Source organism: Lucilia sericata, unplaced genomic scaffold (assembly GCF_015586225.1).
Source record: "Lucilia sericata isolate MDLA Ls3-8-SP2 unplaced genomic scaffold, ASM1558622v1 Contig000074F_arrow, whole genome shotgun sequence".
NCBI lineage: Eukaryota > Metazoa > Arthropoda > Insecta > Diptera > Calliphoridae > Lucilia > Lucilia sericata.
The window spans coordinates 5,788-77,876 of record NW_023994108.1 but is presented as its reverse complement, the minus strand read 5'-3'; the positions used below and the strand labels follow the sequence as shown (position 1 = coordinate 77,876).

Below are 72,089 nucleotides of genomic sequence, written 5' to 3'. Positions count from 1 at the left end.
CACGTTGCCAGGCGTGCACGTCTGAGACCCTCTTCTCCAATCCGCTGAATTGTCCGCCACTGCTTATTGTTCACAGTTACCCATCAAACTATATGATAGGGTGTTCCACTATTCGCAACCCTTGGAGGCGTCCCGCAGCATTTCAGCTATGCTTTCCTATGGGCATTTATATTTCATTTCTCCAAGGAGATTTCGAAGAAATGAAATATAAAGTCCCGGACGGGTTATTGGTCGTACCATAGCAGAAAATTTCTGCTATGGTTGTACAAAGTTTATTTACTTTTGTTAATTTATTTTTTATTTTGTGTTTTAAATTATTTTGTTTTTATATGCCGCCGAAATTTGTAGTAAAAAATAGTTAATAGAACGTAAAAACCTGTCTATCCTGACAAATGCTGATGTAGATGCACGTACAAATACTCCTCCGAAGCCCTTCAAAACACCCGGGACGCAAATGCACAAATAACCTCATACAAAGTCAAGGCGCACATACAAGAACCGCGACACAGTTATCATATTTACCGAAAATATTGGAATTTCGTTATTGTTGTTTATATATTTAAGGAAGATTGCAAAATGAATTATCTCAATCAGTATTCCATAAGCAATGTAAGAATGGTCTAAACATGATTTTTTTATTAACAATTATGCAACGTTTAATTTTACCAGCGTTTAAATATGCAGCAATAGCACAAGATTTCTTTTGTACGACTATGCAATAAATATAAAACTTTAAAATTTTTCCATCACTTTACTACTAGAAATATTTGCTCTGTTTGCAATTTTTGTTAGCAGGCGCAAAATATTTCAAAACAATCAAAATATATTTTTCTGTTTTAGCAGCGCACGCACACAACAGTCGAACTACTATTGCCGTAGAAAAATTGTGCAATAAATTGTGTTGGTTCTACTACTGCCAGTAGCATAATGAGCAACTGTCAGTTGCAATTTATCGTACTTTTTACAATATGGCGGCTCCTAATATTTTATATTCAATACATGTTTCAGGTTTTCTTTGTGATTTGCTGTGCTTTTTTACTTTGTTTGTTTTTATAATAACCAGAAATTAACCCAATGTTTTCACGCTTCTCTTTGTTGAAAATTTTCCATTATTGTGTTTGCTGTCTATTTTTATACCCTTCACCTTCGTGAGAAGGGTATATATAAGTTTGTCATTCCGTTTGTAATTTCCAAAATATAATTTTCCGACCCCATAAAGTATATACATATATTCTGAATCCTTATAGATAGCGGAGTCGATTAAGCCATGTCCGTCTGTCTGTTGAAATCAGTTTTCTGAAAACCCCAGATATCTTCGGGATCCAAATCTTCAATAATTCTATCAGACATGCTTTCGAGAAGTTTCCTTTTTAAAATCAGCAAAATCCGTTCATAAACAACGGAGATATAAGCAAAAATCCGAGACAACCTCTGAAAATGTCATAAAAATAAACAACAACAACACTGCTTATTCATTGCCTTTGTTTTTTTGAGTATTTCGTTTCGTATGTTTAGATGGCTGTGTGCATAGATGACATAGATAACCAACTCAAACTTTACCACGAATAAAAGAGCTTTCTCTCTTCACACTTACATGTTCTGTGTGAATTCAACACAAAGCTACAACAACAAATATTCAATATTTTAATTCCAAAATTCGCACAAAAAAACGATTCGGACACAATTTTTATAACACAAACACAAATTTTATATTTTTTTACAATTATTTAAACATAATTTCTTCACAAAATTCTTTTTAATTTTCACAAACCAAAAAATTATTTTTTTAATAATTTGACATTTTTTGTTTTTCTAATTTCAAATTCAACCCAGGAAAAACTTACATTGAAAAGTAATGAGTTAAATAGCTAATAAAACCTCTTTTCACTACTTCTTAATTAGCATTTTAAGTCATTATTTTAACACGGTGATGTCATTGGAGGCAAGTACTTCTACGCACGCTTACAAATAGGGACTTAAAGAAGTACTTGCAATTTCCCTTACAAAACAGTTGTTGAGTAAGTTGTTTTGTTTTTTAATAATAAAAAGAGCCAGCTAGAAAACGAACCAGGGGCTTCGGTTTGTTAGTCAAATGTTCTACACACTGCACCACTGCTTAGCTATTTTATTGCGCGTCAAATAATGGTTTTCTCAAACAAAACTAATTTTGTTTTATTTTTTTAAAACACAATTCTTAAAACAGAATTAAATAAAATGTGCAAACAAAATGACAAAGCCGAAAATAAGTACTTCTATACCAGATTATAAGAAAGTCATTACTAGAGTACTTCTATGTAATGCAGACGGTAAGTAGTAGTCATTGAAAAGTAAGTGGTTATGGAAGTACAACCCATTACCGAGTTTTGCTGGGCAGTACTCACTCACTATACATCAGTTTCAGTTAACCAGAAGTTACCTCAAGATGAGTTAGCTTCTAGTGCATAAATAAAAGATCAGCTGTGAGTTGCTGACATACATACATACATACATACATACATACATACATACTACATACATACATACATACATACATACATACATACATACATACATACATACATACATACATACATACATACATACATACATACATACATACATACATACATACATACATACATACATACATACATACATACATACATACATACATACATACATACATACATACATACATACATACATACATACATACATACATACATACATACATACATACATACATACATACATACATACATACATACATACATACATACATACATACTACATACATACATACATACATACATACATACATACATACATACATACATACATACATACATACATACATACATACATACATACATACATACATACATACATACATACATACATACATACATACATACATACATACATACATACATACATACATACATACATACATACATACATACATACATACATACATACATACATACATACATACATACATACATACATACATACATACATACATACATACATACATACATACATACATACATACATACATACATACATACATACATACATACATACATACATACATACATACATACATCAATCATGTTACAACAAGTAAGCAAGTATAGTCGGGCGTGATTTATTTTTCATAATATGTAAAGCATTTATCTTCAATATTCCCTTGTTCGGATACATTTAAGCAATTTATGAATGAAAAACTTATTTTCTGGGGGCTAGGAGCAAATATGGACCAAGCCCGATAAAATTTTGTGAATATATTTATATTTACATAATATTTTATTGTACTGAATTTCATCGCGATATTTGTGTTTATAAGTTAATTTGGGACATTCAAGTAATTTACTGAAAGGGACTTTGTATGGGAGCTAGGGTCAAATGGGGCCCGATCTTTATGAAATTTGGCAGGGTCATCAAGACTTTATAAAACTTAGTTGTGCCGTATTTTATCGATATATCTGTATATTTAACATAATTATGAGCTCAGAAGCCCTTTTCGGGGGGACCTGTTCTATGGGGGCTAGGTGAAATAATGGACCGATTTTAACCATTTTCAATTTTCGTCCTTGGGTCAAATAAAACGTGCGTGCCAAATTTCATTCAATTATCTTGAAAATTGCGACCTGTACCTTGCGCATAAGGTTTACATGGACAGCCAGCCAGACGGACGGACGGACATAGCTTAATCGACTCAGAAAACGATTCTAAGCCGATTGGTATACTTTAAGGTGGGTCTAGGAATAATATTTTTGTATGTTACAAACATCAGCACAAATCCAATATACCCTCTAAAGTGGTGTAGGGTATAAAAACACTAAAACAAAGAATAAACAAGAAGTGAAACGCTGTCATTTTTTTACAACAATAACATTACGCTCTTCTCACAAACGAGTGCTGTGTAAATCCCACACATACATATGTAAAAATTTTATTCTCTCTCAAAACTTCAAAACTTTTTCGCGAAAATTTGAGGATAATAGCACTTTGAAATATTTTTTATCACTTAACATTATATTTTATAATTTTTTTGCACAATTTAAACACATTTAATAGCCCGAAAATAATATATTTTTCACAAACGAAAAAGAAATATTTTTTGTTTTTTGACATTGAATTTTTGTTGTTTGAAATTAAAACTAAAAAAACAATGTTGTAAATTTTCGTATGGTAAACGAAAAAGATATTTCAAATAAATAATTTATTTTTTCAATATTATAGAATAATAAACAAATAGACGTGTTTATAAAATGTTTATAGATAAAATATGTGCAAAATATCTTAAGAAACCTTTCAAAGTATAAATTGAAATGTAATAATTTTTTTTTTCAATATTTTTCAATACTATTTTTTGCAACTATGTTGACTTGAGAATTCTACTAATACATTCTTAGAGTTAGGTACCGGATGACAGTAGACTTAGGTACTTTTTACAACAGTTTCATTTCTTATTTATTCTTTGCACTAAAACGGTAATTTCCCTACAAACAATTTGTTTATCAGAAATAGACAGCAAACACAATAACGGAAAATTTTTCAACATTCTAGAATAACAAATACAAGCGTGAAAACATTGGGTTAATTTCTGGTTATTATAAAAACAAACAAAGTAAAAAAGCACAGCAAATCACAAAGAAAACCTGAAACATGTATTGAATATAAAATATAAGGAGCCGACATATTGTAAAAAGTTCGATAAATTGCAACTGACAGTTGCTCATTTTGCTACTGGCAGTAGTAGAACCAACACAATTTATTGCACAATTTTTCCACAGGGTACTTTGTGATTTTCTACGGCAATAGTAGTTCGACTGTTGTGTGCGTCCGCTGCTAAAACAGAAAAATATATTTTGATTGTTTTGAAATATTTTGCGACTACCTGTAAATCATTATGCCATGAATCGTTAATATAGGTTTGATAAAATTAATTGTTCAATTCACAATCGATGTTGTAGCGTTGTATGTCAACAGCTGCTACAATAGTCATAACAATGTTGTTGGTATTTTCTATGCAAAAGCTCTATACAACTCCTACGACAATTTTTCATATGTTTTTCGAATGTTGTAAGAAAGTTTAGTGTTGCCAATTGTTTATTTCAACATATAAACAAAAAATTCAAACGATTTTAGCATAAAAAACGATAAAGTGGTAACACTGAAATCAAAAACAAACAGCTGTTTACCAAAACAAAAAAACTTAAATTTTATTAAAAACTGTTTATTTATAAGTTTAAAATGTGGAATAAAGAAAATAAAAGAATTGAAAATTCAAAGAAATTAATTTGGTTTACTTCGCATGTTTAATTAATTTAATATTTTTGATTTTTTTATCTTTTGACATTCTTATGTATATTTGTTTTGATTGTTTTTTTTTTTTTTCATTGAGAACATAAGCTTATGACTTGCTGCAAAGATCTGTTCACAATCACTGTTACTACACTTTAGTAGGTACAATATACAACTTGATTGTGAATTGAACAAATGTGTTTAAAAAATACAAAAAATCAATTGTAATACAAAATTTGTATACCCTCCACCACCATCATTGGTGATAGAGGGTAAAAATAACTTTGTCGTTCCGTGTGCAACACCAAGAAATATTCATCGATTTTATTGCTGATTCTAATGTATTGCATTAAAACAAATGTCCACAAAAGAAATTAGACTCCTCCGACCAAAATTAGCGATTTTATTGACAAAAAACAAAAGGCCCTATCTACAAAAACATTTAAATATTAAAGGTAAAAAGTCCCATTTATCCATTTTTAAGTACGCCATTGTCAACTATCATAACAAATAATAGGTTTCACTATTAAACAATTTGTTTATTTTATAAAAATAAATTGCGCTTATAGAAAGAAACTATTTAACTAGTTGCATTAGTGCCGGTTCACTCAGGCAAACTTTTTGTGGGAAACTTTTGATTTTTGTGTATGAGAGAAAGAGAAAGAAATATCAATCATCTCTTTCTCTCATACACAAAATCAAAAGTTTCCCAAGAAGAGTTTGCCTGTGTGAACCGACACTTATCAATTTGTGTCGAACAATATTATATATATTTTGAATTTCCTTAAATCTTTCACACACATGCATTCATGCAAATTATTAAATATCACTAAAGCATATCTTAGGGCGCTATAAAAATATAAAAGAAAATGGCGTTTGTAATGTTCAATAAATCTTGCAATTGTAACAGATTTAAGCTGTCTAACTCTTGGGGTTATTCTATTTAAGACATGAGAAAACTTATTTCTACAAATATTTGATCAATTAAAACAGTATTAATATAAAAGTAGCTGGTGGAGGGTATTTAAGATTCGGCTTAGCCGAATATAGCACTCTAACTTGTTTATTTTTACATTTTTACTGATGCCCCATACGTCCGCATGCCGCGTAAGTTGGCCCTGTACCATTAGAGCTAAAGTGTGCTTTAACTATTGTGTGCATTAAAAACAGAGATAAGATTTTTTTTATAAATACAAGCGTTTGTTATTACATTACATTACGATAATATATAACAAGGCATTGAGATAATGGGGGTTATTCTAAATTTTATTATCGTACTTTTGAATGATTTATTGAGTATAAATTGATCATCTCTAAAAAGAAGTACATTTGATCAATTGTGGACCGATCCTCATAGAATTTTGTAAATAAAATTTGTTTATGTCAAATTTCATCGTTATACTTACATTTTAAGCGTAATGGTAATATTCTTGTGGGCCTTATATGGGGGTAGGGCACATTTTGGCCGATCCTCATAAAATATATCAAAAACTTTTGTTTGAATAAAACTTGTTTTGTCAAATTTCTTTGCTATTCTTGATGTCATTTTAAAAGGAGACCTTATATGGGTTAGATCCAATATCTTCCGATTTCCTTAACATTTTATAGAGACTTTATTTTCTATAAAACTAGTTCATGTCCCATTTTATCTCTACTGGTATTTTTTAATCAATTATGGTCGTTAAAATCCTTTTCTTAGGGGTATTTTCTGTTGGGGATAAAGTCAATTATGGACCGATCCTCACAAAATTTGACAAGATTTTGGCTTATATAAAACTTGTTTATGTCGAATTTTAACGCTACAAGTAGTATTTTTAAGCAATTTTTTGGGTCAGACTTTATGCGGGGGATGGGCTCAATTATGGATCCATCCCTATAAAATTTGAGAAATAGATTTTAGTTCCTATAAAACTTGTTTTTGGAGAATTTCATTGCAATATATGCTTCTTAAAGCCAGTTGTGAGCATTAGTCATTTCCTGAAGGGGACCTTTTATGGAGAGTAATGTCAGTTATGGACCGATCCTTATAAAATTTAACAAATAGATTTAAGCTGCTATCAAATATGTTAATGTCAAATTTCACCGTTATAGATGCTTCTTTTAGTCGGTTATGATCGTTAGTCATTTTCTGAAGGGATCCTTATATGGGGGCTAGGTAAAATCGTAGACCAATATTGACCGTTTTCAATACCAAACAAACTGTATCAATATAAAATATCAATCCTTCATTGGAGAGATTTCACGTGAAAAGAAACTTTGAAAGAACAGGTGGCTCTATTTTTAGAAACATCAATGTATATACCTTTCTTAGATGAATATTTCGATGTGTTACAAATGGAATGACAAAAACAATATATAACTGTTATGTTTTTACTTTCTTTAAATAATTGTGTATAAAAACATACATTCATTGTATTTTATAATTTTGTTTTGTCAATTGTTTTTCAATAATTTTCTTCATTCAAGAATTAACTTTTAATAAACTTATAACTATTTGATTTTGTAAAATATTATATTGGCTTAAATTGAAAAACATTTTATTGGCGACGAGGTCATTTATTGCTAAAACATGGAAGCATTTTTGTCAGAAGTTCTTACAATGCAACAGCAGTGGGCTCAGTGAATGGTAGCTGAACAACACTAATTCTTCGAGAGATTCTTGAATAGAGGAGCAAGTCCAATTTCCAGTTTAGCATCGATTTCTGTGGCAGTACCAAAGTTTCACAATTTTGATGATGAACAAAATGATTTTGATACGTATAAAAGACAGCTAGAAGAGCATTTTAAAGCATACGGGGTAGAAGACAAGGATAAGAAGCGTTCATTTTTCCTTTCGTGGCACAGTGGTATAGGAAAAAAAAGAGGGAAATAATTCGGTAACTTCTAAGCGGTTAATCCGATTTTAATGAAATTTGGTATGCACAAAGAGGAGGTGTTGTCGAGTTTTTGAATAGCAGTAAATTATCTCTTATAGTTTAGGAGATATTCGCATTTGAAAATTAAAATTTTAAAATTTTTACCGTCTTTACTTTAGTTTTTTGATAATAGCGGGTCCAAATATTCCCGATTTTCGCCATTCGCTTAACAACAAGTTTATATATCAAGCAGTGAAAGAATTATGTAAAAATCATGACTGAGTCCAAAGTTTAAGGCATTTTAATTTAAAAAATTAAAAAAAGGCGATTTTTTGCCATTTTTTTTTTTGGGAAAAAAGTATCTTTTTCTTTTTAAGTTATCTAAAAAGTTTCTAAGAAGATGTATATAGAATTTATACTTTTTGGAAAGCTGACTTTACATAAAATACGATAAATGAAACAAAACCTAAAAATTTTTGATATCGAGGGGACCAGGTCCATCCAAAAAAAAACCTATTTTTTATGGAAAATTCAATTTTGAGCAAAAATTCTCAAATCGCATAATCGATATCAAATTATAGTGACCTGTTTTACATGACCCAATATGTTCTTAATCATTTTGTAACGGGTTTCGATAACCCCGCCCCTGGTATGGATATAATAGGCAAAAAACCAAAAAATCCCATTTTTGGGATTTTTTAAAACTTTTTTGGGAATTCCGGGATTTCTAATAGGAAAATTCGAAATTTTTATTTAATTTTGGATTTTGAGTAAAAAAATCTACCTAACTGTAAAATTTCATCAAAAAATAGTCATAAATAAAATTTTTATTGCAATTTGAAAAATTTGTATCTTCGCAAAAACTGAATAAAAACATTTTTTAATTTTTTTTTAAGTATTCAGCGAATTTTTTAATTTTCAAAAATTATATACTATAATGTTTTTTAAGTGACAAATTAATTAGGGAAAACTCAACATCTTTTAGAAAATTTACCTAGCACTATTATTTTCATCCATAAGGTTAACTCTTAAATTTGTTACATATATTAAAAAATGTTCAGGTATTATTTTTTAAACTGTAATGATTTTACCCCTATAGGTCACTTTAATAGGTAGCTTATTAAAGTGACCTATTGAGGAAAAATTCATTACATAAGGAAACGTTAGACATATTAGGTAGAATATCATAACCCTTTAAAAAATAATTTAATTTAAGTACCTGTAATTAATATATAAGACAGGTTTATATCTGTCTGTAATTATTTGTAATTTTCTAACCATGATCGTACTAAAAAGAAATGATTTGTGCTCCATTTTATTTGAACACTCTTCAGCTCTTTTTCAAGATAAAGTCAACTTCTTATTGAAATATATTGAAACTGCACATAAAAATAAAGTGGATAAAACTGATATATGTAAAATTGAAAATTTTAGAAAATCAGTTGATATAAAACTGAAGAGTGTTCGGTATTCCATTGCTAAATTTCGATCGAAATTTATCATTGGCTGGATGAATGTGTAAAAGTTGCTATTTGCGTATCAACTGTTGGTGCTCCCTGTAAGCAGTATGAGGATTTGAGCTCAAAATCAAAGAGGAAAAGGTTATCAACTTCACTAGAAACCTTTCGGACACTTTTAAAGCAATGTTAAGAAAAGAAAAACAGCCTTTGGATGCCATAAAAATTGCAAATATTCTTCCAACCGCATCACCAAGACGACTGAAAAGAATTGTAAAGAGTATACCCACACCATCATCTGATACAACGTTCACTGAGGAAGAAGCTATTGTGCTTATGTTGCAGCTGGGATTAAGTCGTGATAACTACATAACGTTAAGAAAGGCGCTATCTGAAAAAGGAGTGGATGTTTTACCATCATATGACAAAATAAATGAAAAGAAGAAAAGCATTATACCATCTCCTATTGAAATAACTGTTCGGAAGGCTGTTATTGGACTCGGCGCTCTTCTCGAAAATACTGCTTTAAGGATTGCTTCTGACTTTTCTTCAGACCAACTAAAAAAAATAAACTCTTGTGATCTTCAACTCATTTGTAAGTGGGGATGGATTATCAGCACTCTCGGAATATAAACAAATCAACACAAGTGAATCATCTTCCGAGTATAAAAGTGTATTTATGGCATCGCTAGTTCCATTAAGAATTCGAAAGTATGCTGACAGCGATTCTCCATCAACCAGTTTCGATGATATTTGGAAGAATTCGACTCCAGGATCCAAAGCTTTTTGTAGGCCAATAAGCTTTGAGTATATAAAGAAATCCAAAACAACAACGCAAGATTTGATAAATCGTATTGAAGCAGAAATTAAAAACTTGGAACCTATAACAATCGAAATAGAAAATTATTCGTTTAACATGTCCTATGATTTAAAACTTACAATGATTGATGGGAAAGTTGGAAATGCCATTACAGGAACATCATCTACTTGGTACTGCTACATATATGGTGATAAAAAATCAGAATTTTCGAATATTTCCAAGCAAAGGTCAATAAATGAGGAAACATTACAATTTGGAATATCCCCCCTACATGCTCGCATACGATTTCTGGAACATTTTCTACATTTAGCATATGATTTAAAGTACAGAAGCATACCGGAAAATGCAAACAAAAGTGCAAATAACAATAAGGAGTTAATGGAAATGAGAGCCAGTGAGAAAAGAAGAATTCAAGAGGAATTTAAAAAGCGGATGGGATTAAATATTGATAAACTACTCACAGGATATGGAAGCACAAACAATGGTAATACCGCTAGACGTTTTTTCAAACATTTTGAAACTACTTCCGAAATAACCGGAATTAATATGGATTTACTGCAAAAGGTCAATATTATTCTAATGGCGATAAATAGCAAGCATAAAGTGAACGCAACAAAATTTGGAGAGTATTCTACAAAAGTTTCTAAATTACTTTTGGAATTATATCCCTGGAAAGAAATGACACCTACAGTTCACAAGATATTATGTCATGGAAAGGTCATCATAGAACGTAATATTCTGCCTTTAGGAGAGCTTACAGAAAACCCCAAGAATCGAGGAATAGAGACTTTAAGCATATTCATCAGTTTAGCTCAAGGAAGTGTTCTAGGCAGTCTCAAAATGAAGATATTTTTAATAATCTGATTCTATCTTCTGATCCTGTTTTATCTACTATAAGGAAACGTTGGATTTGCTACAAAACGTTAGCATTTGAAAATATTCATGAATTTAAAGATTTACTTTATCTTTTAGATATGGACTACTGTGATACCGATTATTTTACAAAATTATATTAATTTATAAAAAAAATAAATAAGGACTATTTTTATATACAATAAATACTTGTTAATTTTTTTTAGGTAGTAAAACATGCCTAACAAATGTATGGATGAAAATATTAGTACTAGGTAAATTTTCTAAAAGATGTTGAGTTTTCCCTAATTAATTTGTCACTTAAAAAACAATAGGTAGGCATGTTATATATCAATGGAAAGGTAATTTTGTCTATTTTTCAAAACTGTATATAATTTTTGAAATTCGCGGAATACTTTTTTTTTTAAATTAAAAAATGTTTTTTATTCAGTTTTTGCGAAGATACAAATTTTTCAAATTGCAATAAAAATTATTTATTTATGAATATTTTTTGATGAAATTTTACAGTTAGGTAGATTTTTTTACTCAAAATCCAAAATTAAATAAAAATTTCGAATTTTCTTATTAGAAATCCCGGAATTCCCAAAAAAGTTTTAAAAAATCCCAAAAATGGGATTTTTTGGTTTTTTGCCTATTATATCCATACCAGGGGCGGGGTTATCGAAACCCGTTACAAAATGATTAAGAACATATTGGGTCATATAAAACAGGTCACTATAATTTGATATCGATTATGCGATTTGAGAATTTTTGCTCAAAATTTAATTTTCCATAAAAAATAGAGTTTTTTTGGATGGACCTGGTCCCCTCGGTATCAAATATTTTTAGGTTTTGTTTCATTTATCGTATTTTATGTAAAGTCAGCTTTCCAAAAAGTATAAATTCTATATACATCTTCTTAGAAACTTTTTAGATAACTTAGAAAGAAAAAGATACTTTTTTCCCAAAAAAAAAAAATGGCAAAAAATCGCCTTTTTTTAATTTTTTTAAATTAAAATGCCTATAACTTTGGACTCAGTCATGATTTTTACATAATTCTTTCACTGCTTGATATATAAACTTGTTGTTAAGCGAATGGCGAAAATCGGGAATATTTGGACCTGCTATTATCAAAAAACTAAAGTAAGGACGGTAAAAATTTTAAAATTTTAATTTTCAAATGCGAATATCTCCTAAACTATAAGAGATAATTTACTGCTATAGGAGATTCTATATACGAAATATTTTTTAAATCGGAACTCAAATGAAGAAATAGGATCGTTTTAAAAATTTAACATAGCCGAGGTGTCCTAATTTGAGCACCCCCCGCCGGGCCCCTGGTTGGCCTATAAGGTCCAAATTCAAAACCTAAACTCGACAACACCTCCTCTTTGTGCATACCAAATTTCATTAAAATCGGACTAACCGTTTAGAAGTAACCGAATTATTTCCCTCTTTTTTTTTCTATACCACTGTGCGTGGGTCGGAGACAAAACTTTTCATTTACTTCAAAAGCTTATTGGAAAAAACATACTTCAAAATGCATCATATACTGAATTGATTTCAAACTTAGACGATCATTACAAAACCAAGATTCATGTCATTAAAAGTAGGTATGAGTTTTTTAAAAGAGAAAAGCATGAGGGCGAAACGTACAACCAGTGGGTTATAGAGTTACGAGGTAAGGCAAGAGAGCGTAACTTTATTTGTAAAAACAACAATTGTAATAGTGAATATGTAGATCAATTAATAAGGGATATTGTTATTTTATATACGCCGGATGAACCTGTACGTACTGCCGCATTACACAAGGATGATCCTTCACTTCAAGAGGTGCTACAAATAGCTGAAACATTTGAAGCAACACAGAGAACACTGGAGACATTAAAAAACAAAAATCAATTGGATAATGAAATTTATACAGTTAAGCCATCTTATAGTCAACATTATAAAAATCGTCAAAACAATCAAGATAAAAATGAGAAATATCAAAAGAAACCCTTACCGACATGCAGCAATTGTTTCAAAACGCATTAGAAGAAAGACTGCAAATTCCTCAAAGCACAATGTTTTAAATGCAAACGTAAAGGTCACATTGCATCAGTATGTAAGTCTATTCCAATTAGTAATGTTGAAGTTGAGTCTATTGATTCTGATGTAACAAATTGTAATGTAATAGATGAGATTATAAAGAGATGTGGTAATAAGATGTTAATAGATATTAAGTTAAATGATCAGTTAGTACAATTTCAATTTAAATACTTATAAGACATTGAGAAATGTTCATTTGACTCCATCCACTATTAAGTTACATGCTTACGGCAACTCAGAGATTCCAGTTTTAGGATCATGTAGAGTATATGTAAAAATTCGTGAAGAAACGAAAGTTTTAGATGTTATTGTTACCAATTCAGAACATTGCAACAATATATTTGGTTTAAATTGGTATGATGAATTTAAATCAGTACAGATTTTTCGAATAGAGGAAAATTTTAAAATAAAATCAATTTGTAACGATTTTAAGGAATTATTCTCCAAAGAATTGGGTCGTTGTAATGCACAGTGGGGCAGAATAGAAATTTTTTGGAAATAAATCTGGCATTTCTAAACGGCTGATCCGATCGGGATAAAATTTGGCGTGAGCATAGCCAAGGAGTATTTTGAAGATGAACCCTGCAGATGCCCCAGGGACGGCGCTGTGGCGGCTCAAAGTAGGGTACCTACGACATATAAAATTTTTAAACTCGTGCCATTTTTTTGTTTTTCACCCAAATACAAAGATTTTTATATTTTCTGAAAGCGCTCGACGAGATCTTGAATGATTGGACATACTACTTATCTCTTATAATATCCGAGTTATAGGCATTTAAAAATTTAGTGATACAAAATTTACCATACATTGGTCCGCCTTTTTTTGAATACCGGGCGTAATTTTGGACCAAATGGACTCAATTTCAATTCTTGTTAGTTAGATAACAAAATTTCCAATATACAAAAAATTTCAGATCAATATCATTTACAGATCCAAAAATATACGTTTTTTAATTTAAAAATTCAAAAAATTTTAGATTTTTGCCGTTTTTTTTTTTTGCCAAAAATGTGTCTTAACTCTTTTATTAATAAAATAAAATTTTCTTTAAGAACATATAACAATTTTATAGTTTTCTAAAAGGTATCTTTACGCAGAACGCTTTGGCGTAAAAAACTTGTCCTATTTTTTGAAAATGTTGCCACTGCGTCCTTCCGAATATGACCTATTTTTTATCAAAACTTCAACTTTGGGCGACATGTTCTAAAATCCCAAAGCTGGGATCAGAAAACTGAAAGCAGTTCAATATGTTTTATATTTACTCCAAAAGTATTTTCCAAGCCCTGAAAGAAATGTGGACCCTATGGGCAAAAAAGTAAAAAATCCCATTTTTGGGATTTTCATTCATATTTTTGGGAATTGCGGGATGACCTTTGACCTTTTAATTTTTTTTTTTGCATTTTCTTATTTTAAATGACAAATTTAACAAGCGTTGAAAATTTCATTGAGTTTTGTTCATAAATAAAGATTTTGTCATATATTACATATTTGTTTAATTTCTAAAACTATGATTTATATCAAAATTTTAATAGGGTCGCAGATAGCTACAACAATTTAGTCCATATTTATCCCTTAATATCTTTTTTTAGTTAGATATGGAAATTCTCGATTCTTTACAAAAGTTTTCAAGCCAATATCTCAATTACATTCAAAAATATGTTCATTTAAACCTGTATCCTTTAATTTCGTATTTTTCATATTTTAGTATTAAATATGACAGAACATATTTAAATATTATATTTACCTATTTTCTATTTGTTTGCTTATCCTTATAATTGAAAGGTACTATTAAGCTTAAATTTTCAGAAATTTATAACTATTTTTTAACTAAATTTTTTCGACAGATCATTTCGTTCTGTTTCGTTTATGATCATGTAGGTAAAAATATACAGGTAATGATAATTTCGATTCATTAAAAATAAAAAATATCAATGACTGAATTACAGGTTATAGTAATATAGTCCTAAATGTAGGACTATATTACAATTCGTAATTTTTTACTTTGTAATACCTGTATCGGAAATGACAAGAATTGGTATATAAGTAAACTTCTCGGATTTTAAGTACCATATTTAATAAATCTACAATGAAGAGTACATTAAAGTACGAAGAGTTGTGTTCCGTTTTATGGAGTGTATCTTCAAAAGGGCCAGAAAGAATTGAAGACATTTCAAATTATATAAAAACTACATATAGTAGAAAAGTAGACAAAACAGGCATATCAAAAATTGAAAACTTTTTGATGTAAAAAGTAAGTCTGTGGATGGAAATCAAAAGAAATTTCGATTAAAATTTTGTAGTTGGATGGAAACTACTACGGAAATCTCAACTTACAACACATCAACAGGAGCGCCTTGCAAGTCATACGAAGACTTATGTTCAAGGTCAAAAAAAAAAGAGGGTCACACAAAAACATTTTTCAATCTCAAATGAGGAAATTGCTGATACATTTAACGGAATGCTGAAAAAGGAAAACCAGCCTATGGATGCCGTACATATTGCAACTATTCTTCCTAATGCATCACCAAAATGACTTAAGCGAATTGTGGAAAGTATACCAACTCCAACATCACAATCAAATTTTACTGAAGAGGAAGCAATAGCGCTTATGTTGGAACTGGGTCTCAGTCGAAATAAGTACCAAGTATTAAGGAAAGCTCTGCATGAAAAAGGACACAATATATTACCATCATACAAGGCGATCCAGGAAAAAAAACAAACTATCCTACCATCACCTATTGCTGTTAATGATGTGGAAGCTTGTATTGATATATCATCTTTGCTCGAAAACACAGCATCAAGAATTGTGTCAGACTTTTCAGAAGACCAACTAAGGAAAATTCATAACTGTGATGTTGTCTTAATGTGTAAGTGGGGATGTGACGGTTTATCAGTACTTCCAGAATACAAACAAGCTTGTGGAAGTCGGACATTAGCACATTACAAAAGTGTATTTATGTCATCATTAGTGCCATTACGAATTCGTTCATATTCCCTTAATCCATCATCGTCAAGCATCGGAAATTCATTTGAAGATATATGGATCAATACAACTCCGGGTTCAAAAAACTTTTGTAGACCCATTGGATTTGAATATATAAAGGAGTCAAAGAAAACAACAAAAGATTTAGTGGAATATTTAAAAGATGAAATAAATGCACTGGAGCCCATTTGCATAAAAATAAAGGAATTCTCTATTAACGTATCATATCAGCTAAGCTTAACAATGATTGATGAAAAGGTCAGCAATGTCATAACAGAAACTTCTTCGTTCTGGAGATGCTCAATATGTAATGAGAAAAAGTCACAATTCTCAAATATAAACAAAAGCAGATGTATTAATGAAGAAGTCCTGTCTTTCGGAATTTCACCACTTCATGCCAGAATACGATTTTTGAATTACTTTTTACACATAGCATACGACCTCAAATATAGAAGTGTGCCAGAGAATCTTACTAGTTAGTTAGTTAGTTAGTTAGTTTGAAAGGAGGATGAATATACATCAAATCCGAAGAAATACACCTAGGCCTCTATCGGGCCTGTTGTGCGCTCCTTAACCAGTGCCTCAGGTGGGAATCGAACCCACCACCTCCGGTCTACAAGGAGTTGCTTCGAAGAGTTAACACTATTTTAATGGTACTGAATAGTAAACATAAAATTAATGGAAATCGATTTGGGGAATATACATCTGAAATTTCTAAATTACTTGTATCTCTGTATCCATGGAGGGAACTAACACCAACAGTACACAAAGTATTGTGTCATGGTCAAATAATAATTGAATCGAATATTCTACCACTTGGAGAGTTAACAGAAGAAGCCCAGGAAGCGAGGAATCGAGATTTTAAGCATGTTCAACTATTCAGCTCAAGAAAATGCTCCAGGCAATCACAGAATGAAGATAGTTTTAATAGTTTACTTCTATCTTCTGATCCTGTTCTTTCAACTATGCGAAAAAGATGGATTTGTTATGAAACTCTATCATCTCAAAACAAGGAAGATTTAAAGGACTTATATTACCTTCTGGATATGTATACCGATATAACAGATTATTTTATAGAAAATAAGTAGTGTTAGGAATTAACTATATAAGTAGGTTGTAAGAATTAATTGTATTATGTTTAAGATAAACAGTTCAAATAAAAAAAGCTATTATACTAACTGATGATATTGTATTAAATTGTGTTTTATATTTCGGTGGGCGGGAAAGATGGTTTGTGTGGGGTGATTTAGGTGTTGTTGTGCGTGGCTCAAATTAAAATTATAATTTTTTTATTGTATATACAATGTTATAGTCTTTAATAATTTTTAAAAATTGTCCAAATATTTTATTCAACACCAAATGTTCTGTCATACTTAATACTAAAATATGAAAAAGATGAGATTAAAGGACACAGGTTTAAATGAACATATTTTTGAATGTAATTGAGATATTGGCTTGAAATTTTTTGTAAAGGGTCGAGAATTTTCATATCTAACTAAAAAATGATATTAAGGGATAAATATGGACTAAATTGTTGTAGCTATCTGCGACCCTATTAAAATTTTGATATAAATCATAGTTTTAGAAATTAAACAAATATGTAATATATGACAAAATCTTTATTTATGAACAAAACTCAATGAAATTTTCAACGCTTGTTAAATTTGTCATTTCAAATAAGAAAATGCAAAAAAAAAAATGTCAAAGGGCATCCCGCAATTCCCAAAAATAGGAATGAAAATCCCAAAAATGGTATTTTTTACATTTTTGCCCATAGGGTCCACATTTCTTTCAGGGCTGGGAAAATACTTTTGGAGTAAATATAAAACATATTGAGGTTTCCAAAACTGCTTTCAGTTTTCTGATCCCAGCTTTGGGATTTTAGAACATGTCGCCCAAAGTTGAAGTTTTGATAAAAAATAGGTCATATTCGGAAGGACGCAGTGGCAACATTTTCAAAAAAAAGACATTTTTTTACGCCAAAGCGTTCTGCGTAAAGATACCTTTTAGAAAACTATGTTCTTAAAGAAAATTTTATTTTATTAATAAAAGAGTTAAGACACATTTTTGGCAAAAAAACGGCAAAAATCTAAAATTTTTTGAATTTTTAAATTAAAAAACGTATATTTTTGGATCTGTAAATGATATTTTTGTATATTATTGGAAATTTTGTTGTCTAACAAGAATTGAAATTGAAAAAAAGGCGGACCAATGTATAGTAAATTTTGTATCACTAAATTTTTAAATGCCTATAACAAAAAAATGGCACGAGTTTAAAAATTTTACATGTCGTAGGTACCCTACTTTGAGCCGCCACAGCGCCGTCCCTGGGGCATCTGCGGGGTTCATCTTCAAAACTTAAACTCATTGGTCCGCCTTTTTTTGAATACCGGGCGTAATTTTGGACCAAATGGACTCAATTTCAATTCTTGTTAGTTAGATAACAAAATTTCCAATATACAAAAAATTTCAGATCAATATCATTTACAGATCCAAAAATATACGTTTTTTAATTTAAAAATTCAAAAAATTTTAGATTTTTGCCGTTTTTTTTTTTTTGCCAAAAATGTGTCTTAACTCTTTTATTAATAAAATAAAATTTTCTTTAAGAACATATAACAATTTTATAGTTTTCTAAAAGGTATCTTTACGCAGAACGCTTTGGCGTAAAAAACTTGTCCTATTTTTTGAAAATGTTGCCACTGCGTCCTTCCGAATATGACCTATTTTTTATCAAAACTTCAACTTTGGGCGACATGTTCTAAAATCCCAAAGCTGGGATCAGAAAACTGAAAGCAGTTTTGGAAACCTCAATATGTTTTATATTTACTCCAAAAGTATTTTCCCAGCCCTGAAAGAAATGTGGACCCTATGGGCAAAAAAGTAAAAAATCCCATTTTTGGGATTTTCATTCCTATTTTTGGGAATTGCGGGATGACCTTTGACCTTTTCATTTTTTTTTTGCATTTTCTTATTTTAAAAGACAAATTTAACAAGCGTTGAAAATTTCATTGAGTTTTGTTCATAAATAAAGATTTTGTCATATATTACATATTTGTTTAATTTCTAAAACTATGATTTATATCAAAATTTTAATAGGGTCGCAGATAGCTACAACAATTTAGTCCATATTTATCCCTTAATATCTTTTTTTTAGTTAGATATGGAAATTCTCGATTCTTTACAAAAATTTTCAAGCCAATATCTCAATTACATTCAAAAATATGTTCATTTAAACCTGTATCCTTTAATTTCATATTTTTCATATTTTAGTATTAAATATGATAGAACATATTTAAATATTATATTTACCTATTTTCTATTTGTTTGCTTATCCTTATAATTGAAAGGTACTATTAAGCTTAAATTTTCAGAAATTTATAACTATTTTTTAACTAAATTTTTTCGACAGATCATTTCGTTCTGTTTCGTTTATGATCATGTAGGTAAAAATATACAGGTAATGATAATTTCGATTCATTCACTAATAAAAAATATCAATGACTGAATTACAGGTTATAGTAATATAGTCCTAAATGTAGGACTATATTACAATTCGTAATTTTTTACTTTGGAATACCTGTATCGGAAATGACAAGAATTGGTATATAAGTAAACTTCTCGGATTTTAAGTACCATATTTAATAAATCTACAATGAAGAGTACATTAAAGTACGAAGAGTTGTGTTCCGTTTTATGGAGTGTATCTTCAAAAGGGCCAGAAAGAATTGAAGACATTTCAAATTATATAAAAACTACATATAGTAGAAAAGTAGACAAAACAGGCATATCAAAAATTGAAAACTTTTTGATGTAAAAAGTAAGTCTGTGGATGGAAATCAAAAGAAATTTCGATTAAAATTTTGTAGTTGGATGGAAACTACTACGGAAATCTCAACTTACAACACATCAACAGGAGCGCCTTGCAAGTCATACGAAGACTTATGTTCAAGGTCAAAAAAAAAGGGGGTCACACAAAAACATTTTTCAATCTCAAATGAGGAAATTGCTGATACATTTAACGGAATGCTGAAAAAGGAAAACCAGCCTATGGATGCCGTACATATTGCAACTATTCTTCCTAATGCATCACCAAAATGACTTAAGCGAATTGTGGAAAGTATACCAACTCCAACATCACAATCAAATTTTACTGAAGAGGAAGCAATAGCGCTTATGTTGGAACTGGGTCTCAGTCGAAATAAGTACCAAGTATTAAGGAAAGCTCTGCATGAAAAAGGACACAATATATTACCATCATACAAGGCGATCCAGGAAAAAAAACAAACTATCCTACCATCACCTATTGCTGTTAATGATGTGGAAGCTTGTATTGATATATCATCTTTGCTCGAAAACACAGCATCAAGAATTGTGTCAGACTTTTCAGAAGACCAACTAAGGAAAATTCATAACTGTGATGTTGTCTTAATGTGTAAGTGGGGATGTGACGGTTTATCAGTACTTCCAGAATACAAACAAGCTTGTGGAAGTCGGACATTAGCACATTACAAAAGTGTATTTATGTCATCATTAGTGCCATTACGAATTCGTTCATATTCCCTTAATCCATCATCGTCAAGCATCGGAAATTCATTTGAAGATATATGGATCAATACAACTCCGGGTTCAAAAAACTTTTGTAGACCCATTGGATTTGAATATATAAAGGAGTCAAAGAAAACAACAAAAGATTTAGTGGAATATTTAAAAGATGAAATAAATGCACTGGAGCCCATTTGCATAAAAATAAAGGAATTCTCTATTAACGTATCATATCAGCTAAGCTTAACAATGATTGATGAAAAGGTCAGCAATGTCATAACAGAAACTTCTTCGTTCTGGAGATGCTCAATATGTAATGAGAAAAAGTCACAATTCTCAAATATAAACAAAAGCAGATGTATTAATGAAGAAGTCCTGTCTTTCGGAATTTCACCACTTCATGCCAGAATACGATTTTTGAATTACTTTTTACACATAGCATACGACCTCAAATATAGAAGTGTGCCAGAGAATCTTACTAGTTAGTTAGTTAGTTAGTTTGAAAGGAGGATGAATATACATCAAATCCGAAGAAATACACCTAGGCCTCTATCGGGCCTGTTGTGCGCTCCTTAACCAGTGCCTCAGGTGGGAATCGAACCCACCACCTCCGGTCTACAAGGAGTTGCTTCGAAGAGTTAACACTATTTTAATGGTACTGAATAGTAAACATAAAATTAATGGAAATCGATTTGGGGAATATACATCTGAAATTTCTAAATTACTTGTATCTCTGTATCCATGGAGGGAACTAACACCAACAGTACACAAAGTATTGTGTCATGGTCAAATAATAATTGAATCGAATATTCTACCACTTGGAGAGTTAACAGAAGAAGCCCAGGAAGCGAGGAATCGAGATTTTAAGCATGTTCAACTATTCAGCTCAAGAAAATGCTCCAGGCAATCACAGAATGAAGATAGTTTTAATAGTTTACTTCTATCTTCTGATCCTGTTCTTTCAACTATGCGAAAAAGATGGATTTGTTATGAAACTCTATCATCTCAAAACAAGGAAGATTTAAAGGACTTATATTACCTTCTGGATATGTATACCGATATAACAGATTATTTTATAGAAAATAAGTAGTGTTAGGAATTAACTATATAAGTAGGTTGTAAGAATTAATTGTATTATGTTTAAGATAAACAGTTCAAATAAAAAAAGCTATTATACTAACTGATGATATTGTATTAAATTGTGTTTTATATTTCGGTGGGCGGGAAAGATGGTTTGTGTGGGGTGATTTAGGTGTTGTTGTGCGTGGCTCAAATTAAAATTATAATTTTTTTATTGTATATACAATGTTATAGTCTTTAATAATTTTTAAATAATTTTTAAAAATTGTCCAAATATTTTATTCAACACCAAATGTTCTGTCATACTTAATACTAAAATATGAAAAAGATGAGATTAAAGGACACAGGTTTAAATGAACATATTTTTGAATGTAATTGAGATATTGGCTTGAAATTTTTTGTAAAGGGTCGAGAATTTTCATAGCTAACTAAAAAATGATATTAAGGGATAAATATGGACTAAATTGTTGTAGCTATCTGCGACCCTATTAAAATTTTGATATAAATCATAGTTTTAGAAATTTAACAAATATGTAATATAAGACAAAATCTTTATTTATGAACAAAACTCAATGAAATTTTCAACGCTTGTTAAATTTGTCATTTCAAATAAGAAAATGCAAAAAAAAATGTCAAAGGGCATCCCGCAATTCCCAAAAATATGAATGAAAATCCCAAAAATGGTATTTTTTACATTTTTGCCCATAGGGTCCACATTTCTTTCAGGGCTGGGAAAATACTTTTGGAGTAAATATAAAACATATTGAGGTTTCCAAAACTGCTTTCAGTTTTCTGATCCCAGCTTTGGGATTTTAGAACATGTCGCCCAAAGTTGAAGTTTTGATAAAAAATAGGTCATATTAGGAAGGACGCAGTGGCAACATTTTCAAAAAAAGACATTTTTTTTACGCCAAAGCGTTCTGCGTAAAGATACCTTTTAGAAAACTATGTTCTTAAAGAAAATTTTATTTTATTAATAAAAGAGTTAAGACACATTTTTGGCAAAAAAACGGCAAAAATCTAAAATTTTTTGAATTTTTAAATTAAAAAACGTATATTTTTGGATCTGTAAATGATATTTTTGTATATTATTGGAAATTTTGTTGTCTAACAAGAATTGAAATTGAAAAAAAAGGCGGACCAATGTATAGTAAATTTTGTATCACTAAATTTTTAAATGCCTATAACAAAAAAATGGCACGAGTTTAAAAATTTTACATGTCGTAGGTACCCTACTTTGAGCCGCCACAGCGCCGTCCCTGGGGCATCTGCGGGGTTCATCTTCAAAACTTAAACTCATTGGTCCGCCTTTTTTTGAATACCGGGCGTAATTTTGGACCAAATGGACTCAATTTCAATTCTTGTTAGTTAGATAACAAAATTTCCAATATACAAAAAATTTCAGATCAATATCATTTACAGATCCAAAAATATACGTTTTTTAATTTAAAAATTCAAAAAATTTTAGATTTTTGCCGTTTTTTTTTTTTTGCCAAAAATGTGTCTTAACTCTTTTATTAATAAAATAAAATTTTCTTTAAGAACATATAACAATTTTATAGTTTTCTAAAAGGTATCTTTACGCAGAACGCTTTGGCGTAAAAAACTTGTCCTATTTTTTGAAAATGTTGCCACTGCGTCCTTCCGAATATGACCTATTTTTTATCAAAACTTCAACTTTGGGCGACATGTTCTAAAATCCCAAAGCTGGGATCAGAAAACTGAAAGCAGTTTTGGAAACCTCAATATGTTTTATATTTACTCCAAAAGTATTTTCCCAGCCCTGAAAGAAATGTGGACCCTATGGGCAAAAAAGTAAAAAATCCCATTTTTGGGATTTTCATTCCTATTTTTGGGAATTGCGGGATGACCTTTGACCTTTTCATTTTTTTTTTTGCATTTTCTTATTTTAAAAGACAAATTTAACAAGCGTTGAAAATTTCATTGAGTTTTGTTCATAAATAAAGATTTTGTCATATATTACATATTTGTTTAATTTCTAAAACTATGATTTATATCAAAATTTTAATAGGGTCGCAGATAGCTACAACAATTTAGTCCATATTTATCCCTTAATATCTTTTTTTAGTTAGATATGGAAATTCTCGATTCTTTACAAAAATTTTCAAGCCAATATCTCAATTACATTCAAAAATATGTTCATTTAAACCTGTATCCTTTAATTTCATATTTTTCATATTTTAGTATTAAATATGACAGAACATATTTAAATATTATATTTACCTATTTTCTATTTGTTTGCTTATCCTTATAATTGAAAGGTACTATTAAGCTTAAATTTTCAGAAATTTATAACTATTTTTTAACTAAATTTTTTCGACAGATCATTTCGTTCTGTTTCGTTTATGATCATGTAGGTAAAAATATACAGGTAATGATAATTTCGATTCATTCACTAATAAAAAATATCAATGACTGAATTACAGGTTATAGTAATATAGTCCTAAATGTAGGACTATATTACAATTCGTAATTTTTTACTTTGGAATACCTGTATCGGAAATGACAAGAATTGGTATATAAGTAAACTTCTCGGATTTTAAGTACCATATTTAATAAATCTACAATGAAGAGTACATTAAAGTACGAAGAGTTGTGTTCCGTTTTATGGAGTGTATCTTCAAAAGGGCCAGAAAGAATTGAAGACATTTCAAATTATATAAAAACTACATATAGTAGAAAAGTAGACAAAACAGGCATATCAAAAATTGAAAACTTTTTGATGTAAAAAGTAAGTCTGTGGATGGAAATCAAAAGAAATTTCGATTAAAATTTTGTAGTTGGATGGAAACTACTACGGAAATCTCAACTTACAACACATCAACAGGAGCGCCTTGCAAGTCATACGAAGACTTATGTTCAAGGTCAAAAAAAAAGAGGGTCACACAAAAACATTTTTCAATCTCAAATGAGGAAATTGCTGATACATTTAACGGAATGCTGAAAAAGGAAAACCAGCCTATGGATGCCGTACATATTGCAACTATTCTTCCTAATGCATCACCAAAATGACTTAAGCGAATTGTGGAAAGTATACCAACTCCAACATCACAATCAAATTTTACTGAAGAGGAAGCAATAGCGCTTATGTTGGAACTGGGTCTCAGTCGAAATAAGTACCAAGTATTAAGGAAAGCTCTGCATGAAAAAGGACACAATATATTACCATCATACAAGGCGATCCAGGAAAAAAAACAAACTATCCTACCATCACCTATTGCTGTTAATGATGTGGAAGCTTGTATTGATATATCATCTTTGCTCGAAAACACAGCATCAAGAATTGTGTCAGACTTTTCAGAAGACCAACTAAGGAAAATTCATAACTGTGATGTTGTCTTAATGTGTAAGTGGGGATGTGACGGTTTATCAGTACTTCCAGAATACAAACAAGCTTGTGGAAGTCGGACATTAGCACATTACAAAAGTGTATTTATGTCATCATTAGTGCCATTACGAATTCGTTCATATTCCCTTAATCCATCATCGTCAAGCATCGGAAATTCATTTGAAGATATATGGATCAATACAACTCCGGGTTCAAAAAACTTTTGTAGACCCATTGGATTTGAATATATAAAGGAGTCAAAGAAAACAACAAAAGATTTAGTGGAATATTTAAAAGATGAAATAAATGCACTGGAGCCCATTTGCATAAAAATAAAGGAATTCTCTATTAACGTATCATATCAGCTAAGCTTAACAATGATTGATGAAAAGGTCAGCAATGTCATAACAGAAACTTCTTCGTTCTGGAGATGCTCAATATGTAATGAGAAAAAGTCACAATTCTCAAATATAAACAAAAGCAGATGTATTAATGAAGAAGTCCTGTCTTTCGGAATTTCACCACTTCATGCCAGAATACGATTTTTGAATTACTTTTTACACATAGCATACGACCTCAAATATAGAAGTGTGCCAGAGAATCTTACTAGTTAGTTAGTTAGTTAGTTTGAAAGGAGGATGAATATACATCAAATCCGAAGAAATACACCTAGGCCTCTATCGGGCCTGTTGTGCGCTCCTTAACCAGTGCCTCAGGTGGGAATCGAACCCACCACCTCCGGTCTACAAGGAGTTGCTTCGAAGAGTTAACACTATTTTAATGGTACTGAATAGTAAACATAAAATTAATGGAAATCGATTTGGGGAATATACATCTGAAATTTCTAAATTACTTGTATCTCTGTATCCATGGAGGGAACTAACACCAACAGTACACAAAGTATTGTGTCATGGTCAAATAATAATTGAATCGAATATTCTACCACTTGGAGAGTTAACAGAAGAAGCCCAGGAAGCGAGGAATCGAGATTTTAAGCATGTTCAACTATTCAGCTCAAGAAAATGCTCCAGGCAATCACAGAATGAAGATAGTTTTAATAGTTTACTTCTATCTTCTGATCCTGTTCTTTCAACTATGCGAAAAAGATGGATTTGTTATGAAACTCTATCATCTCAAAACAAGGAAGATTTAAAGGACTTATATTACCTTCTGGATATGTATACCGATATAACAGATTATTTTATAGAAAATAAGTAGTGTTAGGAATTAACTATATAAGTAGGTTGTAAGAATTAATTGTATTATGTTTAAGATAAACAGTTCAAATAAAAAAAGCTATTATACTAACTGATGATATTGTATTAAATTGTGTTTTATATTTCGGTGGGCGGGAAAGATGGTTTGTGTGGGGTGATTTAGGTGTTGTTGTGCGTGGCTCAAATTAAAATTATAATTTTTTTATTGTATATACAATGTTATAGTCTTTAATAATTTTTAAAAATTGTCCAAATATTTTATTCAACACCAAATGTTCTGTCATACTTAATACTAAAATATGAAAAAGATGAGATTAAAGGACACAGGTTTAAATGAACATATTTTTGAATGTAATTGAGATATTGGCTTGAAATTTTTTGTAAAGGGTCGAGAATTTTCATATCTAACTAAAAAATGATATTAAGGGATAAATATGGACTAAATTGTTGTAGCTATCTGCGACCCTATTAAAATTTTGATATAAATCATAGTTTTAGAAATTTAACAAATATGTAATATAAGACAAAATCTTTATTTATGAACAAAACTCAATGAAATTTTCAACGCTTGTTAAATTTGTCATTTCAAATAAGAAAATGCAAAAAAAAAATGTCAAAGGGCATCCCGCAATTCCCAAAAATAGGAATGAAAATCCCAAAAATGGTATTTTTTACATTTTTGCCCATAGGGTCCACATTTCTTTCAGGGCTGGGAAAATACTTTTGGAGTAAATATAAAACATATTGAGGTTTCCAAAACTGCTTTCAGTTTTCTGATCCCAGCTTTGGGATTTTAGAACATGTCGCCCAAAGTTGAAGTTTTGATAAAAAATAGGTCATATTAGGAAGGACGCAGTGGCAACATTTTCAAAAAAAGACATTTTTTTTACGCCAAAGCGTTCTGCGTAAAGATACCTTTTAGAAAACTATGTTCTTAAAGAAAATTTTATTTTATTAATAAAAGAGTTAAGACACATTTTTGGCAAAAAAACGGCAAAAATCTAAAATTTTTTGAATTTTTAAATTAAAAAACGTATATTTTTGGATCTGTAAATGATATTTTTGTATATTATTGGAAATTTTGTTGTCTAACAAGAATTGAAATTGAAAAAAAGGCGGACCAATGTATAGTAAATTTTGTATCACTAAATTTTTAAATGCCTATAACAAAAAAATGGCACGAGTTTAAAAATTTTACATGTCGTAGGTACCCTACTTTGAGCCGCCACAGCGCCGTCCCTGGGGCATCTGCGGGGTTCATCTTCAAAACTTAAACTCATTGGTCCGCCTTTTTTTGAATACCGGGCGTAATTTTGGACCAAATGGACTCAATTTCAATTCTTGTTAGTTAGATAACAAAATTTCCAATATACAAAAAATTTCAGATCAATATCATTTACAGATCCAAAAATATACGTTTTTTAATTTAAAAATTCAAAAAATTTTAGATTTTTGCCGTTTTTTTTTTTTGCCAAAAATGTGTCTTAACTCTTTTATTAATAAAATAAAATTTTCTTTAAGAACATATAACAATTTTATAGTTTTCTAAAAGGTATCTTTACGCAGAATGCTTTGGCGTAAAAAACTTGTCCTATTTTTTGAAAATGTTGCCACTGCGTCCTTCCGAATATGACCTATTTTTTATCAAAACTTCAACTTTGGGCGACATGTTCTAAAATCCCAAAGCTGGGATCAGAAAACTGAAAGCAGTTTTGGAAACCTCAATATGTTTTATATTTACTCCAAAAGTATTTTCCCAGCCCTGAAAGAAATGTGGACCCTATGGGCAAAAAAGTAAAAAATCCCATTTTTGGGATTTTCATTCCTATTTTTGGGAATTGCGGGATGACCTTTGACCTTTTCATTTTTTTTTTTGCATTTTCTTATTTTAAAAGACAAATTTAACAAGCGTTGAAAATTTCATTGAGTTTTGTTCATAAATAAAGATTTTGTCATATATTACATATTTGTTTAATTTCTAAAACTATGATTTATATCAAAATTTTAATAGGGTCGCAGATAGCTACAACAATTTAGTCCATATTTATCCCTTAATATCTTTTTTTAGTTAGATATGGAAATTCTCGATTCTTTACAAAAATTTTCAAGCCAATATCTCAATTACATTCAAAAATATGTTCATTTAAACCTGTATCCTTTAATTTCATATTTTTCATATTTTAGTATTAAATATGACAGAACATATTTAAATATTATATTTACCTATTTTCTATTTGTTTGCTTATCCTTATAATTGAAAGGTACTATTAAGCTTAAATTTTCAGAAATTTATAACTATTTTTTAACTAAATTTTTTCGACAGATCATTTCGTTCTGTTTCGTTTATGATCATGTAGGTAAAAATATACAGGTAATGATAATTTCGATTCATTCACTAATAAAAAATATCAATGACTGAATTACAGGTTATAGTAATATAGTCCTAAATGTAGGACTATATTACAATTCGTAATTTTTTACTTTGGAATACCTGTATCGGAAATGACAAGAATTGGTATATAAGTAAACTTCTCGGATTTTAAGTACCATATTTAATAAATCTACAATGAAGAGTACATTAAAGTACGAAGAGTTGTGTTCCGTTTTATGGAGTGTATCTTCAAAAGGGCCAGAAAGAATTGAAGACATTTCAAATTATATAAAAACTACATATAGTAGAAAAGTAGACAAAACAGGCATATCAAAAATTGAAAACTTTTTGATGTAAAAAGTAAGTCTGTGGATGGAAATCAAAAGAAATTTCGATTAAAATTTTGTAGTTGGATGGAAACTACTACGGAAATCTCAACTTACAACACATCAACAGGAGCGCCTTGCAAGTCATACGAAGACTTATGTTCAAGGTCAAAAAAAAGAGGGTCACACAAAAACATTTTTCAATCTCAAATGAGGAAATTGCTGATACATTTAACGGAATGCTGAAAAAGGAAAACCAGCCTATGGATGCCGTACATATTGCAACTATTCTTCCTAATGCATCACCAAAATGACTTAAGCGAATTGTGGAAAGTATACCAACTCCAACATCACAATCAAATTTTACTGAAGAGGAAGCAATAGCGCTTATGTTGGAACTGGGTTCAGTCGAAATAAGTACCAAGTTAAGGAAAGCTCTGCATGAAAAAGGACACAATATATTACCATCATACAAGGCGATCCAGGAAAAAAAACAAACTATCCTACCATCACCTATTGCTGTTAATGATGTGGAAGCTTGTATTGATATATCATCTTTGCTCGAAAACACAGCATCAAGAATTGTGTCAGACTTTTCAGAAGACCAACTAAGGAAAATTCATAACTGTGATGTTGTCTTAATGTGTAAGTGGGGATGTGACGGTTTATCAGTACTTCCAGAATACAAACAAGCTTGTGGAAGTCGGACATTAGCACATTACAAAAGTGTATTTATGTCATCATTAGTGCCATTACGAATTCGTTCATATTCCCTTAATCCATCATCGTCAAGCATCGGAAATTCATTTGAAGATATATGGATCAATACAACTCCGGGTTCAAAAAACTTTTGTAGACCCATTGGATTTGAATATATAAAGGAGTCAAAGAAAACAACAAAAGATTTAGTGGAATATTTAAAAGATGAAATAAATGCACTGGAGCCCATTTGCATAAAAATAAAGGAATTCTCTATTAACGTATCATATCAGCTAAGCTTAACAATGATTGATGAAAAGGTCAGCAATGTCATAACAGAAACTTCTTCGTTCTGGAGATGCTCAATATGTAATGAGAAAAAGTCACAATTCTCAAATATAAACAAAAGCAGATGTATTAATGAAGAAGTCCTGTCTTTCGGAATTTCACCACTTCATGCCAGAATACGATTTTTGAATTACTTTTTACACATAGCATACGACCTCAAATATAGAAGTGTGCCAGAGAATCTTACTAGTTAGTTAGTTAGTTAGTTTGAAAGGAGGATGAATATACATCAAATCCGAAGAAATACACCTAGGCCTCTATCGGGCCTGTTGTGCGCTCCTTAACCAGTGCCTCAGGTGGGAATCGAACCCACCACCTCCGGTCTACAAGGAGTTGCTTCGAAGAGTTAACACTATTTTAATGGTACTGAATAGTAAACATAAAATTAATGGAAATCGATTTGGGGAATATACATCTGAAATTTCTAAATTACTTGTATCTCTGTATCCATGGAGGGAACTAACACCAACAGTACACAAAGTATTGTGTCATGGTCAAATAATAATTGAATCGAATATTCTACCACTTGGAGAGTTAACAGAAGAAGCCCAGGAAGCGAGGAATCGAGATTTTAAGCATGTTCAACTATTCAGCTCAAGAAAATGCTCCAGGCAATCACAGAATGAAGATAGTTTTAATAGTTTACTTCTATCTTCTGATCCTGTTCTTTCAACTATGCGAAAAAGATGGATTTGTTATGAAACTCTATCATCTCAAAACAAGGAAGATTTAAAGGACTTATATTACCTTCTGGATATGTATACCGATATAACAGATTATTTTATAGAAAATAAGTAGTGTTAGGAATTAACTATATAAGTAGGTTGTAAGAATTAATTGTATTATGTTTAAGATAAACAGTTCAAATAAAAAAAGCTATTATACTAACTGATGATATTGTATTAAATTGTGTTTTATATTTCGGTGGGCGGGAAAGATGGTTTGTGTGGGGTGATTTAGGTGTTGTTGTGCGTGGCTCAAATTAAAATTATAATTTTTTTATTGTATATACAATGTTATAGTCTTTAATAATTTTTAAAAATTGTCCAAATATTTTATTCAACACCAAATGTTCTGTCATACTTAATACTAAAATATGAAAAAGATGAGATTAAAGGACACAGGTTTAAATGAACATATTTTTGAATGTAATTGAGATATTGGCTTGAAATTTTTTGTAAAGGGTCGAGAATTTTCATATCTAACTAAAAAATAATATTAAGGGATAAATATGGACTAAATTGTTGTAGCTTTCTGCGACCCTATTAAAATTTTGATATAAATCATAGTTTTAGAAATTTAACAAATATGTAATATAAGACAAAATCTTTATTTATGAACAAAACTCAATGAAATTTTCAACGCTTGTTAAATTTGTCATTTCAAATAAGAAAATGCAAAAAAAAAAATGTCAAAGGGCATCCCGCAATTCCCAAAAATAGGAATGAAAATCCCAAAAATGGTATTTTTTACATTTTTGCCCATAGGGTCCACATTTCTTTCAGGGCTGGGAAAATACTTTTGGAGTAAATATAAAACATATTGAGGTTTCCAAAACTGCTTTCAGTTTTCTGATCCCAGCTTTGGGATTTTAGAACATGTCGCCCAAAGTTGAAGTTTTGATAAAAAATAGGTCATATTCGGAAGGACGCAGTGGCAACATTTTCAAAAAAAAAGACATTTTTTTTACGCCAAAGCGTTCTGCGTAAAGATACCTTTTAGAAAACTATGTTCTTAAAGAAAATTTTATTTTATTAATAAAAGAGTTAAGACACATTTTTGGCAAAAAAACGGCAAAAATCTAAAATTTTTTGAATTTTTAAATTAAAAAACGTATATTTTTGGATCTGTAAATGATATTGATCTGAAATTTTTTGTATATTATTGGAAATTTTGTTGTCTAACAAGAATTGAAATTGAAAAAAAGGCGGACCAATGTATGGTAAATTTTGTATCACTAAATTTTTAAATGCCTATAACAAAAAAATGGCACGAGTTTAAAAATTTTACATGTCGTAGGTACCCTACTTTGAGCCGCCACAGCGCCGTCCCTGGGGCATCTGCGGGGTTCATCTTCAAAACTTAAACTCGAATACTCCTTGGCTACGCTCACGCCAAATTTTATACCGATCGGATCAGCCGTTTAGAAATGCCAGATTTATTTCCAAAAAATTTCGATTCTGCCCCACTGTGTAATGTAATGCAAGCTCATATTTATATGAAATCGGATGTTAGACCTAAGTTTTTCAAACCTAGACCTATTAAATATGCTATAGCTGATACATTCAAAGAAGAGGCTGAGAGATTAACCAAATTAGGTATTTGGAAACCGGTAAAGTTTAGTCAGTGGGCTTCACCTCTCGTGATAGTACCAAAGTCAAATAATAAGACTCGTCTTTGTGCTGATTTCAAAGTTACGATTAATCCCCAATGGATGTTGAGCAATATTCTATTCCAAGAATTCGTGATTTATTTCACAAACTAAAGAACGGAAAGTTATTTTCGAAAATCGATCTTTCTGATGCTTATTTGCAAATCGAAGTTGACGAAGAATCTAAAAATTTACTAGTAGTGAATACTCCATTAGGGTTATATCCAGGGTTTAATATTTAGTTTTTAGTTTTATTTTTTTAAATGTCGACTGAACTGAAGAAAGTTCAAGTATTTATTTTTCCCTCACAAGCTAACTGAAGTCAGTCAACTGTGTCAACGCACTGCTGCAATAACTTGCAAGTGGTTTTCGTTTTCTTACTAAGGGACGTAAAAAAAACTGATAGTTTGACTGGTTAGTACAAATCAAGCCGACTGAACAATAAAACTTGATGGGTTGTTTGTTCAGTAAGACTTTGTTAGTAAGTAATACCCCATTTACACATACACGAAATCTAGTACTTATGAGATTTCGAGCCAAAGAAAAAAGAGGAAAACAAAACAAACAAAAAAAATTAAAATGTCGACAAAATTTTTATAAATTGAAAAACATGAATGAAAAGTTAATCTAAAATAAAAGGTAATGTTATATTTAAATATCTATTTTTTTATTTTAAATGGAATTTTGATAAATATCCCATTTTTCCTTCTTATTTTTCATATCACACACTTTTTCAAGAAATATTAGAAAAAATGAAATCTTCTTAAATGTCAAGAATAGTAAGTGTAAACGGACTAGATTTGGAAAAAGATTTTAAATGAAATCTACTAGATTTCGTGTATGTGTAAATGGGGTATAAGTAAGTAAAATGTTTTATTGAGTCTTCTTTTCTTTCTTTTACAACGAATGTTTAAATACTAAACTTAGTGACATGAAAATTCTTAGAACAATATACGTTTTGTTCTAATGCACAAATATGAGGATAATGCAACTTTGCAAAAAAGAAATGGAATATGTTTTAAATAACATTGAGATAACAATAGTGAAAAATGCTTGCTCCCGGCATAAACGTTAACTAACAGAGCAATGTCCGAACAAAATAAACAAAATTAAATGAAACTCTCAAAATGTTCCACGAAACGTTTTTCCAATACTTATATATATGAAAATGCAAATATGATCCCTTTTAACAGATACGTATTGGCACTTCAGAGAAGATTTGTTGAAAAACTTGAATTTCATGACAACTCATTAATGAATCTGATATTTGAATCGGAGAAGCATACGAAATGGATTGACTTCCCGTATTTATCTCCGATTGATGTTTTGAATGAGCCCACCGGTAACGATACACAAGACTTTGTTATTGTATGCAATTTGTTTAAGTATATTGTATGTTTTTGTGTTTAAATTTGACAAAAGTAAACAAAGTAATTGATAATTATTGCTAATAGAAATTGTTAATTAATTTAAAATTTATAAAATTATAAATTACTATACTTATAAATTTAGATATTTTCTTTAAATAAAAATTGATTTAAATTTAAGCATTTTGATGATTTTTTAGTGAGATTTTGTTATTGTATGTATTTATGTATGTATATTGGGGTGGGTCGAAAATAGGCTTTTCGCTCGGATCAACATCTAATAGCGAAATTATGTTGTATTTTAACGTCAAATGGAAGACTGTAAAATATTATTCAATTATTTTGAGGGTAAGAGCCCGCGCATCGCCGCCAAAGTTTGTAAATGCGTTTATATGGGAAAAATGGCACTTTTTGGAGTTTTTTCACAAAATGAGGCTTTAAGTATTAATTATTGCACCATTTTATAGCAAAATCGTAATGTCTACAAAATTGTCTTTCCAAAAAGATGGGAAAACTCAAAATTGGTTAAAAAAATTTTGAGTTATTAAAATTTCCCCCGAGAATTTTGTGATTCTGAAGACATATAAAAGTAAATATAAGAAAATTTTTGTTAGTTTTGAAAAATTTAACAAAAAAATATTATGTTTATCTTTATAAGGTTCATAAATGTGCTAGTACGAATTTTTGTTCAAATTGGATAACGCTTACTCGGTTTAGTCTGTGGTCAAAAAAGGGCCATTATTTTGACAGCATCTCCAAAACTCCATTTTCAAACTTTAAAAAATTTTGTTAAATGGATTATTAAAAATTAAAGTTTTCTATACTGGATATATATAAGAATTAAACACAGAAAGAATGAGCTTAATACCTCTCATAGTTTTACCGTACCTGCGATGTAAATTTGAAGGATTTCGGGAAAAAGGCAATTTTTGCCAATAATTAAGTAAAAATTATATTATTACCAATTGTTGCTTAATTTTGATCAATTAAATTGCGATTATTATTTCCGAGTCCATGAAAAGTTATTTCTGATGAAATTTCCGAAATTAAAAATCAATAACCCTCTAAAAACCGGGGTCAAAATCAAGTTTTTGTATATTTAATATTCTTCATTAAAAATAGCAAAATATTGTATATTTAATTATGAATTCATTTTGACAAACTACACGAAAATATATTCAGAAATCTAGGAATCAAACTTCTTCAAAAATTAACCCTCTGTCATACTTGGGGTCAATTCAAGACCGATTTTTTAAACACTACAAAAAACACTTTTAAAAAGGAATTTTCTAAAATTAATTTTCTTAAATATATCAATACCAACGTTTACCGTTTGGAGTAGCCAGTGCTCCAGCTATTTTCCAAAGATTAATTGAACAGACAATTTCCGGCATTCCAGGCTGCGTTAATTATTTGGATGATATAATATGTACCGGTTCTAATGATGAAGATCATATTAATAATCTCAAACTTCTTTTAACTCGTTTGTATGAATCTGGTTTTCGATGTAATTTTGAAAAATGCTCATTTATGCAACCAAAGATAGAGTATCTTGGTCATATTATTAGTTCTTCTGGAATTCAACAATCCGAAAATAGAACGGAAGCCATTAGTAAGATGCCTCGACCAAGAAATATTGCGGAACTTCAATTGTTTTTAGGAAAAGTTAACTATTACGCATCATTTATCAAAAACTTCTCTACAATTTGTGGTCCACTCAATCTATTAAGAAAGAAAAATCAAAGTTTTTTCTGGGGGAAAGAACAAGAGAATTCTTTTCAAGAACTTAAACATCAGTTAGTTGAAATGACTCAGTTAGCTCACTTTGATGAAACACTACCCATAGTTTTGGCGACAGATGCTTCTTCATATGGTTTCGGCGCGGTTATATCTCACATATACCCAGATGGATCGGAAGGTCCTATTGCATTTGCTTCAAAAACCTTAAATTAAAGTCGGAAAAACTATAGTCAGATAGAAAAGGAAGCATTATCTATTATTTTCGGTGTAAAGAAGTTCCACGATTGTTTATATGGAAGGAAGTTTACTTTGTTTACCGATCACAAACCTTTAATTTAAATTTTTAATCCAGAAAAAGGAATTTCTGTAACGTCTGCCAACAGATTACAGCGTTGGTCTTTAATTTTGTCTAGTTATGTATATACTATCAAGTATAAGAGTACAAAATGCCATGGGAATGCAGACGCATTGTCCAGATTACCTTACAAAGAAGATGTTGAGTTTGATAAATCAATTGAAGTTAATGAAATTAACATTAATGAGCAATTTGAAAATTTTCCTATTGATTTTAAGGCAATTGCAAAATTTTCTAAAGAAGACAATAATTTAACAAAAGTTTTAAATTTTATACAAAATGGATGGCCAGATAAGGATAAGTCGTTGTCTGAAGAATTACTACCATACTACGATCATCGTAATAGCATGACATTTAATGGTGATGTTATAATTTTACAAAATAATTATAATCGTGTCGTGATTCCCAAACACCTAAGAAAACGTATTATACAACTTTTTCATCAAAGCCATTGGGGGATAGTTAAAATGAAACAAATTGCGAGACGTTATTGTTGGTGGCCGAAAATTGATGATGATATATGTAGCTAAACTCGTGTCGTCATGTCAAGCTTGTTATTCACACTCAACAAATCCACCAAAACAGTTTTCTCCCTGGCCAAAAGCAACGTTACCATGGCAACGTATTCATTTGGATTATGCTGGTCCTTTCGAGAAAAACATGTGGCTGATAGTAGGAGATTCTTTTTCTCAATTTCCATATGTTATAAAAATGGAAAATAGTACTACAATATCTACGATCAAAGCACTACAAAACATATTTTCAATGGAAGGATTACCAGAAACAATTGTGACGGATAACGGAACACAATTTACGTCAAACGATTTTAAAGTATTCTGCCAAGTACATGGTATTGAACACCTCACTACAGCACCTTTTCATCCTTCTTCGAATGGTAATGCAGAAAGGTTCGTACGTACATTTAAAACTTCAGTTAAAAAACAATTAACAGATGGTTCAAGTTTACAAGCATCAGTTCTTGCCTATGTAACAACATATAGAACTAGTCCAAACTCATGTGGAAAATCTCCCGCAGAACTTTTACATGGTCGACAACCTCGAACATTGCTTTCTCTCTTAAGCCATACCAGCACCCACACCTTATGATCTGATAATTTAAAACCTCCTATTAAAATTAATGATAATGTCTTGTGTCGAAACTTTTGGGAAGGGGATAAATGGATACCCGGAAAAATAATAAAAACTATTGGAAATATGATGTTTCTAATTGATGTTGGAAATAAAGTTTGGAAACGTCATATTAATCAAATTCGTTTGAATAAATCGCTAAATAACTTTAATTTTAACAAGTAAGAAAGTATAGTCGGGCGTGGCCGACCACATGATATCCTACACCAGCTATGAATATTAAATGCGATCTATTTTTCATAATAAAGCATTTATCTTCAATATTCCCTTGTTCCGATACATTTAAGCAATTTATGGATGAAAAACTAATTCTCTGAAAGAGGCTTTATATGGGGGGTAGGGGCAAATATGGACCAAGCCCGGTAAAATTTTGTGAATATATTTATATTTACATAATGTTTTATTGTGCTGAATTTCATCGCGATATTTGTATTTATAATTTGGGACATTCAAGTAATTTTCTGAAGGGGACTTTGTATGGGAGCTAGGGTCGAATGTGGCCCGATCTTTATGAAATTTGGCAGGGTCATCAAGACTTCTATAAAACTTAGTTGTGCCGTATTTTATCGATATACCTGTATATTTAACATAATTATGAGCTCAGAAGCCCCTTTCGGGGGGTTCTGTTCTATGGGGGCTAGGTGAAATAATGGACCGATTTTAACCATTTTCTATAGGCTTCGTCGCTGGGTCAAATAAAACGTGCGTGCCAAATTTCATCCAATTATCTTGAAAATTGCGACCTGTACCTTGCACACAAGGTTTACATGGACAGCCAGCCAGCCAGACGGACGGACGAATCGACTCAGAAAACGATTCTAAGCCGATTGGTATACTTTAAGGTGGGTCTGGGACGAATATTTTTGTATGTTACAAACATCAGCACAAATCCAATATACCCTCCCCACTAAAGTGGTGTAGGGTATAAAAATGTTTCCCAATTAGCTCTTTCATTATTAGAATCAGTTCAACAAAGTCCTCAAACTTTTGAAAATTTACAACAAAATATTGGAAATAGTCATAATCGAAGTGATGAAATGAATGATCCTAGAGCCTTAATGGATGAAAATCCATCGGTATCAATTCCTAAAACTCCATTAGCAATAGCAGAACCACAACCACGCAAATCAAGCCGCATTAAGAAGAAGCCTGATCGTTACTCTCCTTAGTTACGTTTTGAAATAGACGAGGAGGAAATGTTATGTTTTTACTTTCTTTAAATAATTTTGTATAAAAACATACATTCATTGTATTTTATAATTTTGTTTTGTCAATTGTTTTTCAATAATTTTCTTCATTCAAGAATTAACTTTTAATAAACTTATAACTATTTGATTTTGTAAAATATTAATTGAAAACCATTTTAATAACATTATAATTTCAGCTGGCTAGCTACTTCCATTTTGACTCTATCGAGTTTTCAACAGACGGACGGAAATGGCTAGATCGTTTTAGAATTTAATAAGGATCCAGAATATATATACTTTTATGGGTCTTAGATGAATATTTCGATGTGTTACTTGCCTCGTTTGAGGGCTCTCTCTGAATCAACGTTTAGAGTCGAAGAAAATAAAAATTCTAGAGGGGAGCCAGTAAATATTTGCTACAATATTTTTTTAAGAATATACATATTTACAACTTTTCTGTTGTACCAAAAAAACTTTTATTATTTATATATATATATATATATGTGTTTACATATATGTACATATGTATATATTTGGGACACATCTTTGTTAAGATATTGGAAATCTTGTTAAACAGAAAACATCAACAAAAACTCACAAATATACATATAAACATATACTCTCGATTGCATCCGACTTTGTATGGGAGCTTTTAATGAACATAAACAACTGTTACTCCTCGACATCTTCATCTGATGATAATTCGAAGATAAAAGGTAATTCGAATAAATCTATAAAGCTTTGTACAATTTAATAAATGTATCAGCTGTAAATAGTTTCGACAAACCGGCGAATGATAGAAACCCGTTAATATTGTACATATAGTTTCCAGCCTACTCACTTATGGAGTATGCTTTGCGCACAAATTTACTGTGGCGGGTTATTCGCGACTCCTCTTGGTCATTATCAATATCAAAGTCCGTATAATTCGTTGAGGATTTCATTAAGGCGAATGTCTTAAGAAAATCTATCCTTGTGTAACTACCAGAAGATTCCATTCTGTTATTTGGCAAATTGGAACTATTCTCAGAAATAGTTGATCCCTTTGGCATTGTAGATGAACCGCAAGAAATCGTAGGCGTAATAGAAGACAAATCTTCTTTCTGTAAACTGGAAACATTACATCCGCTGCCTGACAATGATTGACCACTACCAAACGCGCTTTTTGGCGAGCACTGCGATGGACTCCGCGGCTGATCCAAATCAAGAATAATATAATTAACAATTGGATCATTCGTTGAAGTGGATTGTTGTTCCATCGCCAAATCGGTTTGAAACGATTTGCTTTGACCAATGTGTGACACATCAAGTCGCGGAAGTAGATCGACGTTAGCATAACAACGTTCTGAGAAATTATTACAAATATTTTGTGAAATTCTAGCTGATTTAGCTACACTGGAATCTATGTTTTCATAAAGCCTTTGAGTTTCAGCGAAATTTGTATTTAAAATTGGTGCACATTCATCGGGCGGTATATCTAGAGATGAACTTTTTAAAAGTGGGTTTAAAGTCTTTACATGACTATTTTTGGCGGATGGATCGATTAATTCATGTGTTGAAATGTTATTATTGTGTTCATTATTAACTTTTATTGGTTGTTCCATGTATATATTACTACTGCAGTGAGCATTAGGACTCACGTTCGAATAAGATGGCACAGATGTGGGAAAGTGAATTATTTCAGCTGTTAATGATGTACTTTGAATGGAATCTGGGGAGTTTAGGTTAAAGTCGTTGGATTCGTTGTTAAACGTTTCAGGCAAAATCGTGCGATCATCTACGGTTGCGACAACTTGAACGGATGTAGGCTCCAAATAATGATTTGTATGTGGTTGACTATCAAAACGGCCAAAAATGTGGGAAGGATGTATCGAAGCGTTGCTTCGATCCGCTACGACTGACATAGAATTGATATACCTTTGAAATTTTGTGTAAAATTGATCGGCGTTGCAACACCGAAAAGTATAGATACCAGGACCAGTGGCACATCGACGCCCAGCTTCAAAGCTAAATATATTTCCTGTGAGTCCATACCTTCGCAAATGTTGAAGGGCCCAAGCGATTGGCTCTTGGTCGGGTGCAATAAAAATAAGTTCATGAGGCGTAATCTCTAGAAATCCTTGGCTTGCCAGCACCACCGATTGGTCAGACTGAACGCGAACAACACTGACATTAAAGATGTCATCCCTCTTAAAAGCATATAACTGCTTATTGGTACTAGTAATGCATCCCATGCTTTCCTAAATACAAACAAAATCAATTGAATTTCGTACAAAATTAAATATATTTTCAAGTGCAAAATTTACTTTATGTTTGTATCCAAATTCAGAGCCCTGCGCCGACAAATATTAACAACAGCGACGGCTGACACTAAAACTGTCGGCGTCGGGTTAAAATCGACTGTGAGCCGGCTAGTTAGTGTTACTCCCAGGGTGCACTTATAAGGTGAAGTCAATTCAACAGCTGATCACTCATTTTTTTTTTATTTGAGGTAGATACAACTGTCAAAGTACACCATTTAGAGTTGCCACAATCCGAAAAAATATGTACATCTATCTAGGGATTCATTATATTTTTAGGACAAAAAATGTATAAATAAATTTTATATTCATTTTAATCCATAGTAAATTTGTGCGAAATACTAAAAAATTGCACAAACTATTTGTCTTAAATATGCATCTATTTTATCAATTATAGGGAACTTTTTACTAATCAATTGAGAGTGGGATTGTCTTTTTACAAGGTAAATTAAAAAAACACGGTGGCAACATGTAAATTTTTTGACAGAAGTATCTACTTTTGTTGTTTTTGTAGAATTGACTTCACCTTATAAGTGCACCCTGGTTACACCTGTTTCAGCAAATGCCTTTTGAGTCAGGGACACCAGTCATTCCTTACGAGCTTGTGGGCAAAGGGGGAAAGAAGAAAAGAGTGTTGCAAAACAGGCACGAAACGTAATTTGAAGGGTTTTTTCGACATTGCTTTTGTCACACTTTCGTAATTTTGGTAGTACCTATAGACCAGAGATGCTCAAACACATACTACCATAGTTTTATTTGTGTTGGTAAAGCAGCAGAGAACAGAATTCAATTCAAAATAAAAGTATACTAATAAAATGACTACAAACTATAAAGTATATGCTAACTGTCAAATATTTATTACGGATTTTGACAGCCAGCGTATATCAAAGTCTATATATAAAAAACTATCAACTGTTCTCTCATGTTCTTTCTCAAAATTTTGTTGTTGTATTTCTTTGTGTATTTTAAAAACGTCGCGCACAGACCTTGGTTCGACAAGTGCTGATCAGCAACAACTGATTTGATTTTGTTTTTCAAGTTGAGAGCAAATCATATCAGTTGCTCATTATAAAAAGAAGAAGAATTAAACCCGTGTGGAGTTGTCAGATCTCCCATCGGACGCGTCCCAGGTGGCGGATAGGGGGAGCTAAGCATGGTCTTTTTCGACACATTGGACATAATGGTCGAAAACGACGACGCTAGCTCGAGATAAGGCAGACCTGACTAGATACATTTTTTGACAAATGGTCTAACAAGCCTGTCATATCTAGATGAGTGCATGAATCAGGACAATCTTTTATCACATCAGTGGATACATTTTTGACAAATGGCCTACTGATATGTAAAGAGATGGTAGAGTGCTGATATGATTTATGGTACACCTGATAACAGGCGGTCATATATGATAACAGGACTTCTCCTGTTCCCCATGCACAAATCCGCGGACCAAAACTGTCAACCCCACCCCCATCCCCATATTTCCCAATCCACCTAGTTTATCCCTCTTCAATCCAATCCCAATAACCCATTCCCTCATCCCCCACTTGTAAGGTTAAGGTGGTTGGAAGCAGTGCCGAGAACCTGAATGGCTAGTTAGTGGTTAAAGAGGACTAGTCGTTAACAGCTCCCCTCCGATGCCAGGGCACGGATCGGTTGTAATGCTTAGCCTAGCCCACGTACGCCGTCCCTGCGTGGGTCGTCCACCCATTACGCGCCTACTCGTGGGAATCACATGGAGAAAAAAACAAATAAACAAACAAACAACAAACAACCCGTGGAAAGCCAGTTGGGGAAACCTAAACTGGTGGACTGCAAACAGCCTGCTATCCAACCTTCTGGTGATAGCACGGCTGAACGCAGCGAGGAAATCTTGTCCGTAGTGGCAAGCACCTCATCAGCTGCACAAGCCTTAGCTGGTACGCCAGCAAATACCCCTGCCTCGGGCACTGCGGACCAAGCAGTGACCCCCGCGACTTCTGGACAGGTTGGATCGTCGAACTCGATGTCGGGTCCAACTAATGCCCCCTCAACCGCCCTCACGGCTAACGAAAACCCCCCTAGTCGCAAAGATCCATCTAGGAAGGCTTTTGTTCAAAGGCGTGCCGCCATGCGTTTAGTCGAGCGACTTGGAGTTAAGTCGGTCGATACGCTTACCCCGGACGAAAAATCGTCCCTAGATTGGGCTAAAGCCCTACTGGCTCAGCCGGAGTGTTCTGACCCTCCTACAACCTCAGATGCAGCGGACCAAGCTACATCTGCAGGGCCTAAACGGCAGCGATCGGAGGAAGAACATGCTCTCCAGGCAGTCCCACAGCCGAAGACTAAACGTCAGAAGCAGTTCGAGACTCGTATAGTCAATAGACCCTACAGCGAAGTTGCCAAAAACCCGCTGGTTAGGGCCATTGTTGACAAGAGTGTCAACGACGGAGCTATCTCCCAGGATAAATGGTTGATAATCCGTCAAAAAATGCTGGAGGTGTATTGGAAAATTCTCAAAGAGAATCCCGGTCCATCTCCGCAGAATGATGATGCTGGCTGGTACCAAGGTCACATCAAACTGCTGGCGTGCACGAACGAGCGCTCAGCAAACTTGCTTAAGTTGGCGGTTACGTCTATAGGGGAAGTGTGGCCCGGCGCGAAACTTGACGTGATCCCGGTTAGTGAGATACCTCGCAGACCGAGATCAATCACGGTTATTCCGGCGGAACCACACGAACCAGAGGCGATTCTGGCGTACCTTCAGAGTGGAAACCCTGACCTACCTACCCACAATTGGAAGGTAGTCAAGGTCTCCGAACCTGAAGGTGCTAACAGAAAGGCGGTCGTGGTCCTTAATAAGGAATCGTTGCCGTTACTCCGAGAGAAGCAAGGCAAAGTATACTACGGATTTGATAGTATCAAGCTGCGCGTCTACCGGGGTGACGACAAACTAGACCCCAAACCGGTAAGCACGGACGGAGGAAAGGTAGACGATACCACTAACTCTGACGACCAAATGGACGCCCAATCAAGTACAGACTTGATTGGGAATCTATTTGATAGCCAGGGCGAAGTGATTGACGAAGACGAGCTTCTGAAAACAGACCCAGAAGACGCCGACGTCACAATCGTCTACGACCCTGACCAAGATGAAGGTGATCCAAGTGAACCTTCACCACTCTAAAGCAGCTTCAGCTGCATTACACCTCCACCTTGGATATCAAGGGGAGGATATAGCGTTGATCCAAGAGCCGTGGACCCATAACGGCAACATACTTGGAATCAACGTAAAAGGCTATAGAATACTATACGCAAAAGGCACAGGTAACATTAGATCTTGCATACTTGCTAAAAGCACCCTAAATATCTTCATTCTATCTGATTACAGTGATGAAGATACAGTAACCGCAGCATGGGAGACAGAGGAATCCACAATGTGGATCCTCTCCTGCTATATGGCGCACGACCAGACAGACCCCCCGCCAAGTAACACGGTCGTCAGGGCAGTAAGTGCAGCAAACGGAAAACGCATCCCTGTTATTATAGGCGCAGATGCAAACGCACACCATACACTATGGGGTAGCACCAACATCAACACACGAGGTGAGTTCGTATTAGACTTCATTTTAAATCATAATCTTGAAGTAGTAAATAGAGGTTCAGAACCTACATTTGTAGTTGCAAATAGACAAGAGGTACTGGACATAACGCTTGTAAATACAAGTCATTCGCACATAATCCGAAACTGGAAAGTATCGGAAGATTGTTCCTTTTCAGATCATAGATATCTCGTATTCTCAATAGAAAATATACAGGAAAGGAAAACCCCCTTTCTAAACAGAAGAAAGACAAGATGGGAAGAACAAAATCGAATCCTGACAAGTCTTCTTCAAAATACGCCGGAAATAAACAATACAGCAGATATTGATAGAGCTGTAGACAACCTTACACGCTCTCTTAATCAAGCAACAAGAAGAACATGCAAACCTTCGATACCAAAGGGTAAAAGTAAACCTCCTTGGTGGTCCTCGGAAATAGCGAAGACTAGGAATAGATGTCGCAAACTTTTCAATGAGGCCAAAAGATCAGGTGAATGGTCCACATATAAAGCCTCATTGAATAAATTTAAGAATCAGGTTAGGAATGCTAAACGCTGCTCATGGAGAAGCTTCTGTGGTAGCATCGAAAGCTCTTCAGAGACAAGTCGTTTATGCAAAATCCTGTCTAAATCACAAACCGTTCAAGGCTACATCCAAAAGCAAGACGGTGAGTGGACAACGAGTGGACAAGAATCCCTACAGGAATTAATGGACACTCATTTCCCAGGTAACTTACCATTAGATATTACAATGGAAAGACCACAAACGTATTGTCAAACCCCGATCGGAATAACTATAGACGAGGGAATGATAAAATGGGCAATAAACAGCTTTAACCCATATAAGTCACCGGGCCCGGACGGCATAATTCCAGCTGACCTGCAATATAATGCAGAATTAGTTATACCATGGCTACTTGAAATATTTCAAGCCTGTCTTACATGGTCATACGTACCAGAACAATGGACCAAATGCAGTGTGACGTTTATCCCCAAAGGAGGAAAAACAACGCACATTAAGGCAAAAGATTATAGGCCCATAAGTCTATCATCGTTTCTGCTTAAGACCCTAGAGAGGATCATTGACGTCCACATAAGATCGTCAATAGATCCTATGCTCCTATCTCCCTCACAACATGCCTACACCAAAGGCAAATCAGTTGAGACGGCCCTACACTCACTAGTGGGACATATAGAAAAATCCTTGGAATTTGGTGAATACACGTTAGTGGCCTTTCTGGACATAGAAGGAGCCTTTAACAACGTCAAACCCGACATCATCATATCAGCTCTAGAAGAGCTCGGTATTGAGACATCAGTGATTAAATTCATAAAAGACCTTCTTCAACACAGGATTATCCGTTCTAACATGGGAATGGCATGTATTCAAAGAATGGCAATCAGGGGCACACCTCAAGGTGGAGTCCTATCACCACTTTTATGGAATGTGGCCATAAACAGCCTACTAATGAAACTGGACAACCAAAGATACAAGACTGTCGCTTACGCAGATGACGTTGCGGTAGCAGTATCAGGTTTCCATCTGAATACGATATCTCAAAGACTCGAATCAGCACTCAATCTACTAAGTAAATGGAGCGTTGATAGTGGTTTGAGTGTAAACCCTAGTAAAACCGAACTTGTACTCTACACCAGGAAATACAAGATCGAAAATTTTACCCTACCTCGACTAAACGGAGTCGTACTCTCACTTTCGAACAGTGCGAAATACCTAGGGGTGATACTTGATAGTAAACTATCATGGAAGGAAAATATCACAGCCAGAGTAAACAAAGCCTTAATGGCAATGTACATTTGCAAGAAGGCCATAGGAAAAAGATGGGGACTAAATCCCAAACTGGTAAATTGGATCCATGAAGCGGTTATTAAACCTATTCTCTTTTACGGGGCTGTTGTCTGGTGGAAAGCACTGGACAACAACTCCAATTGTATACTTCTTGATAAGGTACTAAGAAGGATAGCAATCCTTATAACAGGAGCACTGAGAACAACTTCAACCAAATCTCTATTCGCAATGCTTAATTGGATCCCAACGGATCTGATAGCCAGAAAACTGGCACTCATCACTGCCCTCAGACTTGATGCCATAAATGCTTGGACACACAGGCCATACGGCCATGCGGCTATTATGAGGGAAACATCTTTCCTCCCGGGCAATATTGATTACTGTATACCCAAACCTTTCCTCCGTAGGGACTTCGGATACACAATATCCGAAAACTCTTCACCGGAGGATAACAGTTCCCCAAGAACCCTCCTGGTATATACGGATGGTTCTAAAAAGGGGAACGAGTTGGAGGTGGCATTTTTATCCCTGAATTTGGAACTAAAATAAGCTTTAGGATACAGAATAATTGTAGTCCACTACAGGCTGAACTATCAGCCATAAAAAGAGCAGCAAATTGGCTTTGGTACTACAGAATATCAAACAGAGATATTCAAATTTGTACCGACAGCCAAGCTGCTATCAAATCCCTGATTGGTGTATATACTACATCTAAACTAGTCCAGGAATGCCGGGCATCCTTAAACAGGATGGCGAGACATTCAATAATCGTGCTCAAATGGGTACGGGGACACGGGGATTTGACTGGCAACTATATCGCTGATGAATTAGCGAAACTAGGAGCCTCAATGTCCGACAGAGACATAGACATCTTTTGCGGAATACCGCTAAAAGCTTGCAAGACCATAATAGATGGAAAGTTCTATGAAATTTCTCAGACAAGATGGCGTAATGAACCAACTTGTATCAATACAAGGAAGATATGGCCAAATTTGGATAGTAAACGCACGTCATATCTTCTGCAACTAAACCGCCCTCATATCAGCAACCTTGTTGCTGTCATTACGGGGCATATCTCATTGGGAAACCATGCAAGAAGACTTGGAATTCCCCACAACGACTTCTGTAGAAGCTGTCAAGACGAAGAGGAGGAAGAATCCATCGAACATCTTCTCTGTCAATGCCCGGCGCTAGCGGACACTCGATCAGTATATCTAGGAAAACGACTATTTGATGACTTGTCAGAACTATCTAATCTAGGACTGGATAACATAAATGCCTTCATCAGGCACAGTAACTGGTTTTAGGACCACCAAGCCATAATTAAGGCACTCGCTAGTCCGCAAGGACAGACCTCTCAATCTTCTCTTCCACTTCAATTTCTCTTCTATGACTTAATCCTAAACTATCTTCTACTATCCTCTACCCTCTTTCTTTTATATTTTATTATCTTTACAGGTATCACAAAGGGACCAACAGGACCCAAGTGTGCGTCTTTGCAGCCTGAATACCTAACCTAACCTAAACCCATAGTCAGTGTTGCCACAACAAAATGTTTTTTCTAACCAAAATTCGAATAAAAAATAATCAAATTAAGAAAAAAGTAAACAAAATTATTTTTATTTGTTTCATGTTAACATGTAATGTAAATTTACATTTGGACATTAAAATAACAAATTCATTTTCTGAAGTGGAACTTGTAACTATGTTAAATTTCGTCGCTAAACTGGTATTAGTCGCTAAAGTAATTATCTGTAGGGGATCTTATATGAGACGTATGGTCAATTATGGACCAATTCTCATAAAATCTGACAGAGATATTTTAGTTCCTTTAAAACTTGATTATGTGAATTTTGTTGCTATATTGCAGTACATTATGAGGGATAGAGTCAATTATATACCAATCCTCATAAACTTTGACAAATACATTTCCAATAAAACTTTTTTATATTAAATTACATCGCTATACATGCTTTTTTGAGCAATATAGTAATTTTCTGAATAGGGCATAATATGGGAGCTAGGTGAAATTGCTGACCGATATTTCACATTTTCACTACCAAGCAAACTGGGTCAACTAAAAATATTTTGGCAAAATATTTCAGTTTTACATTCAAAACTTCAGCAATATTTGTGAATGTAATCTATCCACATTATCCGACAAATTGACCAAAATTTAGAATTTAAGGCGGTAAAATAAAAACAAGTATACAACATCATTTAAAAAAATGTAAATAAAGAACTAAAAGTCATGGTGAGATATTTAGTAGAAGTCTAAGGTCATGAATATCAAATCTTTGCATATATCGCGATTATTGTTCGTCGTACGAGTTTAGATGTTATTACAACTTCTGTAGACAATACAATTAAATTTTCCTTAGCCGTGTTACTTAAAAATATCAGTTGATTAATACTTTAAAGATATTGTGATACTATTCTTGCATCAATTAGCAGAAAATACTTTATTAATTCTTATTAAATCATTTATCTTAGAATTTCGGCAAATTAGCATAGTATCTGTTTATGCAAAATTTCAAATGGGTATAGAAGTTGCAATTATACTTTAAATTTAATTTGGAAGACATAATCTACTAAGTACTTAGACCATCCCCACCAAATTCCATAAAAATCAAAATGCGAAATACAGCCTACTTCGTTTTTTCATAAAAGTACCGCGAGTTCTTTACATTAAAAGTTCCAATAGAAATATTAACGGAAGGACGGACGAGTTTGAATCGACCCAAAAAGTGATTTTAAGTTAATGGATGCACCAAACGGAGAGAGAGGATCCATTATTAACGGTGTTAGATTGGCTAGTGTAAATAAAATAATATTACGGTTTTGTTATGATTTAAATCAACTCATTTAATATGTGGAAAACTCATAGGTACTTTTGCTAAATCCTAAACCAATTAAGATATCGAAAAATACCTTTGTGCACATAAGTATAACCAGTAGATGTACAAATTGCAGGAATAAAAAAATTTCGAATAGTAAAAAAAATTCCACGTATTACCAAAATTCAAAACAGGGACAATATGTATATTTACATAGTTGATTTAAAACTAGAGATAAAAGAAGTTTTTTTAATTTTATTTTTAGAATAAAAGCAAACAGCATTTAGTTCAATTGTTTGCAAAAAATAACCAAAACGAAAAAATAATTCACATGTACACATGCAAAATAAAAATAACCAATTTTGGTTAATAATAACCAGAGTGGCAACACTGCCTATAGTGTATGTGTATCACAGATAACCAGATAAGAAACCATTGACAGCTGTCAAAAAAGTAAATTCGAACCGTATGGTTTTGTTTACATTTTTTTTTACCATTTTTGAGTTCCGCCATTAGGTAAAATTTTAGAGCAAAAGAAAAAATAAAATGTATTAAAAAATCGATGAGTGTGTGAGATGAGCTGTATGATTGTTTTCATCGCTCGTTTGAAAAAAAATAGCAAAAAATGTAAACATCGAAGAAATTGTATGTGAAGAAGATTTGCAAAAAAAATAAGGTTTAAAAAAGAAAACAATTATTTTATTAAATATTTGCTTAGATTCTAATTAAAAGTGTACTGGATTTGTTTTTTAATTATTCCTTAATGTTCTTTCATTATAAAACACTTTTCAATACACTATCAACACCACAAACAAATTTTTTGACTTGCATGTACAGTAAAACCCGTTTATTTGATTTCAACGCATATTTTTTGAAGTTCGATATAAAAAAGGATAAATGCATAAAATATTATTCATGGGACTAAATAGTAATTCGTTTTAACCAAGAATTCTTTATAAAATATGTTTTTGTATCAAAATAGTTATCAAAATTCCGGTAATTAAGATGAGTTCGTAAAGAGCAAGAAAAGGTTATAAATGGGTTTGACTGTAATGCAATTTGTTTTTTATATTTGAAAAAAATTAAGTGTAAGGTGAAGAGAGATGGAAATATATCTTTATATATTTGTCCCTCTTTTAAATCTACCGTGGTTCATTTTACATTTTCTTTTGTTGATTTTTCGTAAAATTTTTTTTGTTTGCCTCCGCCATATTGCTAAAATCAGCTGATTCCAGTCTATGAGTAGTCTATGATGTGTATCAACTTAGCGTCAGCAGAATTTTTTTGCCCTATCACGCGTGCTATGTAATAGCAATATTAAGCTCCTCTGCTATAGACTATAGACTAGACTATAGACTAGTCTATAGACTAGACTATAGACTAGTCTATAGACTAGACTACAGACTAGACTATATACTAGAATATACACTATACTACACAATTATTCCATTTTATACGTGAAAAAACGTCAAAAATCTCCAAATGCTGGTTAAAATTCGCCAAATAAAACGCATTTTGTCACGCAATTGCCATTTCAAAAGCGTCAGATATGGCGGGAAAAACGTCAAATTGGCAACAATGGACAAATATATAAAGATATATTTCCTAGGGTTCTATAGTTGAAACGAAAAGTCGACTTTTCGCCTTTTTTCATTTAGTTAAAAGTCGACTTTTCGACTTTTTGTATTTTATGAAAAGTCGATTTTTCGACTCTTTTCATTTAATTAAGAGTCGACTTTTAGACTTTTCGACTTTAAGTATTTTATAAATAGTCGATTTTCACGCACATAAAGAAAACAACCCAATGAAAGAGAAAACATACCGTAACAGCTGTTTTACCAAAACAAACATTCTTTGGTGTGGTGAGTTTTTTTTGTTTAGAAGTATGAGTATATATATGCATGTGGAAAAGTCGCAAGATAGTTGTTTTCATTATTTACATTAAAAAATGTTGATCAATAAAAATATGTATATAAATTTAGAAGAGAACTAATCTGATGATATATAAAGATTTTTTGAGTTTATATCGTTATGGAATTCCTTCTAATAAAAAACATTCTAAAAAATGTTAGTATGGCAGTATATAGAAAATTATATATAACTACTATTGGACGATCTTATGCACAATAAAAACCTATGTAAAACTTTAAGTTGCAAATATAGAAATCAGATGGCATAACTTTTTCATCGTTAAATGGTGTGAACTACCATAACAAACTTAAAAAAAATTACTATGGCCGTATATAGAAAATTATATATAACTGCTATCGGACGATCTTGGGAACGATAAAAAACTGGAAATTTAAGTTTGAAATGTAAAAATCGGATGACATAATTTCGTTGTGGATTTCATCGTTATACATATAGCAACAAACCTTTTTTACAAACAATTGTATCTAGGAAGTATATAGAAAATGTATATAATAGGGTTGTCAATTATTTGTGTTTAAAATTATTGGAATAAAAATTTGCAATGGCCCATAATCATAGTCAAAGACTAAAGTCGGTTCTTTTTAAAAACAAATTTAATATTTAAACCTGTTACTAACTATTTCTTAACTATAGTGAAAATAAATAGTTTTAAGTTGAACCAGCTTTATGTGGGTGATTAGTAAAATGTTTGAATTTTTGCATACAAACTGGTATAAATACTGTATAAGTGGTATCTCTGCACAGCTGATGCAATAAAAGAGCCAAAAAATAAACAAAATATAAATTGTTATTTTAACATTTTAAAGAAAAATAAACTTATTAAAGAGTGCGTTGCTATTTTATAACGCCTATATCTCGAAAAAAATCATCAGCGTCCAGCTCAAATCGGCAAAATCGTTCCTTATACAACTTAGGCTTTCTTCCTTCACACAATCTTCAATAATTCCAAAATCATTTTCATTGTCCTCAATTGTACACATCTCTTCAATTATTTTTCAAAACTTTTTCCATAATTTATAAAAAAATAATATAATTCATACAACTTTTGTTTTCGGTTTGTTTTGATTTTGTAACATTTGGTAAATTTAACAACTGATAGAGTTAAAGTGATGTAAACTTTGTTATGAACAACTTCAGTTTGTTTTAAGTAAAAAAGCTGACTTTACCGTAAAAAGTAAGCTTTTTCTCCTCTTTAGTAGCTGAAAAGTACACATTTATTAATATACCTTTTTGATGACTATGGTTACTTTTTACATTATATGCTATTTACAAAAAGTAGTAGTTATTGGCTTTATTTGGTTTTTGTTTGAAAAACAGCTATAATTTCTTTGGTTTTTCCATGCAAATCAATAACTACTTTCAACTAGTTTTTAATGAAAACCTAAACAAAAACCAATTAAAACTAATAAAAACACAATTTCCAGCTCTAGAATTTCATAATATTGAGCTTTTATAAAAACTTCAAATTAAAATGTCAAAATAGAAAAATAAAAAAATCCGATTGTGTGAGTGTATGGGTAAGATATTAAAAATAATTTATCAAAAACTGTTGGTATAAACGCTTTGGTTTTCAAAATAAAGCTACAAAAACCAAAGAGTTTTTGATTTGGTGTAAATGCAGTATTAAAATAATTATAGATTATGTTTCCACTGGCTTGAAATCTACCAGTTTAGCGTAAATCTTTTCAAGGTGTTTCTACTGTGCTTACTCGTTTTTTATATTCGAATTTTCGGACAAATTCTGACACTTTATTTTTATATTTCGACCATACAATTTATTTTATTTAAAATTACACATTAAAAATAAAAAATTACAGTTGTAAATGTATAAATTTATTTACTAAATGTCTCTAATTTAAAATAATAATTTGTTCTTTTTTATTTCGAAATTAAATGTCACTTTTTCTATGAAAACATTAAATTCGAATGGATAGTTGGATAGTTAGAAATGGATAATTCTCCTAAACACAACGCAGTGTGAATCTGTCCAAAATGCATGGGAAATCTACATGATTTCAGCTAGTTTTGAACAATTCAACTAGATTTGCTCAAAACGCCTCAGTGGAAACATGGTATTAAAACATAATAAATATGCCAATGAACCAAATTATCCATCCCAGCTATAAAATATTTTAAAATAAAATTTTTCTCTGTGTAAGTGTCGAAATCTCTATGTTGGCAACATCAAACAAAGCGCAGAGTTGTTAAAATACGTACCTATACTACTATGTAGTTATAATTATAAATTTTTATACAAAATATTATTATTTGGATTTTAATTCGATAAAAATATTTTGAGGTAATCTATTAATGAATATATACATTTTATGTTAACCAACAGAAGAGAGTTATTTCTCTAAAAGCATTTGATTGATGTTATTGATATTACAATATTAATATGTTCAAAATATATTGCTTATTTTTGTGTCAAATGGTAACCCTCAAATTAATGCTTACGAGTTGCAACCCTGGGCGTGCATTTCTGCCGCCGCCTCAAGCAAAGCACTTTAATTCTTCAGTTACGCTCGTTTAAGTAAGAAGACATTTTTATTTGAAATTCGGTAACGAATGAGGAAGTTAAGTGAAGTAAAAAATAAATATATTTGAAACTAGAACGATTTGTGCAAAAATAAAATTTAAAAAGTTTTTTTTTATAAATATAAAAACTATATTGTTTTAAACCGACAGCAGGTAAATAATAAAGTGAAAAATAATTAAAATATTGCTAAAAAAATATTGATCTTGCATGGAAACAAATTACAATAAAATCCTTCCAATAAAGTGTGTACACCAATCAAGTCGTTTTTCTAGCTTGATAAGTAAAAAAGCAAGAAAATGAGCGTCTTTATATATATATTTTTTTTTGAAGACAGAAAATGAAAAATGTATTTCAAAACTGGATTTTAGTTGTTGTATTTGCTTTTTGTAATGTTTAAAAAGGAGTTTTAAAGCGTGGGCTTTATTTTACAAGTTTGGAATATTCATTTTGAAAAGGAAAAAATGAAAGAATGGGTCAGGCGTCAAGTAGTCAGTCATATAGTAAGGGTGCGTATTAAATATACATCTGTTTATGTGTTTGTCTGCACCTAATATATCCCCCTTATCCCTGTTGATTGGTTGAGTTTGGGTGTGCCTGTCGCAGTTACGACGACGCCTTTGCCGCGACAGAGTAGCTACAGACAGTCAGTGTAGCAACCTTTGTTGTACTTAAACCGTATATTTACGTCTGCAAAGAAACAGAAGGCGATGAAATTTTATATTCATCGCCTTCTGTTTCTTTGTTTCTGCGCTTCGTTTTTAATGGAGTTCTTTCCTTTTTGTGCTTACCATTCGTTTGTACAATCTTTGGCTTCGTTGTTTCGGTTGTTCGTTCGTTTTGTTGTTCATTCGTATAAATATTTCGGTGTCTATTCTTTTTTGTTCATTCTTTAAAAAAGGAATTGTATGTGTGTGTGGGTCGTATACTCTTTAATATTTTATCCTTTTTCTATTTTTACATTTGGAGTTAAATTTTGTAATTAAGTTATTTTGCCTTTAAATTTCTTTCTTTCAAGTTGGACATCTCTCCTTTTTTTCGTATGTCATATACTAAACTGTCTGAGATATTTTTAATTGTCTCTTGCTTTCTTTATACAAAATTAAAAACAATCCATTACAGTTTTTCATAAATGATGAACTCTAATTTTGATTGCAAACAATTTTCTTTTTGTTTTTGGGAAAAATATACATATAAACAGACGTACATATATATGTATGTACATCATATGCTTGTATCTACTGTATAGCAACATACATACATACATATGTATGTGTATGTACATATATAGCCTGGATTATCTATCTATACAGGAATTAATTCAATTTAATTCTAAAATTATTAATAAGATATAAAAAATGTACTGTATGTACTAGCAAATGATATTGAGCCTTTGTTAAAGAAGAAAACATTTTGATTGAATTTAATGGATGTTTTGTCTGCATATCATGAGAGTATATTTATTTCATTGTTATCATTTTCATTTCATATTGCTTTTATTCATATAAATTGTAATACATACATACATATGTATGAAAGTAGGTATACATATAGTACAGAGACTTATGTATGCAAATGTACGTACATACATGCATAATACATACGATGTATAATGCATGATCTTTTTAATTTAATGTAACACTTAATCTTTTGTTGCATGCGGCTTGAGTTAAATTCCATTTTACTTAACTTACATAGACTTTATTTAATTTAATTAGTTTCTTCCTTTGGTTCAGCATGGACGTCTTAAATGCAATCAGTAAATATTGCAATAAATAGCGGGTGTTTTTATTTATTAAAAAATGTAGCTATTACTTGCATACATACATAAATGTATATGTGCGTATGTATGTACATTTTTCCTGTTGTATCTACAAATACCAAAATAATATGATGTACATACATATACATATATACATAAGTATGTATGTACAACAATAAATAGAATGTCAATAGTAAACACACAACATTCATGCGAATAATGTTTATTTTTCAAGTACTGCGTAGTTAAGGCCGCCGCCCTTGCGCCAACAAAAACAACACATGCATTTACATTTGTTTCTATATGCATTTGTAACTGATTACGATTGATTGTCCACACATTTATACAGTCATTAACACATACATACATATATATTTACATTGTTCCTGACGATTTTTTTGCGAATATAATTTAGAAATATTTTGCATATTGTAATTTTGTTCCTTGAAATTTTATTAATAAACATACATATCGTCATATGAAATCCAAAAAGCCCTAAGTTACAAAAAAATCAAAATAGACTTTTTGATTATGATGCACCGTATCAAAATACATGTTCCTGCTAAATTTTACACTCCTACAATTAAAATCAACGTCCCTATCAAAGAAATTCTAAAAGGTTGTGTTCTAAAATTACCTTAAAATTCATGAAAATTTTAAAATTCTTTTGAATTTTTAACTTCGAAACTGTGAAATGTTATAAGTTGGCATTAAATGAAACAAAAATGGCACTTTTAGCGAATTCTTGTAATTTAGAGATTATTTTATCAGTTTTAGAATTTTTTCAAAGAAAAAAAAAAAATGATAACAAAGAAGCCTTACGCCTTCCCTGTTTCGGCCTATTTGACCAACAAAAACCGATTTAAATTTAGTTGAAAATGTTAAAATTTACTATTTTTTAATATAACTTAGGCCTTTTTGGGTTTCAGAAAAAACAAATTCTCAAGGACGTAAGTTACACATCTCCGTAAGTAAAACAAAAATCGCAAATTTTTCTTCAAATAATAATTTGACAATAAGAAATAAGCTTAACTTGAGATAATATTGAACATTTTTGGTTTATTTATCAGTTTAGACGGTTTTTTGCTTCTCCTGAAAAATTTGTTCAATGTGACTTAGGGCTTTTTGGATTTCATATGACGATATACAAATTATTAGTTTGGAAAAATCATACATTATTGATGAAAAAGATTAATAGATGTAATTGTAAAAATCTTTGACCACTCTCCCTAGATAGCTATTTTAAAGTTTTAATATAGCACATCTGATATTTTTTATGATCTGGAAAGCATATTTGTTTTTAAATTTATTATCTTTTCCTAAAAAAAAGATACACATTGCAATTTTATAATAAACATTTTTCATCTGAAATAGTTTTCCCCATGAAAGGATTATCGGACACAGTCGAACTATTACAATAATAATAATATGAGTCTGCTTAATTTTCTAAATCTATTTTTTTTTTTTTTTTTTTTTTTAATTTACAAAAGATCCTGTTTATCCCATCAAAAAAAATTTGAGCTATTCAAGAAGGAATATTTTTAAAGATTTTAAGTATTTAATGCATTTCAAAAAGCTTTCTAAATTCTAATATATTTGTCATAAGTGAACGCATGAAAAATTACATGCAATACTCTTATGTACTCTACTATTGCAATTGTGTTGCTTCAATATAATTTGGCATTGTTTTAGGATTTATGTATGTATATATTATATTGTTAGCAGACCAGGAATACTCTAACAAAAATTATAATTATTTTTTTTTTCGTGATATGCTCAAAATTTATGGAATTTTTTAGATCCATTTCGAAAAGATTGCAGATATTTATTTGAACATATTATACTGAGATCGATATCTCAGCAAAAAAATGTGGAAAAAGATGTAGTATTTTCCTCACAACTAGTAACCCGAAGTGCTTCAAATTCGGGTGAAAAACCTATGAATTTTACATTAGCGTGTCATTGGAGGGATGTTGTTCATTTTTGACATTTGGACTACATCTAATCTTATTTTTTAAAGCTGTAAAAATCCGATATTTATATGTCAAAAATAAACCACATTCTTTCAATGAAACGCTTATGTAAATTTCATTGGTTTTTCATCAAAATTTCAAGTACTTCGAATATGTTATTTGTAGAGACTTTTCTATAACTCTTTCTTTAGATGTGATTAAGATGTTGTTTGTAAAGTATGACATAATTTATTTTTTGTTGGGATGCTTCGTGTGAGAGGTTTTCCTACTAAAAAGTGGTCCACGGGACACCCTAGTATACAGGTGCGCTTGGGCACTAGTAGACAAAAAAACAGATTTTCTTAAAGAGGTATAATATAGAGAGTATAGTCAATTATCGACCGAATCTCATAGAATTTGGTAGAGAAATTTTGCTATTTTAAGCAAATTATGAGCTTTAAAAACATTCTGGGTAGGATGAATCATTTCGCGATCTTCATGAAATATAGGAGATATATTTTAGTTCCTATTAAACTTCTTAATCTTGGTTAATAGAATCTATTTGAATTATCTGATGCCATTTTTACCACTCATACTTCCAAGGGTTTTTCGGAAAAAGGATAAATGAGAATGTAAGAAATGAACTATGAGGAATAAATTCAGATTCGTAAGTTTGTAATTCTGGAATAAAATGTCAAGAATATTTTCAAAATTTATTATTTTTTAATTTTTAAAAAAATTTATAAGAAAAATGACTAAAAACCGGGTCAAAAAGGAAGAAATCTGGTAAAAAGTGGGTTAAGGAAGTCCTAAATTTTATATTATAGATATTTTTCTCTGAGTTGATTGTTAGGTTCCCAAAACAGGTGAAAGCACGCAAAAATCAATACTCATTTTCAGATATATTTTTAGCACTACTGAAGGAAAAACCACATTATCTCAAAATTTCGACGTATAAAAAAATAAAAAATTATTAATTAACCACCGGACATAGCCCTTTCAAAAAATATATGTTTTATTCCATGAGCAAACAAAAAATATTTATTTGTAAACTTGTGCTATTTTTTAAATTGACTATTACCACGTTCATTTGACAGGTTTGTCGACTAAGCTTCGAGTTATATCCAATTGTGATAAATTCAAAGGAAAATTGCACAGATTATGAGTGCTTTGAACGTATATCGTAAAATTCAATAGTTGGTAATTTTTTCTTTTACTACTAACTCCATTGTAAGGTTTATAAGTGCACTGAAAATAATCCATGCCTAATATACACGAAAAATGTTGTACATTTTACGAAATGCTTCGTGGTTTCGCACCACGAAATTCTTTCGTAATATATACGAAATTGTACGAAATATTTTAATAAAATGCAAAATAATTTTATATAATTTTAGAAAAAAAAAAATTTTTCATTTTACGATTTTTTTTAAGACTTAAATATTTTAGTTCTTTTAAAATAATTATTGTAAATTTAGAAAAAGATTGCGAATTAAAAAAAAAAAAAAATTTTTTATGTTTTTTAAAAAAACATAAAAAATTTTACAGGAAATTAGGCAGCTAATTTCCTGTAAATTAAAAATTAAGTTTAATTTAACTCCCTTAAAATTACGAAAATAACAAAAAAAAAAAAAAAAATCGTAACAAAATAATTTTTTTGTGAAATCAAAAATAATCCTTGTATATTACTAAATAATCTTGTTACGAAAAAAAAATCGTTACTTTCGTTAAATATTACATGCCTTAACGAAAATATTTTTGTAGAAAAAAACAAAGTTTCTTAACATATACGAAAAAAAATTACGACAGGTTTTCGTACTTTCGTAAAATTAGAAAAGGGGTTGATTAAACAATATTTCGTATTATACGCGAAATTTTCGTATATATTACGAAAAAAGTAGTTACGAAATTTTTTTTCGTCAAGTTAAGCATGGATTATTTTCAGTGTGTTTAAATCCGTCGACTTCGTTGGATTTAAATTGTAATACAGTCACTGCAGTTATTCACCATGTTTACAATTTTTCTCTTCGGTTTTTAAAATATACCAAGATAATTCAATTGCAGAAAAAATTATTTTGCGTTATTTTATTTTCGGGATTTTTCTTTTATTGTTCAGTCAATGTTACTAAGCAATATTCAACTATATTTTTTGCCCATGCATTAATATATATTTGTAAATGATTCGGGGGAAAAAATTACCCTAAATAAATATGTATATGAATCATGGATGCAAATAAGGGCGTATAAACCAGTTGGGAAATTTTAAAGGAGACGATAAAAATTATAAAATCTAAAAATTAAATATTTTTTCTAATATTTGATAAAACATATATCATAGCAATCTGTGAAAAATTTTAATGACAAATTCTAGACTTTAAAAATTTCGTTTTTTGTTCAATATGCATAGATATAAATTACTTGTTTATATACTAACCCCCCTTATTCACAACCAAATTTTTTATTTTTTAAACGGTTTATAAATTATATTTTGTATGGAAATTTGGTATTATAAACCTTTTATAAAATAAAAATGTTTTTTTTTTTTAAATTTATTTTCATATGAATTGATGTAAATGGATCAGCTAAATATGAAAACGCTAAAAAACGCTTCATGCTTAAAACGAAAAAAATTTCGTAAATATTTTTTTCGTAATATATGTATACGAAAATTTCGTGTATAATACGAAATATTGTTTAATCAACCCCTTTTCTAATTTTACGAAAGTACGAAAACCTGTCGTAATATGTTTTTTCGTATATACACTCAAACCTCGTTTTATGCGAATTTGAATTAGTGCGGTTTCAAAATTCTAAAATTTTTCTTTGCAAAAATGATTTGAAGGAAGATTTTGGTCCACATACATCCAAAAAAAATTGATCAACAAAGTACAACTACTGATTTTTTACCAATTCCGGTTCGGATATATAAAGTATTGTTCAAATCCTTTGTACATGAAGAAATATTAAGTTTTATTTTTATGAAATGTTGTATATTTTCTTCATTATTTGGAATTGGTATTATTTTGTTGTTTGTTTCCTTTATTTTTTTTTATTTTTTATAATTTTAGTAAAGAATTAAATTTTTTTGATTTTTTATATGCGATTTTGTTTGACTTTTAAGGGAATAATTTGAAAATGTGCGCCTTTTTATCTAAAACCCAATTAGTGGATTTTGTATGGAGCTAGTGTATCGTTTTGTGCGAATTTGAATTATGCGCTTTTTTGCGAAACGAATTAATCGCATAAAACGAGGTTTGAGTGTATTAAGAAACTTTGTTTTCTTTTACAAAAATAATTTCGTTAAGGCATGTAATATTTAACGGAAGTAACGAATTTTTTTCGTAACAAGATTATTTAGTAATATACAAGAATTATTTTTGATTTCACAAAAAAATTATTTTGTTACGATTTTTTGTTATTTTCGTAATTTTAAGGGAGTTAAATTAAACGTAATTTTTAATTTACAGCTGCCTAATTTCCTGTAAAATTTTTTATGTTTTTTTTTTTTAATTCGCAATCTTTTTCTAAATTTACAATAATTATTTTAAAAGAACTAAAATATTTATGTCTTTAAAAAAATCGTAAAATGAACAAATTTTTTTTTTTTCTAAAATTATATAAAATTATTTTGCATTTTACTAAAATATTTCGTACAATTTCGTATATATTACGAAAGAATTTCGTGGTGCATTTCGTACAATGTACAACATTTTTCGTGTATATTATGCATGGATTATTTTCAGTGTATGAACATAAATTGAGCATAATATTGTTTTATGCCATAACTCGGTATTGAGGAAAACTATAAAGAAGTTTTAAACAACGTTTTCTCAAAACATACATATGTATGTACGTGACCGTATTTGTTTATTTCATATCTTTATATGTAATTAAAAAAGTTATACATTTTTGAAGACAAGTGACAAACTCATTGTTTTATGGTGAATATCGAACTTTTGTTTTCATTTTGTGGTGCATTCATAGAAACAGAAAAACGTATGTACATCGAACGATTTTGGGGCATAATTTGATGAATTCCTTTACCCGATCTTTCTATAATCTAGACATTTTATGACATACGGTCCAAGGCCCTATACTCATAACATGTTTATATTAATATTAAAAAATATTAAGACGTAAGACATAGCTGTTGGAAAAAATTATCTGAAATTAAAAAAATACAGAATACATTTTTATAGTATTTAGAAAGTTTTTTGTTCAAATCGAAATATTGAGTGTAACCCACCCATTAATATCACACAAGTTAGATCTATGGATTCTTCATCACCATAGTAATTAAATATTATTTAATATTATGTGAGTAAACAATTTTTAAGTTTGGACATTTATGTACAAATATCATTAACAAGGGATGTGCCTATACATATAAGGGTCTACAACTTCTGACTTCTGATATAATGTAATGTGCTTATCACATTCTTTTTCTATTGTATTTACAAAGGAACTATATTCAAAAAATATCTTTTGTATATCATAATTGTATGGTCAGTGATATAAAACCCGCATGTTCACACCAATTAACAATATGTGCGTATCTGTATGCCTGCTCTCTTAAACTAAATATTCAGATGCCTATTCAAATTCTTTACCCTTATTGGTATTAGACTTTGATTGTCTCAGTTACTTTTGCGCATTCATACATAACGGATGTAATTCAGTTGGTTAGTTTGTGTTTTTTTAATAATTTTTAATAAGAAAGCAACCAAAGTTTCTCCACAAAATTAAGTGATATTTTTTATGTGATTGACGATTGTTAACTGTTTTTTGTTATTTGATTAAACGTGTAAGTACATATTAGTCATTTCTAAACCGGAAGCAATGCCGTTACAGCTTGTGAATTATTAAAGAACTCTTATTTTTTTAACTATGTATGTATGTTTTTATTGCTGAATATTCTAAAGATTGGCTAGCAATGAACAAATATTAGTTAAAAAAATAATATTGTTTAAAATATATTTACATATACGGAAACCAAGCATTAATAAATAATAAATAAAATAGTATAAACTAATAGAACCAATAAAGAGTTCTAAAGAACTTAACGCATCCTTAGGAAAACAACATACGTGCACTTTAAAATGTACTATACATTTCTATGTACATATATAAATTTAGAATTTAAAATGGGAACAGATATAAAAATAAATGTAGTGGTATTTTAGTTATGTTCTAAGTCATCATCAACATGGGCACATTGCTTGTTTTATTTATCATTGAAAATGAAAAATAGGTATTTCTAGAGCGATACATTATTTTTTTCTTAAAAAAAAACTTTCAAAATAACGTACATATAAGGAGAAAAAAATAAAACTTACATATTAAAAATTATAAACGAAAGTTATTCCTTTTAGTATTAATCAATTAATCCTAATTAATTTAAATTTTTACTTATTCAAATATTTATTACAAAAAATATATAATTAATAATAACAAATACGCAGCCAATATTATATTTTAATAACATCAATTCTTTTAATATAAAGATTGAAAGTTTTTAGAAAAAGTAGCTGACATTTTTAATTACTTGCCGTTTTAGTTATATCGCTAACGTACGCGACTTGTTAATACATCTAAGTATTACTGTAAAATGTCATTTATAAATAAACTGCCTTGTAAATTCCTTTTCTTTTTTTATGGTACGAATGTATAAACTGAAACAATTATTTGCAGCAGAACATTTGGTATATACATATGTATGTAGTATTTTCTTAGGTACATACATATCGTCACCTGAAATGCAAAAAAACTAAATAAAATAAAAGTTATTTTCATACAAGTATTGTATCATAAACACGTTTGAATGCTTTTTAGGACTTTCTTACTTCTGGAGATGACTAGTTTGTTTTGTTACGCCCTTTTGAATTGCACTTCACTATAGTCGGTATTTTTGACAATAGGATTATAAAAATTTGCAACAACATGTATTTTGATGCAGTGGACCATTTTCAATCAAAAAGTCGATTTTAAATTGTTTGGTTGTTACGCCTTTTTGCATTTCAGGTGACGATATATACATATTTACATGTATGTATATAATATTAGTATGAAGTACTGTACATGTATGAATTTGGAAGTATAATTTCATAATTTTTTGGGTTTAAAAGAATTACCAAAAATATTTTAGTCACATTTTTAATTGAATGTATTTTATGTTACAAAAAGTTTGCTATGATATTTTCAGAATATTAGAAGAAATACATTTATTAAAATTCAATGAAGTGTTTTAATGATTCAAAATATATAATCTCACTAAAAGTATAGCTGTAGTTCTCATTTCCAAATTTTGTTAAATGTAATATGAAAAATTTACTATTGTTCACAGTGATCTTTGTTACATCTAGGAAACCATTATTAATATTTGATGTAATATTATAATAACTATAGTTACGAATAAATAGACTAGCTGCTTATATGTGTTAGGTACAAAGTGCTCCTAGTGCTCGTAGGAGTCCTTTATACACGCAACTTCCAGATTTAAATCAGCCGATTTACGAAGTGAAAATATGTATATTTGATATTTTGTATTTCATATTTTTAGAAAATAAAATGGGTAAGGCTCAAAGCAAAAGATCAGTTGACATCACAACCGAAACTAATAAAGGTGCCGAGGATGAGATCACCGAAAAAATGGAAAAAATCGAAGATTTGGATAAGAAAGATGTTGTAAATGGTGATGCTACTATATCAGAAAAAAGCGATCCAGAGGTAATATTAATGATAAAAAACATGCAAATCTACTAATCCGAATCATATATTCCGTAAATCTGCTAATATTTACCCAATTCTAGTAATAAAAATAAATTTTTATTTTAGAGAAAATTACAAGGCATAAAAAACATTAATATCGAAGAACAAATAACAAGTTATAGACATTTTTATCAAAAACTACTAACTAATGCATAATTCACTCGCATGCTTGTGCGGAATAATTTTGTTTTCATTACTTTTACATTTAAAAAAAGTGAGAAAACATGCCAAGATTTCTTGTTTTTTGTAATATGTGTTGCGGGAATTTTTAAATAACTTTATTATTATGTTAACGAAGATATTAATTCAGAATACACACAATCACAAACATTTAAATGAAACGAGTGGCAGAATAACGAATTTCCCAGAGGTAAAAAATTAGGATTCGAATCGAAATGCAGAATAGGGCTGTAATTTTTAATAAATCCCTATGACTTAAACACTCCCTAAAAAATCTCGCAATCTCTTTTTTGCCAAAATTTAGCTTATTGGGACTACGAGAACTCATTAAAAATTTAGTTGCAAATTTTAAGCTATATTAATAAATTGACATATGTAACTCCGAATTTTCGAATTTAATTTGGAATTTTCAAATACAATATATATTGCATTATCATCAGATGTCTACATGAGTATCCAATTTCAACCTATGCAGGTTACGGGGGAACTGGTTCAAGATTAAGTTACAAAATTTGATCCTTACTAACAAACTAACAGAGGAAGTTAAATAAAAGCTTGTAAAAATTGTTCATATTTAAAAATATTAAAGAAAGGTCTGAATTGATTTTTGTATTTGTTTATTTTTTAGAAAAAGGATAGTGATGAGGTTGAAAATGATAAAGACATGACAACTGAGAAAGATGTTGATGCACAAGCAGGCGGCGATTCAGCGGAACAGCAAAATGCTTGCGAAAATTCAAAAGAAGAAGGCGGTTCAGGTACTGCTGAAGAGATCTCTCCACTTGCCGATGAAAGTATTAAAAAATCGAAAAAGGAAAAAGTTAAAAAGAAATGGTCTTTTCGCAGCATTTCTTTTGGCAAAAAGGATAAACAAAAGCCAGCTAAAAACGAAGATGCCGCTGAGGAAGGCAGCGCAGCTACAAATGGAGCAGATGCAGAAGAAAAATCTACAACCGTAATAAATTATATATTTTTTAGTAAAAATCTATCTATACATGTTTTTTATTTTATTTTTCTTCTTTAGGAGCCTGAAACTTCCCAAAAGGAAAAATCTGCAAATGAGAACGAAGAAAAGACTGCTGAAAATCAAGAAAATGGCAATGCTACTCCAAAAGAATTGAATGGAGTAGAACAGAATGAAGAGAAAAGTTCTGAAGAAAAATCTAATGATACTACTGCCAATACGACCAATAATACTACCACCACTGAATCATGTGAACCAGTACAAAACGAAACTGCCGATATATCATCCGAATCATCTGAAAAGACTGAGAATATGGCTACTGCAACGACCATTAACAATGAGATTAAAGTATCGGAGAATGCCACCGATGACGACACGTCAAAAAATGGAATAGATGAAAAAATTAATGCGACAGAGCAAGAACCACAAAAAACAGATGTTGCAAATGCATCCGTTGAATCACCTTCAGAAAAGACAAGCACCATAGCTAGTGCTGTGACAAATGAGTCATCAGCATCAACTAATGGTGAAGTGGTTGAAAAAATTCATCAAAATGGCGATCATGGTGAATCCGAGCTAGAAGTTGTTGAAAAACCCAAGGCACAAATTGAGGTAATCTCCAACACTGATAACAAAGTTTCTGCTGCTACCCTAGATTATATTTCCTCTACCTCCATAAATCCTTCTAATGTCCAAATCCAAGTTCAAGATTTGAATGCATCAAGCGAAATGCCCGATGATAAAATTCAAATCGATAATGATGAATCCTGTATTCATAAATCCACCGATATTAACATACAAGGTCATATTGCTTCACAATCTTCACTTAGTGAAGCTAATGTCAGTATGACAGAAGATAAAGTTGAGAATAATTTACAAATTGAAACTGTCGCGGAATTAATCTCTGAGACGGGCGATACTGAGAAGTCAGTTGAGGATAAAGTGGGTGATGAACCTTCTCCACCTCCACTTCCAATATCTCCGCCTCCTTCACAAGTGTCGGTATTTGCTTTTACAAGTAATGCTGAGTCTGTCGAAGATTCAATTGAAACGAAAAATTCCGAACCATCTAATACCCAACATGAGGAGAAAGAAGAAGAAATTTCGCTACCTACTCCACCTCCAAGTGAGCTTAAAAATACAGAAGGACCTAACAATATAGAAACAAACGCGATACATAATGAAAAACATGAAGGCGAAACTTATCCTGACAACGAAATCCCACAGACTCATGTTGACGATGTTAATGAAAAAGTTGAAATTGAATGTGATGAAACTAATGAAGAACAAAAAGTGAGCGTTTGCAAAGAAATATCATTGCATACAGAAAATGATGTGCCTTCTTCCACTGGTTGTTTTGAAGAATTACAAAATGAAGAGGAGGCTTTAGTTGCAGCTGCTGTGATAGACGAAATAACAGAAAAAGCTGCAGAAATTGTCGGTGAACAATTGAAATGTAATGCAGAGCAAACTACTGATGAACAGTCTTTACAGAGTAACGAAGAAAGACAAGAATATCTTAAGAGCAACAACGAAATTGTAAAAGATAATACCGTGGAAGAATTTGACAATGAAGTGAAAACTAATAAAAACCAGCATGATAATGACAATAAAATTGAGTGCGAAATAACGATAAGTTCAGAAGAAAATCCACTCGAACACATCGAACAAAGCAACAATATTACTACAGAATGTTCCTCAGATTTCTCCGCATCCAATTCAATACAACAAAACGAAGATGAGATGATTTCCATAAATAAGTGCGATAACTCAGACGAAGAACTTTTAAATCCAACTAAGGTGAATAAACTCACTCGTTGTTAAACTAAACTACCTTCTATTCGTTTCAATCGAATTAAAAATCGATTTAAAAAAATTCTTCGTTGGTATTCCTCCTCACACTAAAATTAATAACATATCATAGATAGCAAACGAATGTCTATGGCGACAAAGTTGTTCTTTTCTTCATCTGCATGAAAACAAAATAATAAACTAACTTTTTACTTAAAATCTCACATGCGGTACTTCTCTCCAAAAAATAATTAAAATTCATACTGTCAAACAATGAAATCAGTCAAATCGGTTTGGCCATTATTGCAGTCTTGCTCACACGCAACACCCACTTACCCAACACATTCCGGATGGCTTCTGTGTGTTCTATTTTGGTTTTGAAGATTACACACAAAGAGTTTCAAATTAAAACCGCAGTAGTATTATAACTATCAATAAATATGTATTTGAATTGTGCACACTTCATATATAAAAAGATTTACATTATACATATTTGTTATGTCCTTCATACTAATCTCTGTGCATTTAAATGTTCTGTTATCCATTGTTATGAAATCGTCGATGAATCCATTTAAATTAAATTGTCTTTTTTTGCATCTACTTATTCTTTTGATTAATTTTTTACACTTGTTTTGCTCTGTTCTGTTTTTATCTATTAATATATTTTCTAATTCTGCTATTTGAAATTTTGTCTCATTTATTTTATTTTTTAATATATTTCTATTTTAATCTTTCAACAGGAATTTGCTAATGCTAAAGATATTAAGGATAATATCACTGTGGCAGAAATTACACAGGACCTTTCCGTAACATGCGAATAATCCCACTCACAATTATAATATATATTAAAATACATTTTTAACATTTACATATTTTAATCATTTTGTACAACTTCATATCCCTAATCCAAGATTATATGCAAAATAAAGTATACACATAATTTCTAAAAAATCCTGAATTTTTACTTTATTGGTTTTGTGCTGGTGTTTGTAGTGCACAATAATTTAGTAGGTTGCCCACCTCAAAGTATACTAATAAACTTTGAATAATTTTCTGGGTCGATTTAGCTATGTCTGTCCGTCTGATCGTACGTCCATGGAAACCTTGTCACAATTTTAAAGATAACTCGATGATCTTTTATTGTACCAGGGACGAAGCCTATTGAAAATAGTTAAAATAGATACACTGCTCCACCTAGCACTCATACAACTGTACTACACGAATAGTGCTTTTGAGTTCACAACTCAGTTTTATACTAGCCTTGATGAACCTGTCGTATTTTGTAATGAACGGCAGAGAAAATTACTTAAATGCCCACATTCGCTTAAACATACAATGTCGCGATGAAATTCAGCACAAAACAAATGAATACTTTTATGAGGATCGGTCCATAATTTCCCCAGGCCCCCTTTTTCAGAAAATCAGTTTTTCTTCAAACAATTGCTTGAATACAACATAAATCATCATCATATCATTTTCTGGTGTAGGGTAACTATAATTTCTTTTTTTTGTGGTCAAAATTAAAAACTGAAAATATTAAAGTATTTTCAAAACGACGTTGAAAGTTAGTAGTTTATTAATCACCCCTATTCTTAGGGCCAATCTTTAGGTGAAAGATTAGCGATTGGAGGTGGTTTAAACTTAAGCATGAAATGCAAAAGTGTAAACAGCTGATGCAAAAAAAAAATAATACAATTTTTATAAATATAAACATTAAAATGTTCTATTTATTGATTAGTATAAATTATGCACACCCAAAATACATTTTTTTGGTTTTAAATTTAAGTTTTCATTAATTTTCATATTAAATTTACAATTTTCTTCTTCTTTTTCATAAAACATGCATTGTTTTGATAACAAACAGTGACATTTTCTGTTGTTTTGTATGGCAACACTGCGAAGTTTAATCTTGTACTCAAAAACATCAAAGGAGATTAACATGAGATTAAATTTATGATTAGATTAACTAATCTGATTATTAATTGGCATTTGATTGCCAACTCAAAAACCCGCTCTTATTGTTTAATAACCGGTTTTTATTGCATATTTCGGTTTTTCGCAAACCGTTTTTTAAAACATTGGTTTTCGGTTAACCGGGTTATCCGGTTTTAAGTCTCGGTTAACCGGTTTCAAAAAATCTAATTTTTAGTACAAAATTGTATGTTTTCTTTTATTTTTTATTGTGATTTTAACAGACCTAAGATTGTTAAACAAGTGTTTGGAATTGTTAAACATATATTATGTATAAGATGGAGATTTACAATTGACGAATCTAAATGCAGAATATCAAAGTGAACTCTTCTATAAGATGTAATGTGCATCCTGTAGTAGAACCGAATTTAAAAAGAAGATAAATGAAAAGTTGGCAACGCAGAATGATAAACACTTTTACAATTTCAGACAATCAGGAAATTAGTAAAAAGTTGGCATTTAATCCAATAAAAAATTAACTATTAAAACAAATTCCAACCATTATATGAAGAAATTTGTTATTTATTAAGACGAATAAATAACTTTGATGATAAACTGCAGGATGCACTTACTTGTTACTGCGTGAGTATAATAAAAATCGAAAAGTTTCTCAAACGTTCTCTAAACGGACTTTATTTATCGAAACATAAGGGTTGTTGGTTGTCGCTGTCCGAGAATTTATGCTGCTGGTTTTTCACTAACTGTAATGGCGCTTAGGTTGATTGACAGGAAGTCAGAATGACACCTGTCAATGTTTCTAAGCGTCATTCACAGTAATTTGAACCATAGGCGTAGCGAGCGAAGGGAGGTCACAATTAAAGCAGGGGCTCAATGTCTATATCGAGACAGTCGTCGTCTACTTTCGTTCCCAATGAGTCGTCGCGAGCCTGAACACTATTTATACCTGATAGTACTGGACATAAAATTTTTTCAAAGGTCAATTTATCCCTCCTATTGCAACTTCCATATACCTAACGAATCAATAATATCTTCAGATCTGTATATGTTTGTTTTCTTATGATATATTAATGTACATATCAATACTAAGGGCGGGTTTTTCAGATAAAGATAATCTATATTCTTTGTTTAAACCTAGTTTAATATATGTTTTGTGTTTTTCAATAAACAGTAACGTTACTTATCTTAGTTTAACTGAGTGTTATTGGCCAATTGAACTCAAGTTATAAGTGAGAAGACACAATTAACAAAAACAATAAAACAATGATTCCGGAAGAACAAAAACTTAGTATTTTAAGTAAATTGCAATTTTCTGGTTTGTTTTGTTTTGTTTATTATTGTTTTAAATATTTATTTAACATTTTTCCAAAAATTTTCATTTTACAAAAGTATGCTGTTCATTGTTTATGTTTTTGAGTGAGTTGGCAATACTGACAAAGTTAACTGAACTTAAATCCATAACTGAAAAACACAATCATCGGTTAAAGTCCGCCTTAATTTGTTCCGAGTTTAATCTAACAGCAAGTTAAACCTAGTTTAACTGAGTAGTAAGAAACCCGCCCTAAAAAATGCAAATATTATATTAAGTAATTCATAATATTTCGCAAAATGACATTTTTCAACTAAATATTATAATATTTTAAAGATTTCCAGACATTCCGTTTTTTTTACACTCGGTTAATACACAAACCGGTTTTCTAGAACTGGTCAAATTTCGGTTAACCGAAAAACCGGGTTTTCCAAAAGTCGGTTTTTTATAAACACTACCTATTCTGCATTTCGATTACGTTTTCATTCAGTTGCGCAACGAGGGTTTAGGGTTTTGTGTATTCTGCATTATGATCGTAGCTATGTTTCTTATGTTGTCGTTTTAGTGACGGAGCGTCGAATCTAAATGCAGAATATCAAAGTGAACTCTTCTATAAGATGTAGTGTGCACCCTGTAGTAGAACCGAATTTAAAAAGAAGATAAATGAAAAGTTGGCAACGCAGAATTATAAACACTTTGACAGCTGGAAAAATGTAAACAAAAACAAAACTATCATTCGTAATTCAGCTCTGGGTGAGGGAAGATCGTCGAGCGTCATTGCCATTATCTCTTAAGGGTAATCAGTGCCCCGTTTCTGTAATTCTCGCATCGAGAAAATATGTCGAAAAATTCATGATCATCATGTGTAAAACAGGGTGAAATTTAAAAATTTCTTATTAAATTTTAATGAGTACAGTTTAAAAATAATCAGAGTCACACTGTTAAAAACTGTAAGACTATTATATTTTAAGTTTTTTTCTCGATTCGAGAAAATTACAGAAACGAGGTACATGCCGTCTTTTTTGCTCAGCCTTCGTGAGTTTTAGGTTTCACTACCGCATTTGTTTAGTGTGTGGCGTCGGATAATGGTTGTTGTAACAGTTCGACCGTGGCCGAAATTAGAATAATAAATACTTAATTATTTGAGTTTGTGTCTGTGGGTGGAAGGGGGAGCAGGAGAAACTGCGCCACCTCAGTCGGTCTTAGCCATAGGTCTATAGGGCACAAATTTGTAGACCTAGCGGGACAATTGAATAAATGCACCGTGTCATGAGGACTTTGATGACAGGCAGGGCAACGATTTAAAGTGCCTGGAACAATACGTTCACGGTAGCAGTTGAGGAAACTGCACCAGCCGGCTCTTAATTGTGCCAAGATGGTTCTAGAGTGCCTGGGTAATCGTCTCTCACAATCCGATATCGCAGGAGGGTGTTCATTTAGGACTCTGTTGCATCTGTAGCCATTAATGGCCTCGGTGACCGCCATTTGATGTCGACGTCCGATGGTATGACGTCGTGGATGTCGCTGCGAAAGCGTCGCACTGTGGGAGAAATATACAATTTAGTGGCGCGAATATAAAAAAATAAACTTTCAGATTTTTAAAAAATTGTAATGCGGTTTACGTCTCCGGTTGTCAATGAGCTGAAATATATGCAACATAATTAAATAGTATCTCCCATAACGGGTTATAGTAGCATATAGGCGAAAGGGACTGTCAAAGACCTAAGTCCCCTGTCAAAAACCTAACTGTTGAGAATGTATTAGTAGAGAACAAAAATAAACATAGTTGTTCAAAAGATACTAAATAATAAATGTATTTCTGATACGTTATTTTTTGTATGTTATTACTGGGATTTTATATACAGTGGTTTCCCGATTTAACGAAAGATATAATGTCAGACCCATTCGTAAAAACGAAAAATTCGTTAAACCGAATAACAACTTTTCTATGATTTAATGGTAAAATAGGGTAATGGAAGGTAGAAAGTCAATT

General features: G+C 31.3%; 3 protein-coding genes across 3 annotated transcripts; 2 read left to right on the top strand and 1 right to left on the bottom strand.

Moving 5' to 3' along the window:
* Positions 1-38,891: 38,891 nt before the first annotated feature.
* On the bottom strand, positions 38,892-40,874 carry LOC119616484. The gene is made up of 2 exons (XM_037972845.1): positions 40,759-40,874; positions 38,892-40,692 (listed from the first exon to the last, which is right to left on the bottom strand). The coding sequence occupies exon 2, from the start codon at positions 40,684-40,686 to the stop codon at positions 39,286-39,288; it is 1,401 nt and encodes a 466-aa protein (XP_037828773.1). The 5' UTR covers positions 40,687-40,692; positions 40,759-40,874; the 3' UTR covers positions 38,892-39,285.
* Positions 40,875-41,860: 986 nt separating this feature from the next.
* Positions 41,861-47,668, top strand: LOC119616483. Its single transcript, XM_037972844.1, has 3 exons — positions 41,861-44,055; positions 44,120-44,334; positions 47,595-47,668. The coding sequence occupies exon 1, from the start codon at positions 42,485-42,487 to the stop codon at positions 43,913-43,915; it is 1,431 nt and encodes a 476-aa protein (XP_037828772.1). The 5' UTR covers positions 41,861-42,484; the 3' UTR covers positions 43,916-44,055; positions 44,120-44,334; positions 47,595-47,668.
* A 5,709-nt stretch (positions 47,669-53,377) lies between these two features.
* LOC119616476 (A-kinase anchor protein 200) lies at positions 53,378-67,809 on the top strand. The gene is made up of 5 exons (XM_037972837.1): positions 53,378-53,596; positions 63,715-63,881; positions 64,732-65,058; positions 65,128-66,867; positions 67,599-67,809. The coding sequence occupies exons 2-5, from the start codon at positions 63,723-63,725 to the stop codon at positions 67,677-67,679; spliced, it is 2,307 nt and encodes a 768-aa protein (XP_037828765.1). The 5' UTR covers positions 53,378-53,596; positions 63,715-63,722; the 3' UTR covers positions 67,680-67,809.
* The last annotated feature ends 4,280 nt before the right edge of the window (positions 67,810-72,089 follow it).

What these genes read in the sequence shown, in the direction of transcription:
- LOC119616484 (XM_037972845.1), bottom strand. Translation starts at nt 40,686, where the DNA reads ATGGGATGCATTACTAGTACCAATAAGCAGTTATATGCTTTTAAGAGG.
- LOC119616476 (XM_037972837.1), top strand. Translation starts at nt 63,723, where the DNA reads ATGGGTAAGGCTCAAAGCAAAAGATCAGTTGACATCACAACCGAAACT. An exon ending in CAGAAGAAAAATCTACAACC is followed by an intron (nt 65,059 to 65,127) that starts GTAATAAATTAT and finishes TTTCTTCTTTAG; the next exon opens with GAGCCTGAAACTTCCCAAAA. An exon ending in AACTTTTAAATCCAACTAAG is followed by an intron (nt 66,868 to 67,598) that starts GTGAATAAACTC and finishes ATCTTTCAACAG; the next exon opens with GAATTTGCTAATGCTAAAGA.
- LOC119616483 (XM_037972844.1), top strand. Translation starts at nt 42,485, where the DNA reads ATGGAGAAAAAAACAAATAAACAAACAAACAACAAACAACCCGTGGAA.